The following is a 72,089-nucleotide window of genomic DNA, read 5'->3' as shown; positions in this document are numbered from 1 at the left end:
GGCCTGACAGGTGTCTAGCAAGTTCCCAAGCACTGTGTGCCCCTGACTCTTTTTCAATAGCCCTCACTTATGCTCGATTCTAAAATGATTCCGTGTGTGTGTGTGTGTGTGTGTGTGTGTGTGTGTGTGCGTGTGCGCGCGCGCGCGCACGCGCACAAAATTACCTAGAGGGCTTGTTTTAAACAAGCACAGCTGTTCCCATGGCTAGATTTTCTGATTTACTCAGTCTTCAGTGAATTCCAGAATTTGCATCTCTAATAGGTTCTCAACTAGCAATATTTGAATCCTGAATTCCCCTAAAGTTTTCATGCATTAAAGGCTTGCTCCAAAGCCCAGTACAAAACTTCTCTCTTTCTCCCTCTCTCACTCTAAATATATCCTTTATCTCCATATTTATATCTCCACATATATATGTATAGACATAGATATATAGACATACATGTACATATACATACATACATATACATATATTCTTTAAGAGATAGGCTCTAGCAGAAGCAGCTTACATCATCAGGAACATGTCATTGACGAGGATATCAGGACCCCAGCTTTTCTATCTTCTTCTCCGCACCCCCTCCCTCTCATTTTCCTTCCCAGCTGCCATGATGTAAGCAGATTTACAGCTGCAGGCTCTCTCCTTATTGCACGTCTAAAAACCACAGGCTCCTGTAGCCATGGGCCACAGCCTCTGGAACTCAGAGCTAGAATATGCCTTACCTCTCTCTTCGTTGAATTTCTTCCCCCATTGTTACTGCTGCTGCTGCGGTTGTTTACAAACGGAGTCTCACCACGTAGCCTTGGCTAGCCCTAATCTTAAAATTCTCCTCTCTCGGTCTTTCAAGTGCTGAGCTTGTAAGCTAGCATCTCATGTATGGGTCACTAAGTTGACCTAAAGCATCCATCACAGCGAAGGGCCCTAAGCTCTGCGTGTTGCTGGCTTGAAGGTCAGACTTTGCAGACACTATGGTTGGTACCATTCTAGCCCATCCATTCTGCCCCCCTTGTCCCTATCTCCGTCATGGCTACTGTGGGTTCTGAGCAGACAGAGGCAAGGAAATAGGTGGGATGACCCCAGTTCTTTGACTGTCTTGGCTCTGACTCTGGATCAGAAGGCCTCAGTCCTTTGACTGTTTTGGGCTCTGATTCTGGGTGGGGAAGCCTCAGTCCGTTGACTGTTCTTCTTGGGTCTCATTCCATAAATTTTACTTCAGGATCTAGATAAAGGCAGCTAGCTTCCACCCAGATAGCCTCCCATGCAACGTTCCCTGTTTATGTGCCATATATTTATGACGTTGAAGCCTGCCTCACATTCACTTGGCTCCTTCACAAACAGCACCCGGACCCTACAGACAACGGACAGTTGTTAGGGGCCCAGTCTTGGCTGGTGCTGAGACTGTGGTTCCCAGGGATGGATGACCACAGAGCAGTGTGAAACATCTTGCCTAGAAAGGTCCATTGGCTACCAAGCCCTAAGAGTTGGGATCTGGCTGAAGTGTGTGGACCCTCATTAAATCAATTTGATAAATGACTTGGAGAGACTGTTTATTATGGTAGTCCAAGGGCGGTCTTGTGCCCAGATTGCAAAAACCCCAAAGAGACCATCAGGAAACACAACTCCAGTGCAAGCACATGAGAGTCTTTATTCAAGCTCGAGAGCTTAGGCTACAAACCCTCCCTGCACAACATGTTAGAAAAGTAATACTCTAGAAGCTTAGGGTTTATATAAGGGAAGTTTGCAAGCTAGTGCTTTCAAGCCTTGGTGTTACATGGTTGGGTTAATGGGTAAGGAATGTTAACCTTCAAACTAACAGCATTTGTTCAGACCACAAGGAGAGACAAGACATCTGAAAAGGGGCATCTTGACCTGGGAAAGACTTACGTTTTCTTAGCCCACTCTGTTGTTAAAAGCTGCAGCCGCTGTATTTATTCTGTCAGGGACATTTCATGATTTTTCTCAGACCTCAAGAGTCGGGGGCCATATCTCTCCAAGGACTGCAGCTTAAAATAGAGTTCGGAGGACAAGATGGAATCTGTCCTGCTGCTTTCTGCCTCTTCCTTGGCCATGCCTTTCCGAGGGCAAGTTAAAGGAGAATGGAGTCTTAAGAACAAAATGGAGTTTATTCTGCTACCTCAGTCCCTTCAACAGGAAGCATCTCCCCACCATGATGTCTAGGGTTGTCTATCTGGAATGAGAACAGCATGTTCCTGTTTGTGAGACGGTGACGTGTAACTTACAGGAGGATGAGATTATCTCTGGGACTTGGGGCCAGGGCTCTGAAATGATGCTCCTCCTTAGATCCTCCAGACTACACCTGGAAGAAAAAGATCTGAACTGGGATTAGGTTACAGCATTAAAATGGCATAGGAGGGCATCTTAAACATCTCCCTTCTTTTTTTTTTTTCTGCCTGAGTCACAAACCCCATAGATCGTCATGAAAAAGCAGAACAAACTGGACAAATAAAATGTAAATTTTTATATGGAAAAAACCCTATAAAGACAAAACATTAAGGAAACTTCTTACGGAAAAGGATTTTTTTTTCCTTCCTTAATGTTGAAAAGTTCTTTTAACATCAGTACCAGTACCATCAAGTTAATAAAATCAATGGTCACATGACAGGAGCCAGTTGTTGATGACCAGTAGGAAAGGACAGCTTCATTCCGAGTTCAAGACTCAAGATAAAAGCATCAAGATTCTTTTGATTCTCACAGGAAAGTTCTGTGGCTTTAGAGGTTTGGGGTTTTGATTTTCAGTGCTGAGGAAATGAATCCAGGTCACTGGGTGTATAAAGTGTACGCTCTACAAGTAGCCACACCCCAACAACTCGTTTGTTTTTACTGAAGAGGACATCAGAAAGGTTAAAGGCATTTCCTGCTCTGCTAACACAGGCATCAAGTGTGGTGATGTAGTTGGTGGACAATTAAAAGAAACACACCTTTGGATTCACTTCCTGTTGCTTCCGGGAACTTATACAGAGGATATACTTGGGCACGTATATGCAAATCGGCACGTATATGCAAATCGGCACGTATATGCAAATCGGCTACTGTAGATCGTCATCAGCCTTGATGCAAGCGCCTTTCCCTGTGAGCTATTTCATCAGCTCTAACTTTGATTTAAAGCTTGAGGGCAATTGTGTTGCAGTTTAAAAGAAAACCCACAGGGGAGGCAAGCTGTCCTTTCCCTGAAGGGGGAGGTGGAGAAGAGGGAGACATGCTCCTTTGAGTCTGTCTGTCATGGAGGTTCTGCAAGCAGGCACCCAGAGATCAAACAAGAAGAGACACTTTGGGGAAGGGTATCAGGGAAAAAAGTGCCTAGGCTTAGGCCAGTGCTGAGAGGGATGAGTGGTAAAAAAAAGGGGGGGAGTTGAAAAGGGGAGGAAAAAGAAGAGGAAGAGGAGGAAAAATTAAGCCTTTGTGAATCAGAGCCTGTGGAGGCGTTGTGGCAGTTTTACACAATACGCAACAAAAGCAGCGTATGGAAGGGAGGCTTATTTAGGACTGGGGTTCAAACACTGTCTATTATAGCAGCAGGAGCTTGAGGCAGCTGATCACATCACAGCTGGAGCCAGGAAACAGAGAGGGATGCATGCTGTTGGTCTGCAGAACAGATATGTCTGCGCTCTGCTGTATTGGGTCTGGGACCTAGTCTGCAGAAGGGTGATGCACATGTGTACACTGGGTCTTCCCACTTCAATTAGCCCAGTCTAGAAACCCCGTCCCAGATACACCTCCTGGCTCATCCAATACTCTGTTGTGTTGATAATCATTATTAACCCAAATATTCTTATACATCTATAGAGATTCTTAAGGGATAGACTGAAAGGGACAAAGGTGGTCCCTGGAGGATGGGAAGGGTGTGTAGTCCTACAGCAGAGGACATTTCTAAAGACTGAAGAGATCAGAACTAATAACGGCGGAGAGAAAAGCCATGCACAAAGTCACCAAACCAGGACAACGTAGGGTCTATGTTATTATACTGATAATTAACACTCAATAGAAGCCAGTTATTGCACCGTTTTCTCTCACTTAGATTTTCGTATATTTGTGCAAAGGGGGGTTTTGGGTAACAGTGGACTGATATTTACATTATCCTTCTACTGAAAACAAGCTCACAAAATAGTTTAGACATGTTACAAGCTCATCAAATCTGGGGAAAGAATACATTAGCAGAGACTTCTAAGATCACCTGTGAATGGCTAGGTGGTTTTGGACAGCACACATTACTACCAGTCCAGGAAGATAAGGTGCCACATTCCAGGTATAAGAGAGGGAAAGGGGAGAAAACTAGGAAGAACTCAGGCAAGCAACAAAACGCAAATGTTCAAGGGACATGGCAGGGGACGACTCTGCCCTTCCATCCCCTAATGACGACAGACGTGTGTCTCCTGGCTAAAGCATTTCCCCCATGGGAAGAGCTAATTGTGAAAAGGTTCTGAGCACTGCACCAGCCGAGTGGTCCCTGGATTCTGCTGTCCTTGGAGTGTTAAATCAATACCTGAGAGGGATTCCTTTCTGTCTTTCCATAAAGTCCTATGGGGACAGTTCCACTCCTAGGCAGACAAGGGAGGGGGAGAGAGGGAGAAGAAGAGATGGGGAAAGAGAAAGGAGGAGAGAGAAAACCTCTCCCTGTATGTTAATATGGGATAATAGGCTACCGTTCCTTTTGAGTCTCTCGACGCTGTCTCTTCATGAGGGAAACGGTTTATACGCACAGACATAAGGGGTAGAATGAAACTTTACAGAGAATACAAACACACCATGGAGGGGTGGTTTGCATGGGAGCTTAAACACTAGAAGAAATGTATGAAGTTGTCAAAATAACAGAAAAGGAAGTAGGAGGTAAGAAAAATAAGTTCAAGTAAATTTAAAACTTCCTATGTCAGCAGTGGGATAGGCTAAACAGAAAGAGTACTGATAAACCCAGAGGCAGTCACCGTGCTGCAGGACGACACCTCCCCGGCACTTGCAGACATGGCGGCACGGGTCTACACCCTCAGCACTTGGGAGGCGGAGGAAGAAGAATTTCAGCAACTTTGGAACCGTGTGAAAGGAGTAAATATTCAGAGCCAGCGAGACTGTCCACAGTCACAAGCACGTGCTGGTCCTGCAGAGGACCTGAGTTCACTTCCCGGTGTGCACACGGAGCATCTCAGAGTGCCTGTCTAGGGAGATAAGGTGTCTTCTTCCAGTCTCCATGAACACCAGCACACAAGACCCACACTCGGACACACATTTACACGTGATTAAAATTACAGTACATTTTTTGAAAAGGACAAATATTCAGAGTATTAGGGTCCAAGTAGATGTAGAAGCCAAAAGGTAGAAAGCCATTTCAAATAGAAGAAAACGTCCTGAGCACAGAGAAAGATACAAATGTGTAGGTAAAGAGGTCAAAGGTAACCATCCAAATTTAGGTTTGTTAAAGATTGATTGATTGATTGATCGATCGATCGATCGATTGATTGATATGAGTACACTGTAGCTGTCTTCAGACACACCAGAAAAAGGCATAGGACCCCATTACAGATGGTTTGAGCCACTATGTGCTTACTGGGAATTGAACTCAAGACCTCTGGAACAGCTTAAGCAAGTCCGTCAAAACACATTCATAATAAAGCTCTCTTCATGGTTAGGTATAAGATTATCGAAAGCACAAACAATACAACGGCGTGCCTTTATCTTACTGTAGCCAAAACTTCACAGGCCAGAGAGAATGCTGAACTGAGGAAGTGAAGGTTAAGCTGAGAGCGCCTGCTGTCTGGTGTCCCTTTGCAGGTGTAGTCCCTCACTTCGCCACTAGATGACACTCACTTCCCAGGCATTTGAGCTGAAAGCAGGCACTTAAACTCTCCAAGCCAGAGCTTCCCCTGCAAAGGTTGTTTACTTAGTAACTCAAAGATTCGGGAATCCCTTATGCCACTCAAGGGTTTGGTGTAAGGGGTTATTCAGAAGAGCAAAGGCTGTTAACGTAACCAAGTTTGTACCTGCCACAAACCCTTTGTACTTAACATGGCCCCATCTTCCAGGACCTTTTTTAACATGGCCCCATCTTCCAGGACCTTTTTTAACATGGCCCCATCTTCCAGGACCTTTTTTAACATGGCCCCATCTTCCAGGACCTTTTTTAACATGGCCCCATCTTCCAGGACCTTTTTTCCTATGGTTGCATAGCTAAGCCTTTTATGCCTTCAGCTACCTGCCTTGGAACGTAAACCCAGGAAATCTGGGTCCACATTCCTAACTCATCCAACATGCCTCCCTGAGGAACTACTCACATCTGCTGCTGACCAAAGGAAATGGAAAGGTTTGCAAAAATTGCCAGTTGGACATTAAAAGTTAGGATGGCCTAAGCCTCTGGGGGTTCTGGATGCCTGCTCCCTTAGATTGCTCACATGATGCTTACACGATTGCCTTTCCTCACCGGCAAATGATGCTGGTGTTAGCATCTGCAGGATCCCACACTTAAAAGGTGTTAGTGTCCTGCAGGATCCCACACTTAAAAGCCAGAGCTATCAGTAAGGCAGCTCAAAGGCTGACAGACCAAGTGCTGGATGGGGCATCCATGTGAGGAGACGGGAAGCAGCAACCTTCTGTCAGAGCCAGACACAATAAGGTCCTGGCAAGTAGACACTGTTTGGTGTGATAACTATGCATTACCCCTGAGGTCAGCACTTAGCCAGGTCGGCAGCCGCAGGATCCTCTAAGTGTGTACCAGGCTCCTGCATGAGCACGTATTCTTGTTCCAACACGTAGTTAGGGCAGATGGAGGGGTGTGGTGAGAGATCTTTTATATACATGCTTACTTGGGTCAAGTTGTGGTGCCCCTCTGGACAAGATTCTCATTTGACCCATTTGAATAATTGCTTTTAATTTATTATAACTACTGCCTCTTCCTCTGTGGCTCTTCCTGCTCTTCCCACTGTTAAAAGGAAGGGGGTTTCTAGAACAACTGGCCTTTCTCCAAAAACAGTCAAAGGAGCCATGAGCCCTTTCTCCATGGGCTAGATCGTAGATCAGCCACTTTACCACAAATAAACGCAATGCGCCATACAGAAGAAAGAGCCCAGAGCTACCTAAGAGGCAGCTGACTTAGGTTAAGAGTCTGCCCTGTGATTGCAGTGGACTGAGTTCAGTTCTTAGCACCCATGTTGGGAAGCCCACGACCTCCTGTAACTCCAGTTCCTCTTCTGGGCTCTGTGGACATCTGTAATCACACATGTGCACACACTCCTTGACACCACACACAGAGAGAGAGAGAGGGAAAGAGAGAGAGAGGGAAAGAGGGAGGGAAGGAGAGAGGGAAGAAGAGAAGAAGGGAGGGAGAGGGACAGGGACAGGGACAGGGACAGGGACAGGGACAGGGACAGGGACAGGGACAGGGAAAGGGAGAGGGATTAAAATAAAATAAGTCTTCTTTAAAGTAAAGAAGTCCCTGCTTGTGAAACAGGACTTTGGCTGACCTTCAAAAATTTAGAACTCAGATGCTTCCCACCACTGAGAAGAATGACTCACTGTGCCTGAACAGTTTGAGCAAACAACACAGTTTACTCTGAACTTTTGCTTTCTTCTGAACTCTGGAGGCTTGAGATGCCAGGCAGAGGCAGGCACGTGGGGCATCCCAACAGACTCTAGCAAAAAAGAAAAAAGAAAAAAAAAATCCTGGCTATTGAGTCTCTAATGAGCTTCCTTGATCAGCATCCGCTTATGTGTGTCATTTTAGCCCAGGGCTGATTGAAGGGCATCTTGTGTGACTGCGACTGGGAAGGAACTCTGGATACCTGCCTCTTGCTTCAAGAGAGTTGGCCCCGTGTGCCTTCCCACTTGCTGAGTTTCCTCTCTATTCTTTGTCTGCAGTGAACAGTAGCCATAAGTCCACTTGAAGAACTGTGGCATCTAGGGGCAAATGTGAGAATCTCCCGTGCTGTTGTCTGGACAACAGTTGACAATAGCCATTCTCGGTTTTGAAGGAATACATTTACCAAGTACAGAAAAAGCAACAGAAAAAAGAATAAAAGGTGAGCAGCAGTCATCAAACCAGCAGAGAGGGCTGCAGTATCCCCACTGAGAGAGCAAATAGAAGGTGATGTTATCAACAGAAGCTAGCAAATCTCTCCCAGAAGTCAGCTGGAGATGCCAACTGAGAGAACTGATATAGAGAAGAGCGTTCAGATGAGACAGCCAAAGAATGAGAACAAAGTACCAAACAAGACAGTCAATACACCCACACCAAACGCGCACTCTGAACACCCACACCAAACGCACACTCAGACACCCGCAGACAGAAACTGGCTGCAAAGTAAAGACAGTTGAGTTTCTGACTGCGCTTTCTTTGAACATAGGTGAACTTCGGGCTTCCTATTCCCACTACTGAGGTTTTTATATCACAGGGTAAACAGAAGAAACTCCTGGAAAATGAGGTGGTTTGCCATCCACTCATCCTCAAGGCCACGGTGTTTTAATCCTTTAAATTGTTTTACAGCTCTTTATGTATTTGTGTGTGACTATACCACCATATAGTCCACAGGACATAGCGCAGTTCTTCAGGCTTTGCTGCAAACACCTTTATGCTGAACCCCTTCACTAGCTCTGAACCATTTCACTAGCGCCGAGCACACTCGCTCTGGTTTCAGGGTTCTACTTTGTTGTACATCTGTTTGATGTAACACTAACGACTGACACATACTGGGCAGTTGGTGGCGCATGCATTTAATCCCAGTATGAGGGAGGCAGGGGCAGGTGGATCTCTGAGTTCAAGGCCTGGTCTACAGAGTGAGTTCCAGGACGATCAGAACTACACAGGCCTTGAAATATCAGAAAGAAAAAAAATTAAACAAAAGTTGGCACATGCTCCATAACATCCCTCTCCATTTCAAAAAGCCTGGCCCTGGAGAGATCATTATAATTACGAAATACGGAAAAGCACAAAGAAAAAGCCACAGTGATCATGAAAGACCCTTGTTTCCCATTCAAAGATAGCTGTTTCTGATATTCAGGTGCCTGTCTTTAAAATCAAATTCTTCCTTTGCAAAAAAATAAGACAACTGTACTACATTGTAATGGGTTCTGCCTGCAGAAAAACAAGAAAGGGGAAAGAGAATTGGAGTTTAGAGTTTCAATAGAAGTACGTATCTGAACCCTAACTTTAACTAGAGGGCCTGGAGTGAGAGAGACAGAAAATGAGATATAATAACCATGTTTCCGTGTTAAAATATACCTTTCAAGCAAAGGTTCAAGTGCCTTAGAGATAGAATGGCAAAGGTGCCGTCCAGAAGGCTGAAGAAAGGCTGTCTGCGTGTTTGTTCATCTTGGTTCCTGGTTAATATTAGGTTAGGAATCTATATACCCTTTACTTATATTCCAAGAGTATCAGCAAAATAGGTGCTGGGCATTTATGCTCCAGTTATATATACACACAGAATCTGCACAGAGATATAGAACAGTCTCATAAGAAAATTATGCTTTTCTGCTTCGATTGATACCAAACTCCACTAACAGATTAGATAGGTTTCACAGACTAAAAAAGATGAATATTATACACAGACACAGACAGACAGACGGATTGACAGAAAGACACAAATACACAATATACACAGACATATACACATACGAACACACACATGTTCTCACAGACACACTGAGATACACACACACACACACACACTCACACTCACACACGCCTCCAGGAGAGTTAGAACTATGATGACTAAACATTCCTGGCAACGGCTACCAAGAAAGAAACATAAACACCAGCCCAACCACAAAACCTTTTCTGTACAACCTGTCCCACCTGCAAAACCCTACCAGAAAGGCTTCCTCCTGCAGCAGATGAGACCAAATACAGAGACCCACGGCCACACACTATGAAGTGGAGGGAGAGACCTTGGAACACTAAGTGTTCTAAGTGGAGTGCTTCCATCAAGTCCCTTCCCTCAGAGCTCAGGGGACCCTCGAAAGAGGAGGCAGAAGGAGTGGTGGAGACAAGGGGGACGGAGAACACGAGGAGAACAAGGCCCTAAAACAACTGGGCAGAGCTCATATGAACTCACAGAGACTGAAGCCCCAACAGAGGGCCTACATGGGTCTGCAGCAGGCCCTCTGCAGACTATGCAGAGACTACAGCCATTGGTTTAGTACTTTAATGGGACCCCTGAGAACGTGAACGAATGGGTCTCTGATTCTAGTGCCTGCTCTTGTGGATTTTACCTTCCTGTTGGCTTGGTTTGCCTAGCTCTGATGTGATAGTTTTTTATTTTATTTTATTTTATTTTATTTTATTTTATTTTATTTTGTTATATTTTATTTTGTTGTCACCTTTAGAAGCCTGTTTGTTCCTAATAAGAGACAGGAAGACAGTGGATCCAGATGCAGGAGGAGGTGGGGAGGAACCGGGAGGAGAGGGAGGGGAAGCTGTTTTCAGGTTATATTATATGAGAAAAGAAATTATGCTTAATAAAAGGGAAATAAACACAAAAAAATAAAAATAAAAAAGAGCTTCCTGCCAAACGACACCCCACCAGGCACTACACTACTGGAATTTCACTGGCAGTTAGAAACGCTGAGATAGCACCGTGCTTGAGCAGCAGCGGAAAACTGAGAACGTGGTCTGTAAGATACTCAAATTTCAGTTCAAGTTCTGCCACTTAGCAGCTGGTGGTGTGCAGGCCATGACATTTCTCCAAGCTGATTGCCGATCAATACAGTGGTTAGTGATCCTTCCTTCCCCTTACAAGGATAAAGTCAGTGTAAGTGCCTGGCATACTTAATAAATGATAAACCAGAGTTTTGCTATGCTACTAAAGTAAGATTGTGAACGTTCGTTGCAATGAGTACTGATGGAGAGAGGACTCAGCCATGTCTTGCTCTTGCAACTCAGCTGCTGATCCCTGGAAACACTTGTCTCTGCAGAGATGCCATTAAGTGTTCCATGATGGTACTAAGAGACCTACTGTGTGCCCCAACTCAGGGACCTACTGTGTGCCCCAACTCAAGTCCTTTCACCCTGAAACATCTCCCTTCCTGAATTACGCCTTACAGACTGTGGTTTCGGGGTCCCTCATTGTTCTTGTGTTGTGTTGTCTGACTCACTGCTTCCCCGATACTTGATTTGGTAGTTAATCCTTTTGTGTTTCAGTTTTGTTATATGTGAGGTTTTATTCTGTTTCGCTGTGCTTTGAATGTTTGAGTCAGGGTCATCAACTATGTAACCCAGCCTATTCTTACACAGTGGCCGGTCTCTGATTCTTCTCGATTCAGACACTAGTTATGACCCATTCGAAGCACAGAGGTCACATGCTGGTCACACGGGGGTGGACTCTGGTTTGTGCTGAGGCTGAGAAATCACCAGATCTTCTGCAGAAAGTCTGGTGGATTCCAGAACACACAGGGGCAGGACCATCACACCCTGGAAGGCCAGTCCCTCCACTTCTAGATAGTACTTATTCTGAGGCAGACTGTGAGTCAGAAAGCCTTGGGCCCTGCCCCCCTTGCCCTGCCTCACATGACCCTGCCTCCATGCATGCCCCTGCCTCCACAACCCTGCCCCCAGTGCTTCCTTCACTTGCCCCACTGTGACAGTGGAGTTCATAATTGTCATTGTAAGAATGATACAAGCAGAGGGTGTTCTACCTCATGTGTCCATCCCGCATTGTTCATAATTGTTATTGTTCAGATTTGTCCATTCTACCCTTCTCTAGTTCAGGCCACCATCCTCTCTATTGGCTTATCTCTACCGTCACCTACTAGAATCCCAGGACCTCCAATTATCACGTCAGGCTAAAATAAAGCTTCCCAAAGTACTAGTAATAATGTCAAGCACTTTCCTAAAGCACATAAGTCCTTCTCCTCTTGTCAGACTCCTTAAAAGAAGTTGGGATGGAGAAGAGAGAGCTGGGTATTGAATGGGACCAGAATTATACACATGTATGAAATTGCCAGATAATACATTTTTTTAATGTAAAAAAAAAAAAGAAAGAAAAACAAAAGAAAAAATTTAAGACACAGGTTGCTGACTTGGCTGGACTTGGAGTCACCTAGGAGATACACCTCAGGCATGACTGTGCAGGAGGTTCCAGAGAGGTGTAACAGAGGAAGGAAGGTCTACTCAGCGCCTGTGCACTGGGTAGACTGTGGTTCTAGACTGAAAGCAAGCTAAACCAAAGTGATCACCTCTTTTTGCTACTTGACCAGATATGGTGTGGCCAGCTACCTCCCATTCCTGAGGCCACTCCTTCCTCGACATAAATGAACTGTTCCCGGAACACGCCTTCAGACCCTAAGTCTAAATAAACCTTTCTACGTCTTTCTCAGGGATTTCCTTACAGCAAGAAAAAAAAATAACTGACACACAAACCCTTTACCCTGTTCCTTCCTCCTTCACTCACCCTGCCCTTTGGTTGGCCAGTGCACACAGGTACCAGTGTGGCAACACACGGCCACAGTCTCCTCACCTGCAGGCCTTTGCACAGACTGCTGTATCCTGGGAACCTTCCTCTCCCTTATCCTCATCTTCTGCTCCAGCTTTAGGATGTCATGTAAGGGTTCTCTCTGCTGAAAGCCTGCCCTGCCTCGAGTCATCTGGAAACCCCTCACTCCCCGTTCCCTGAGCCCTCACATGGTTTATCTGTCATCACAACTATCAAAATTCCTGTCACGACAGGCTAGGAAACCCTCACCAAATAGTCAGAATTAGCAAAACTCATATGTCTTCACTTGACCAAGGAGAGTAAGTGAGACAGCCTCCATATACACTATTCTAACCCTGGAATCCTTCAGCCCTCTAGAGTCACAAAAGAACTGCCACATGCAGGACAAAATGGCTGAGATAGAAACTCTAAACAAAGGAAGGGAGAGAAGCGTTTCAAGACAAGACTGGTGGCCATGCTCATAACAGCAAGAAAAATGCAGCTTGCACACCCTCCGAGGCATCCGGGGAGCTCCAGGCTCCCAACAATCCATAAATGCCACAGTCTGCACTAGCCTTACTTTTTTTAGAACACTATAATCAGTTCCGGGTCTAACCTTAGATGATAAGTGCTGGCCTGCACAGAGGACTAAGGAAAGAAAACAGTTTAGCCTATGTTTCTGGAAAATGCTCACTGTGGTGAAGGAAGTAAAAAAGTGGAGTCATTACTCCTCAAGTTATTATTCAAGCAAGTATGAACATGTAATGAAGAGAAATCTCACTCTCCCACAAGTTAGCTAGGGACAAAAGCATCACTTGTTAATATTTTACTCAAGAATGAGACTCGCCCATTTCTTACAAGTGCATGCTCAAATGAAGAGACAAGTAAGTCCGGTGTGAGCTGGGCAAGCTTGAATACCTAGGTTAGAACACCAGCACCAGGTCTGGGCCAGGCTTGGTGCCATAAACTTGCAATCCCATCCCCGGAGAGAGTTGAGAACAGGGTGCTCCCCAGGGCTCACTAACTAGATAGCCTAGTCCAACTGGGAGTCCCAGAAAGCTCATGCTTCCAAAAGAGATCAAGGCAGGCCAGCAGGATGTGATGGCACTCTCCTTTAATCTCAGCACCCTGGAAACACAGGCAGGTGACTGACTGTGAGCTTGAGGCCAGCCTGGTCTACACAACAAGTTTCAGGCCAGCCAAAACTGCACAATGAGCAGTTTTGTCTCAAAAAAAAAAGGGGGGGGTCTGTAAACACTACTCTAATGACTGCTCGGCCTGCTACCATGCTGTCATAGACTCAACAAAATCAAGATGAGTAGTTCCTAAGAAATGATGCCTGATGTTGTAGTTTCCACGAAGTGTACCTACACATGTGCGTGTACAAAAATACTAACATACTTTTACACACACACACACACACACACACACATCTCTGAATCGTTCTACCTAATACAAAAGTAAGCAGTTAAAATCGATGTTTTTAAAAGAGAGAGAGAGAAAAAAAAGAGTTCAGAGAGAAAAAGAATCCCAAAAGGGAAAGAAAAGGAGGAGAGACTCCGTACACCGTAACTGTTTTGTTATTATGGTTTTGATGGAAGACAGTTTGGGTCTGATGTGCCCTTCCTTTCTTGGGTACTTTAAAAGAGAACTACAGGGTAAGCACGTGTTTGCAAGGGCTTCGACTCTCGTCTCCTTAGCCACCGTGACTGGAGGCATTTGAACCCTTTTCAGCCCTGATTCTATGACATTTTGTGGAATCAAGAGCATGGTTAGCCCTGCAGAGCTATAATAGATGCAGCCTCACGTGTAATTACCGTCTCTAAAATCGCCTGCTTCGTCTCTTTTGCTGATGTGGCTTGTATATTTCACCTAAACAGCTTGAAGCTGCAAATTAGCATTTTCCAAAAAATCCTGGGTTTTGGGGGTGGGGAGGGTCAGTAAATACTTCTCATTGCAAAATGTGACTTTTGCTTCCAGGTCAATATTTTCACACTCCTATCTTTTTTTTTTTTGCTAGAAGGAATATTTGCTAATTGCTCTCTGCAGTTTGTATTAAGCCTTGTGGATATGAGGAATCCAGAAAGGAAATAAATGTGAAATTGTAAGGTCATGATGCCTGTTTTTCTTGTGGGTGTAAGTAATTCAAGAAGAGACAGAGAAGGGGGGATGAGCAGAAGGCAGAAGAGAGGGAGGAGGACACAGACCAGGAAGCCCTCTGTCCTTAAGTGTCTATTCGGGGGGAATGGTTATGTGCTGGGTGGGAGGACATAAGTTTGAATTACAAAGATTCAGACAGAGAAAATGATGAGCTAAAAGACAGCAGGAACTGTTAAAAGCACCATGTATGTTCTACACACTTGTTACTAAGCCAGATCAGTAAGATTCAGGTCAAAGTGGAGAGCCATTGAAAAGTTTGTAGTTGACGTACACCTTGTGGTTGTAATAATTAACACGATTGGTCTCCTGGAATTGGTACAGGACACACCCAGACACCAAAGTCTCTGCAGCAATGAGATTTCTTACCCCAGAGGGGCAGCAGAGAAGGAGGCAGCAGCAATAACAGCCAACAGCAGGCAGGCAAGCAAGAACAGTGTTTCTGCAGGACTCAGTTTTTAGGAGGAAAGGGTGGAGTCTGTGCTAGGGTAAGTTGATAAGTTCCGATTGCACATGCTAGCCAAATAATGAATTTTGATAGCTGGGCCTTGGTGTTTTGTCTCAGGAAAGAGTCTGGTCAAATAAAAGGATAGGCCTTGAGAAAAGTAATCTAACGGTTTAGCAAGGTGAAAGGTAGACGGCAAAACCTGTTGGTGCCATGTTCGCCATGCTAGAGCCCTCCAATGTGAAATTACAGTTTTATGTTATATGAACATAATTTTCTATAATAATCTCTCCGTTGATTTCTATGTTCCAGACCGTGTGCTAGTACGCATGTACACACACTCGCATGTAATTCGCGCGATTCGATGGAGTAAATTTTAGCAGCGTCCTCATTTCACAAAGGGAGAAACTAAAGTTTAGAAAAGCCAGACAGCGTATCTGAGATTGAATGGTTACAGTGTCTGTTGCCCTTTGGAGTAAAAATGATCCGAGAGATTGGAAAGTTGATCTACTTAAATCCAGATCCTCTAGAAAGCAGTCGCAGAGACCATTGTTATAACAAACGTCACCTACAGCTCAAGCGCACACTGATAATTCTTATCCCAAATGGAATATTGCCCTAGTTTACATTCTGGTAAAGTGATTCCTGAAAATTAGGTGACAACACAAAACTGAAGTTTTAGCTACCTGTTATCTAAGCCTTGAGACTTATTGATATAATTTCTTTCAGACGGTAGATTAGGGAGCTCTATGGTTCTGCCCTCATAAAAATTAAAAAGAGTGATGAATGACAAACCCATTTTTGTTTGCTGGGAACAAAGGGTAGGAAGCTTCATGGTTACCTCATCTCCTGCTCCTGAATGGCTCTGATTACATGGTTTGCTTAGTTACACTTCTTTTAAGCCACTACTACCCACTTTGTGCTTTATTCATCCTCAGAATGCACTTACCTGTGTTGCCTGACCTTCTGCCTGTTTGAGACACGGCCTCAGGCAGCCCAGACTGACCTTGGACTCATTGGCTTCGAATTTTTCAGCCTCCAGCTTCCAAGTGCTGGACACCATGCTTGGTTGACTTCTCAATTCTCTTAAAATCCAGTGTCTGAATTTTACAATTTTGAAATATCGTTTTCCCAGAATTCAATTTCAAAAATCTGGTTTTTTTTTTTTTTTTTTTTTTTTTTTTTTTTTTTTCTGCACAGAAACAGTATATGTAACCATGGGCACTAATCAACAATGAGCTGAAGAGTGAGTCTCAAATGACCTCAATACTTATTACTTTTGTTTGTTGCTTGTTTGATTGGTTGGTTGATAGAGCCTCGTGGAGCCCAGGCTGACCTCCAACTTGCTCTGCAGGGAAGAGCGGCCTTGAGCTGCTGCTCCAACCTCCACTTGCTAAGTGCTGAGGTGGCAGCCTCTCCATGCCTGGGTGATGCCGGGCTAGAGATAGGACTCCTGGTTTCATGCACGCTACACAAGCACCCTGCAGGCTCAGCTCCACCCCAGTGCCTCATACTTCATTTTCAGTTGTTCATGCTGTATGCTGTGTGGAATTCTGGTCTTGGGCAAAGAAACCATCTTTTGATCTAGCTCCCTCTGTCCCAGTCACTTCTTACCAACTGGGTTTTTTTTTTAACTTCACAGGCAGCTTCTGGGGCTGTCCTCTGCCTTCAGAGTGCTCTCAAAGAAAGAACAAGAGCTCTGCCCAGCTGATTGCTGATGGAAAGACTTGCTATTACTTGTGCTTCTCTGGAGTTCAGTGGAAGGGCTGGTTGTGTGTCCTTGACTTTCTGTGTGTTTCCTTCCAAACTATAGGAGCCTGGAGGAGTCTTGAGAAATGAATCTTCACTCTTACCAAAGATTAATAGAGTCCCAGACATCTAGATCACAGAATTTGTAAGTGGAGTCAACACTGTGGTATGTCTAGATGCTGCCACATCAGACTACAGGATTTATACAAATACACACATGAACACACACACACATATGCAAATACAGACTTGTCGGCACACAAACATGCACACACACTAAATTTTTAAACATACTTATAGCTTACTTGTTTCTAATTACGTAATGTCAACACATTTTATGTATTCACAAATCCGCATAGCAGTGGATCTTACAAATCCATATAGTCCATTATTTAGCATCGCAGACCTGGATGGCATCTACAGTAACACCATATTTCTGACTACTGTCGTTTTCTTCTGAGAATTTTCAAACTCTCCAGTCTCCCTTCATGGCCTTGATAATTTTAAAACTGTAGCTCAGCTGTTTTGCAGGATGTTGCTTGATTTATATTTATGTGCCATAATCTCAGGATTAAGCTTAGCGTTGGCACTTTTATACAGAATATGACAGAAAAAATATCCACAAAAAAACCTTTGTTCTTCTTTTCCCACCCCATTGTGTGGCACCTGGATTCTAGCATTCCTCTGACTCAACTGTTACTGTGATGGTCTCTTAATTCTTAGTTTCTGAAATTGTCATTTTCAGCAAATACTCACTCACTGGCTTTTTGCTATCTTTAAGGCTGCCTCTTGTGGGTATATGCCCAGTAATGGTATAGCTGGGTCCTCAGGTAATGCTATGTCCAATTTTTTTAATGAGGAACCGCCAGACTGATTTCCAGAGTGATTGCACAATCTTGCAATCCCACCAACAATGGAAGACTGTTCCTCTTTCTCCACATCCTCGCCAGCATCTGCTATCACCTGAGTTTCTGATCTTAGTGTGAGGTGGAATCTCAGGGTTGTTTTGATTTGCATTTCCCTGATGACTAAGGATGTTGAACATTTCTTTAGGTGCTTCTCGGCCATTTGAGTTTCCTCAGTTGGGAATTCTTTGTTTATTTCTGTACCTCATTTTTAATAGGCTTATTTGGTTGTCTGGAGTCTAATTTCTTGAGTTCTTTGTATATATTGGATATTAGCCCTCTATCAGATGTAGGATTGGTAAAGATCTTTTCCCAATCTATTGGTTGCCATTTTGTCCTATTGACAGTGTCCTTTGCCTTACAGAAATTTTGCAATTTTATGAGGTCCCATTTATCTTAGAGCATAAGCCATTGGTGTTCTGTCCAGGAAATGTTCCCCCGTGCTCAGATATTCAAGGGTCTTCCCCACCTTCTCTTCTATTAGTTTCAGTGCATCTGGTTTTATGTGAAGATCCTTTATTCACTTGGACTTGAGCTTTGTACAAGGAGATAAGAATAGATCAATTTTCATTCTTCTACATGTTGTCCTCCAGTTGAACCAGCACCATTTGGTAAAAATTCTGTCCTTTTTCCACTGGACAGTTTTAGCTCCTTTGTCAAAGATCAAGTGACCATAGGTGTTTGGGTTCATTTCTGGGTCTTCAGTTCTATTCCATTGATCTTCCTGCCTGTCTCTGTACCAATACCATGCAGGGTTGTTTGTTTTTTTTTTTTAATCACTATTGCTCTGTAGTACAGCTTGAGGTCAGGAATGGTGATTCCCCCAGAAGTTCTTTTATTGTTGAGAATAGTTCTTGATATCCTGGGTTTTTGTTATTCCAAATGAATTTTCAAATTGTTCTTTCTATCTCTATGAAGAATTGAGTGGGAATTTTGATGGAAATCTCATTGAATCTGTAGATTGCTTTTGGCAAGATCCCATATACAGTTAACCATTGAACTGATCACGGGGTTCCCAATGAAGGAGTGAGACAGAAGACTGAAAGAGCTGGAAGGGTTTGGTTTGCGGGCACCATGGGGAGAGCAACAATACCAACCAACCAGAGCTCCCAGGATCTAAACCATTAGCCTGGGAGCACATAGGGAGGGACTCATGGCTCCAGCTGTATATGTAGGGGAGGATGGCCTTGTCAGGCATAGGTGGGAGAGGAGGTCCTTGGTCCAGTGAAGGCTGGATACCCCAGTGTGGGGGAATTCGAGGGTGGGAGGTGGGAGTGGGTGGGTGGGTGGGATCACATCCTCACAGAAGCAGGAGGAGGGGGATGGGATAAGAGGTTCCTGGGGGGGGATGGGGAAAGGGGATCACATCTGAAATATAAATAAAATATCCAATTTTTAAAAAAGGCTGCCTCTTCCCCCATTGCTGTTTGTATGTTTGTAACTGCATGTGCATAAGGTAATATTTTACTCAGTGATATGCAACTCAATATTATTATATATTTGATGTCAAAGTGTCCCACATTGGGCTAGAGGGAACTCCGATGAGTTGATATGAGTCCCTTGGGACATGCTTTTATCATTCTCTAAGTACCCCCTTCCCACCTGGCATTGTGAGATGATTCTGGATGCTATAACAAATCACCCTAAACTAGGTGGTTTATCAACCTCAGAAAGCCACTTCTCATAGTCAAGACCTAATAAGTCTACAATCAAGAGGCCTTTCTCAACTCATAGACTGCATCTTTCCAATGCATCCTCACATAGGAGAGGAAAGCTTCTCCTTTGGCCCCTTATAAGGTCTCTAATGCCACTCACAATGGCTCTGCCCCCATGACCAATTCAGTTCCCCAAGTCCCTATGTCCTAACTGTGTCACCCTGGAAGTTAAGAGTTTCAGCATGGGAATTCTGGAAGGACACATTCACCATTACACTAAAGATTTATCAGATGCTTCACAATGATTAGATCGAGGGCAGGGGAACACTTCCAAAAGCAAACTGCCAACTTCCAGAAATTGCTGATTCTCTTACCGAAATAGGTCTGTAATTTGAGCTGAGTCACTAAAGTGTTTGGGCGATGGGGAGTGTGCTTCTGACATCCGCTGCTCTGCATGAGCAGCTGTGAGCATGTTTGCTACCCAATCTCAGGCCCTCACGTAGGTGATTACTACCTCATAGGCCAAGGCTTCTGCGAGGACAAACAAAATGCTAACTGCTTACACTGAAATGCTTGGATCTCTGAATTTACAGAGTAGGATAACTCCACCATGGCATAGCCACCTGACTTGGGTCCCTCTATTCATGACCTAGCATAACTCCACTGTGAGCCATCTGACTTGAGTCCCTCTATTTACGACGTAGGATAACTCCACCATGAGCCACCTGACTTGTACTCCACTTGTTCCACCACTATGCTACCCCTGGCCTCCCCCCTACTTTTTTCCAGTCCAGGCTGTGAGCTCCTTTCAGCAATCTCTCTGTAAATATAAACTCCACCTATCGTGTCATTCCCAGAACCTCCAGTGGTTTCCCATCACACACCAGTAGTGTCTGCAAACACAAAGCTGCCATGACGTTGCTCAGCCCATCCTTCCCCAAGTCCTTTAAATAAACCCTTACTGCTGCTGTGGCTACCTCAGGGCTGCTGTGGCGACCCCAGGACCGTTCTCTTCCATGCTGCCCACCTGTGCCTTCTTTCTCTGCTACTTATATCCTAGCCCTGTGCCCTGAAGCCTCACTGGATCTGCTGTACAAACCAGAGTTTTCCATCTTGGCTTTATCCTTCAATCAAAGCTCACACAGCAAATAACTCCTGGCCTCTCCCTTCCTGTTGTGGTCACTGGATTTCCCACACACAGGTCTCTCCCCTCCTTCCCCACCTCACCTCCTGCTGCTGCCCCATCTGCATAACCTTGAGTGTAGAAATAACTTCAAGTCCTACAGAACAGACCTGTGAAGGCATGACCTCATTTCATAATCCCCTCCATGTGAAATCACTCTTTCCTTACTTCCTTTAGGTGGTCTCTTCGTCCTCTCCTCTTCGTCTAACAGAAAGCCCACCCTGACTCTTCCTTTCGCCATCCCACCACCTGCTGTCCAGGTAGAGATGGGCTTTCCCTCTTGTGCCTTCATTTATACATTCAAACACCGCTAAGATTGCACTAATTACACTGTAGTCTACTTTGAGTTTGTATCCCAATATCTCTCACTGAACAATCTGGGACCATGGGAGAGGCATATTTTAATTACATTTCCCTCGTCCCTCTGGCACTGAATCTGGTGCTGTTGAATAAAACACAGAAAGCCATGGTGGGTAAAGAACCAACGGTCTCACTGAGTTCATTGCAAATGTATTCTGTTTATTTAGATAGTAGTGTGGGGCACTCACTCCTTCCACCTCAAAAACTCACTTACAGTCTTTTAAAAGTATGCATTTACTAAAGAAGAATATGGAAGAAGTGTTAGGTGTGGGACCCTGCCACCCTCACCCCGATGCTGCTGATTGTTACAGGTCAGTCCATTTTGGATAGAGCAGCCCTGAGGCATAGGGGTGTATGAGCAAGCAATCTGAGGCCATATGAAGAGCAAGCCCTAAACAGCGGTCATCTACAGTCTCTGCTTCATTTCTCACCTCAGAGTCCCTGCTTTAGCTTCCCTGATGATGGCCTAAACAAATCCTTTCCTCTCCTAAATTGATTGTGGTCAGCAGTTTTTGATGGTGACAGGAAAGCTAAGGCACCTGGCCTCTCCATGTTCCTTCCTGTTGGTATCATCAGGATGAAGTGGTAGAACATATCTGGAGGAGGAAATAAAAAGGTAACATGAGCCACTGTAAGGAAGTGTCAAGACTGCCTGTTTGTTCATCATATCTGGCAGCAGCTACAGGAGGCTATGGGGGCCACAAAGACTTACACCTTTTTAACTGATTGTTGTAATGTCTTTTACCTTCCTGAAACCAAAAGTAATAATTAACCTGTGTATTCATTTATTCATTAGACAAATATAGGTGGTTTTCACTATCAAACTATCAAGACGCTTACAATTTAGTTAGCTGAATGAGGCCAGTCGATCTGTTTTCTTTCTTTTTTTTTTTCTTTTGAGATGTGATTCACTTATTCCAGAATATACAATTAATATGATGTCTATATTTAACGAACTTCAGCTGTCCCTGAGACCCTACAGGTATAGTTCCCATGGTCTCTCTTCCACTCAGCAAAGGCATCAAGAGAGAGACATCACAGTGAGTGTAACCTTAAATTTGTCTAAATGTGAGGCTTTAAGAGGTATTAGTGATATGTTCCTTACAACAGACTTCACAGATGAATTTCAAGTGATAGGTGTCACTGAAAACTAGCATATTCTTGATATTTTTCATATTTTTATTATCTTATCTCAGACCCCATGATCATACTCACTCAGTCAGTTTAATGATTCTCCAATATTAGCATGTATCAGGACTGCCTGAAAAGCTTTAGGACTTAGAGTGAAGTGAGCTAAGTGGTCCAGTTGGTAGGGGAACTTGCTGCTAAGCTAAGCCTGATGACCTGAGTTGAATCCCTGGGACTCACATGATGGAAGGAGAGACCACTGATTCCTTCAAGTTGTTCTCTAAACACCACACAGACACATGGCCTCTTCTCCACTGAAAACATACACACACGCGCATGCATACACACATACACACACATGCATCATAAACACATGTATACACATGCACACACACATGCATACATACACACATGCATACACACATGCATCATACACACATATACACACATCCCATACGCATCCATGCATACACACATGCATACACACACATGCATACACATATGCATGTGCACATACACAAACATGCATGCATACATGCACATACACACATGCATACACACACATGCATATACACATACATGATCATACATACACATATACATACACACATGCACACACATATACAAACAACATCCACATGCAGATAGACAGCACCTACTGCACTCGGTGTGTTATGGAAACAAGAGAGTAGAAGTCATGAAGCTGTCAGGAAAATGGGGGGAGGGGATCCACTGTCAGGAGTTGAATCGGAAAAGAGTGGATTTAATCTAAATACATTGTATTCATGTGAGAAATTTTAAGCAAATGTTTAATAAAAGTTAAATTTTTAGTTTAAAACTTTTTAAAAATTAAGACTCAGTCCAACAGGTCTCATCTCCAAAACTTCAGACTCGGTGGCACTCTGTGGTGTCTGAAAGGTCACATTTCCTGCACTGCGATGGTAGCCTGTGGGTCCAGAAACCACACCCTGAGGGTGTGAGACTAGTGTTCCATCTACTCTCTCACCAGCTCGTTTACTAAACACCAATCAGCTTCCCAGCACGGAGAAGAAGAGCAGCAGAGCCGACCTCATATGCACTAACACCTCCCTACACTGTGCCAAAATCTCTACAGTGTGGTCATCTGCCCCATGCTTGGTAAGTTGGCATCTTTCCTCTTTAAAATAGATAAAAATGTCACAGCCAAAAGAGATGAATCAACCTGGTAGATTATATGCACAGGAGTCAAAATTAGGACCTGAACTGCCAAAACCTAATAAAATAAAAAACATAAATAAAATAGTTTTAAAGAAATAAATAAAGCCCTGAGTGAAAACTATCTACAAGTACATAGAATTCATGCAGGGATGAGCAAAGGGTTACAATCCAGAGTACATGCTGGGGCAAGCCACAGAGTGCTACACCCAGAGGGGTAGGAAGGTTTTGTTAGGAGAAAAATAAAAAGGAGGAATCTATATGAGCAGCCTGGCTGCAAAATGCATTGGCTTTGGAGACCTGAGGCCAGCGCTGCTGCGGCCCCTTGGTGGGCCGCTCGGGAAAAGCTTCTTTTCTAAATGACTGACACCTTAAATCATGTTAAAAGTGAGGAACTCGGTGGAGAACATGCTGGCAAGGGTTACATTTGTTTCTCTTCTGTTTGAGCTGTCAAATGGCACCAGCAGACACTGTCCTGTAGCCGGTACTGCCCTGTAATGCTGAAGAGTTTGCACATGACAAGGAGTCTGTCTAATGCTCCTAGACATGAAATAATTTGTCCAATCTCACCCTACTAGGAAACACCTTACAATTTAACCCCAGTCTTTCCAGCATGGCCACCTTTCTCCACATTAAAGACTATAAGGCCAGGGGCTGAGGAGATGGCTTAGTGACACACTTGTCAGCAAGCATGAGGACCTGGGTTCCACCCACAGAATCTATGCTAAAAAAGCCAGGCATGGCTCTCAACAGCACGGAGACCTCAATGATCATGTTTGCCTCTTCAGTCCTTACCCAAGCCTCTGAATAAAATGTTTTGAGCCCTTCAAAACAAACATGGTAGCATGCCCTTACAACCCCGGTGCTGAGGGTGGGGCCACCCTAGCTTATTTGCAATCTCTATGCTAGTGAGAAGCCTTGTCTCAAAAGCACAGTCCTCTGGCTCTACACACAGACATAGCCTTAGTGGTATCTCACTGAAAAGCCTTCTAGCGTTACAAGGTCACTCTCCACCCTCATCAGCATGAGGTTATGTAAAGTTGTCTTGTGTGTCTTAGAACCAGCAGCAGCAGCAGTAACAGCCCCAGCAGCAGCACCAGCAGCACCAGCAGCACCAGCACCACCAGCAGCACCAGCACCACCAGCACCACCAGCACCACCAGCACCACCAGCACCACCAGCACCACCAGCACCACCAGCACCACCAGCACCACCAGCAGCAGCAACAACAGCAGCACCACCACTGTTTCCTAAGAAACGTAGAGGGAAATGCAGATACAGGATGCTGAAGACTGACTTGAAAGTGTAGACAGCTCAATTGTACTATAATCCAACTACGTTTATCATTTAACTTTTTTCTTGTTTTAAAGTGGACCTATTCATTCATTCGTTCGTTCTCTTACAGCAGGATGCAGAAGGTGCCATGACGTGCATATAGAATTCAGAGGGCAACTTGTAAATGTCATTTCTCTGATTCCACCATGTGGGTCCTGGGAAATGAACCCATTTCATCAGGCTTGCCTGTAGGTGCAGATAAAGACGCAGTAGAGGCTCACTGAGCTACCTCGCCAGCCCCTCCTTTTTCTGTAATCAGAATGGAAAAGGGGGTCTTGAAAAGAGGGCTTTCAAATCCCAAGGGCATGGGATTCAAATGAATCAAGCTCATACCAATTCCTGTACACAGCAAGTGTCATTAAATGTAACCATTTCTGTCCCTTTATGGTTTGGTCAATCTCAAAGAATGAAGCTTTCCCTGATCCCTGTGCACGGCTGTTACCCCGTCATCAGGGGGAGAAACAAGCTGTGTAATTACCATTTGAGACATGAATCATCACTTACGGGGCCCAGACCTATGTGACTCTATAAAAGGAGCCCGGGGTCCAGATGCAAATGTGCACTGTCTGCCATCCCTGGGCTGATACAATCACCAAGCCGCCGAGAGGAGATGAAGGTGCTACCTGCTTCTGGCCTTGCTGTCCTTGTCACAGCTTTAAAGTTTGCCACTGCAGCCCCCAACCTACTGGCACCCACCCCTAGGACCTTCAGGAGCAACTATCACCTCGCACAGGTTTGTGACTCTCCGCCCCACCCCTTCTTCCCTCTCCTTACCCAGAACAACCAACAGGGCATAAGAAGAAAGTAAACAAAAAAATTTTATTTTAAAAAAATCACTTTACAACTCCACAGAAGCCCAATGAGTCCTGTCATCTAAGGTTACTGCCTGGAGCCTATAAGGTGCCTGAGTCACGCGGCTGAGTTAACAGCTGAATATAATATCTGTGTAAGTGGCTCGCATTATACAGAGCTTGAGTGTGGTTATACAGCATATGAAGCTCAAAAACAAGTATTTGAGGAAAAATAAGATCAGAAATAGAAAGAATGAGGTAGGCTGCGAATTTAGTACTGAGTGCCTGGCAGCCACAAGAAAAAGGTTTTTTACATTCAAATTTTGAAAAATGACTGTTTATGGTCAAGGTAACCTTGGTCAGAATTAAGACAGGCCACACTTCCTTTTCATTTGGGAGTCTTTTCTCCCTAGACTGTGTTTCTCCACAATCTTTTCCTAACTTTACTTTCTGCCTTGTGGTATCTCCCATCTGACTGTGGTATGAAGGAACTGCTACAACCAACCATGATAGAATTTTGTAAATATTCCATGGCTGAAAGTACAAATACACAGAAGTTAGTTAAAAGAGAATAGTGGTTCTTAACCTGTAGAAATGGATTTCTAATGACAGAAATGCTAGTGATAGAAAACGGTGTTTGCAGATGTGCCATCTGGCCTGAGTATCTGATGAAACTACAGTTTACATGTGGTTCTGTCTTGGCCTGGATCTACTGTCCTTCTGTCCAGCTGTGCCCATGGTCAGCTTGGGCCCAAGAGCTAAAGACCTATGCACAGTGAACTGTCCCCCATGCACACTGGACTGTCCCTATGCACACTGCACTGTCCCTATCCATACTGGACTGTCCCTATGCACACTGGACTGTCCCCATGTACACTGGGCTGTCACCTATGTACACTGGGCTGTCCCTATGCACACTGCACTGTCCCTATCCATACTGGACTGTCCCTGTGCACACTGGACTGTACCCATGCACACTGCACTGTCCCCATGCACACTAGACTGTCCCTATGCACACTGGACTGTCCCTATGCATACTGGACTGTCCCCATGCACACTGGACTGTCCCCATGCACACTGCACTGTCTCTATGCACACTGGACTGTCCACATGCACACTGGTCTGTCCCTATGCACACTGCACTGTCCCTATGCACACTGGACTGTCCCCATGCACACTGGACTGTCTCTATGCACACTGCACTGTCCCTATGCACACTGGACTGTCCCTATGCACACTGGACTGTCCACATGCACACTGCACTGTCCCTATGCACACTGGACTATCCCTATACACACTGGGCTGTCCCTATTCACACTTGACTGTCCCTATACACACTGGGCTGTCCCCATGCACACTGAACTGTCCCTATGGACACTGGACTGTCCCTATCCACACTGGACTGTCCCTATACACACTGGGCTGTCCCCATGCACACTGAACTGTCCCTATGGACACTGGACTGTCCCTATCCACACTGGACTGTCCCTATGCACACTGGACTGTCCACATGCACACTTCACTGTCCCTATGCACACTGGACTATCCCTATCCACACTGCACTGTCCCTATTCACACTTGACTGTCCCTATACACACTGGGCTGTCTCCATGCACACTGGGCTGTCCCCATGCACACTGGGCTGTCCCCATGCACACTGAACTGTCCCTATGAACACTGGACTGTCCCCATCAATTGTTTTGCCACTCACTCATTCCGGTTGACCAATTTCTTTTACAACATGAGAGCAGTCAGGGAACATTTGCCATAGCAATTCTGCGTATAATTAATAGAAGATGCCAATATCAATAGGAGATGTCCCCTTCATAGAAGATGACCACCTCCATTGACAACATAAACCGTAGATGCCCACTTCCACAGAAATGCCAATGCCAACAGTAGGTGCCCATTTGAGTCAAACTTTCTTTGACCATAGCATGTGTAGATGAACCCAGTTCTAAGTAGCTCTGGGTACTAAAATTATAAATTGTGCTTTACTGCGACCCTAATGGGTCCTTTCTCTCCTAATGTAATTTCTCCCTCTAGAATCATGCTTTTCTATAAAATTTTTGTGATGCCCTGACACATATAGCAGGCTGGTGCTCAGCCAGAATAGGACCCATCCAGTGAGAGGCTCTAATCCTAGCTCAGGGTTTGGGAAAATGTCATTCTAGCAGCCAGTCCTGAGCAGATCATTGCACAAGCTTTTGTGCTGTAACAGCTGACTATGGTCTGTAGAACCAAAAACATTGACCACAGCCCTTTACAGAGAGACTAAAGTGGTTCCATTCTAGATGGGAATGAAGTCAGAAAGTTTTGGTGAAGGCATCTTTCCTAGTCTGACCAGTCAGGGTTCTGTTGGTGGGGAGAAAAGCACATTTCAAAAGAATGGTGTGGACAGGTTGCTGGAGACTATTAGAACATTTTTATTCTTTTCTCTCCATTATGCCCTCGGTGTCATGAAAATTTGTCCATACCTTGTCACCTGGTTCCCACTGCAGAGGTTCTGGAACGACCTCTGGAAAGCTCTGGAAAGACCATTTCTCTTGGAGGACAAAGATGAGGTCAGATCTCTCATGTTGGGCCAGAAACTAGAAACAATCTATGAACCATCTTGTAGCTTACAGAAATATCCACCGGCCTTGTGAGGTTACAGAATCACAAATGCAAACCAGCCATTTATATTCTGTTACTGTTACCTCGCTGAGCAGTGTGAGTAAAGAGAGTGAGCCAAAATCTCTGCTCTCATGGCACTGACAGGAGGGAGCAGGGAAGCTGGAAGGGTGCAGTGAGAAGGCACATAAGTCACTCCAGTGCTCAAGCTTGTTTGAGAAAGTGGGAAGAGACACTAAGAAAGATATAGGAGCTGACTGAGACTGTGGGCAGTCCGGGGAAGACGCTCAGAGACAGCCACATCTGGGACAAACCTGAACTGTAGAAAGAACTCACCCTACAAAATCCTGGAGACAGAGCAAGCTGGAAAAAATCTTCAAATGCAGGAGTCCAGCATAGAGGAGTGTTGGGTACAGTCACCATGTGGCTCAAGCTAAGAGCCCATGGAAGAGGTCACGAGGTCATGAACAACTATGAAGTGTCTTCCACACTGGTCTTTTCTTTCTAAAAATCACTAGCTAAGAAATATAACACCAAAGACCTCTGCCCCCAAACCCACAGACATAAACATCTGCACATGAGAACTTAATTCTTACTTCATTTATTTATTGTTCAGTTGTATCCTTAAATTAAGATTTATTAATCTGCATTGAGGCTATGAAAATGATACAATAGGCTATAGGTATAGTGTGAATGAACTAAGGATATAGCTCAATAGTAGAGCACTTGCCTAACATGGCCGAGATCCTGGGTTCAATCCTAGTCACACACACGCACACGCACACGCACACGCACACGCACACGCACACGCACACACACAAATCGAGAGAGAGGAGAGAGAGAAAGAGAGAGAGAGAGTGCCTAACCTCTTCCTACAATTAAGGATTCATCTATTTTAAGGGGTGTGCTTGCTTTCTAAAATAGCGTAAATGTTTCTTGGTTTCTGATGCTGGTGTATCTTGATAACCTCATCACAGGTTCAAAATATCGTGAGTCAAACAGCTTACCAAAAGCCTTTGTTTAATAACACAGCAGCTTGTTACTGTGCAGCTCAGAGCTGTGGTTTGTGGCTAAGGCTCAGGATCCAGAGAGAAACCCTCATTGTACACTGGCCAGCCTCAGAAAGACCAAGAGGCAAAATTTGCAGTGTGGTTTGTACCGAGATAACCTCACTTTCACCCTGTTATGCAGTCAAAAATCATTAAGTCAGCCTATTCTAACACGGGAACTATCTAGTGGTGCTGGTATAACATTTAAAACAGTCTTCTAAATTGTCTCTAAAAGTAGTATAACTCTCATTTACCATGTAGTCATGAGAAATTAAACCATGCAAAAGAAACTCCTGGACTACGGGCCCCTTGGTACCACTCTGTTTTCTGTGATAAAAATTTTTAATTGTCATTATCTTTAAATATTGAATTCTACTTTTCCCACTCCCATGTAGTTTAAGACTCAGTTTCAGGGCATCCAGTGCTGTCTTACGGCCTTTACAGGTTCCTCCATGTACATGGTGCACACACGTTTACTCAAGAACATACACATACATACAAAACTTTAAAAAATACTTAAACTACATAAATTAACAAAAAAAAATCACAAATATTTCTGAATATGTGTACATTAGCGTTGCCTTCCCCATTGCTTTTTTTTATCCTCACACTGGTGTGATCAGTTATCAGTAGACAAGTTCGAAGGCTGGAGCTGGCAAGAAAGCTAAAGTAAGAGAAATTCAAAGAATTGCGCCGCCGGCATGTTTGTGGGGCAGCCTGCGGGAGCCTATAGTTTTTCAGGAAGTGTCGAAGTTGTTACAAATCTCTTTGAATGACTCTTAGATGAAAATAGAAAAAAATGATGGAGAAAGTACACCCTAGCCATTCCTTAGCCCAGCTACAGTCAGGAGGCACATTTCTAAATGTCTTTAGATGCTGGCAGGGAGGTGGGACCATCAGCCAGCAGATGGGGGCCGTCTTAGCCTCCCTTACTTCTATCCATCAAACGCTAGAAAAGAGGCTGGCAGAGGGTGGCTTAGAAGAGAATGCTGTGACTTAGTGGTTTTGCAGCATAGGGTGCTGGGCAACTGCAAGGCACAGCATGAAAGTGGTGGCCTACAGGGCAGGAAAGATCTACATGGATCTCCAAGTGCCAAAGGGAGCATTTGAGTCCAGAAAGGATGCCAAAGCCTTGTCAACAGCGCTGGCAAGAAAGTCCCCAGAATGTTAGACTCTCCTTAATTTAGAACATATGACAGTCCTCCAAACACCTACCTTAGAAGCCCACTAAGACACCGTCTCCTTGATGTCATTGCAGTGGTGAGGTTCTGTTCCTTCATTAAGTAGGAACAACTCCTGATTTTATTTCATTAAACTTGACTGTTCTTCTATCTATTAAGTTCAGCCTTAAACCTTTAAAGCTATAGGTTAGGCATCCGATGCCTATTTTAAAGAAAAAGAAAAACATTTTATTATAAAAAATTGTGTAGATCACAGCAGAAAACAAAAACTATAATCAAAAGTGAAATGCTCCAAGTGTCTGTAGGTTTCAAATGGACAGCTATTACTCAAGGCAAGACTTGGGACAAGGCAAGCAAATGCCTAGTTTTGGTTTGGGGGTTCATATGTCTATTTTCTAACTCTTTATATATTCTTTGAGAATTTCATACATGCAAACAGTATATTTTGACAATATCCACCCCAACCTCTAGCTCCTTGCAGATCCTGTCCGTGCCCCCCCATCCCGACTTCACATTCTTTCTTTTTTAATAAATAGCCCACCAAGTCACTAAGTGCCACCCATACACTCATGGGTATGGCCCATCCCTGAGGGAGTGGTCAATCTGTCATGGACCACCCAACTAAGAACACTGACTCTCCCTCCTCTGCTAGGGGTGGAAGTGGGGTATCATATGTCCCTCACCCCTAAGATCTTGTTAGCATATAGCTTTGGCATTGATTTGAGGGTTGGGGGGTGCCCAGTGTTTACATAAATGTTTTATCTATCTTGATTATCGAGTCTGTATTAATCCTCTCATTGGTTTCCCCCACCCTTGTCTGTGACTGCGTCACTTTAACAGTAGCAGTAAATATAGTCTTTGCCTAATTGATCATGAACATCTCCCTTCTATGATCACACCTCATGAAGCAGACATCGGGAGGTCAAGTATAGCACATTCTCTAACAAGGGGAGAAAATCCGTGAAACCGAAACATCTCGGAAATACAGAGCCACTGGTCTTAGGCGCACTTCTCTTATTCAAGGTACTTCATCTTATTCAAGGCACATAATGGAGACATCACTTTAAGTTGCTGCAGCAGCAACTTGCGCACAAACAAGGAGCCTTCAAAGCAGCTTCATCCTGAAACAAACATAAAATCCCTAAGCACAGATGGAGGCAGAGCCAAATTCCCTGACCTCCTGAGCTCTTCGGTCTTGGTGGAGTGATGGAGAAAGGCCTTCCCTTTTCTCATAGAGACTTGTCTTAGCTACACCTATTCATTTTTATTTATGTCCATGTGTTTGTAGAGGGTATACCACATATGTGTGCGCTCACAAAGAGGGCATCAGATCTCCTGGAGCTGCTGTTACTAGCAGCTGCAAACCACCCAGCCTGGGAACCAAATGCAGGTCCTCTGGAAGAGCAACAAGCACTTTTAACTGCTGAACCATCCCTCTTTCTCATTAGCGAAACTTAAGAGGTGACCACCACAAAGTAAACTCTTCTCACGGGCAGGACACCAAGTTAGGGAACAGAGCGTGAACAATAACTACAGAAAGCTTGTGGGCATAGGAGAGCATAAAAGGGGATGTAATATAATTGTCTATATTTGCCTATAATTGCCCCACCCACAGACAACCAACACTAACCCACTGGACCTCTCTACCTCCCTTCATCACTTACTGCATGTGCTTAACCTCTGAAATTGCTATAATCTGATAGAGGTTTCTCCTCTGTTTTACTGTGTTGTTGTTTCACTGAGAACATTCTCTGTGTCATTAAATATTTAGCTTTCAAAAATATGACCTTAAGATAGACCTCATTGATTATTATTTATCATGTGCCACGCGATATATAATAATATTTCTAACAAGTTCCCTGTGGTGGGTGGGGATGTAGCTCAGTAGTAGAGCATTTGCACAAGCCAAAGCCTCCAGGTTCATGCCCAGCACTACAAAACCAAACAACCCCCCTACTGTAAAACATAAAACTTGCTGCCAACTGCCTTTGTGCAGCCCTGTGAAGCTCAGGTCACCCCAATCCCAACTGAACATCCACATTAGTGGTGAACATGGTATAGAGCTTTGAAGTCTGTTCCTACAGGTGAAACTTAATCATTTGGGAAGGGGAATATTTTTCTATTTGTTTTTTTACGATTTCGTATGTGTATGTAATGTATTTTGACCATATTCACCCACTGGAACGTGGTCAACCTATCAGAAGGCATACCTCTAAAGAAACCTGATCCTCCTTCGCTTAGCAGCCATCACTGCACAATGCCTCAGCCAGGGAGGGGCTGATGGGCTCTTGCATCCTGCCAGAAAGTTGACTGGCTTGGCTTTCTGCAATCCCAGCTGTCATAGGCGGAGGTCCTGCTGTGTCCAGAAGACACTGCTCCATCCCAGTCCTCCATGGACAATGTCTCTCAATCTTTCCTCTCCCTCTTCCATAATGTTCCCTGAGTCTCATTTACAGAGAGGATATTCAAGAAGCATAATAATTTATGGCTTGTTTTCTTAGCCTCTGTGGGCATCAAACCTGTTTCAGGAAACCCAACCTATTTGTTAAAATCTTCAGCCTAAACTGGGCAGTGGTGACAAACACCTTTAATCCTAGCACTTGGGAGGCAGAGACCTCTGTGAGTTTGAGGCCTGCCTGGTCTACGAGTTCCAGGACAGCCAGGACTACACAGAAAAACTCTATTTTGGAAAAAAACAAAAAAAAGAATATTCAGCCTATACATTGGCCTCTTACCTTTGTGTCTAATGAGAGGTTGAAACATAAATACTCTTGAAGAAAAAAACATACTTACTTCATATTACATACCATGTATCCCACATTATGTGATTAACAATGACATACCAAGCCAGGAAATGGTGGGCACTCCTTATCCCAGGACTTGGGAGGCAGAGGCAAACAGATCTCTGCAAGTTCAAGGCCAGCTTGGTCTACAAATCAAGTTCCAGGACAGCCAGGGCTACAAAGGGAAACCTGTCTCAAAAAAAAAAAAATTATTTAAAAAAAATAAAAAGAATGGCACAGCAACATCAACCTGTGGTCTCCACATGTAACCCACACAAACAATTGCACACTCGTGCACATGTGTACACACACACATACCCAGAAACTAAGGGATGGAGAAAGAAAAGTAACAGTCTACACATCTCAGTACTCATTAATAATGTTGGACATACCTAAGTGTCATCTGTACAAATATGTCTAAGTTATTTTAATAAAAATATATGCCCTATTTTTATATCAAGAATATCATCCCCTATCTTAGCTGAGTATGAGTGTTCTCCAACCACATAGATGAGTCAGCCTGCCTCTCCATTTCAGGCCTATCTTGACAAGTATTACACAAAGAAAGGAGGCCCCCAGGCTGGCGAGATGGTGGCAAGAGGAAGCAACCCCATGGTCAGAAAGATTAAGGAGCTACAAATGTTCTTTGGCCTCAAAGTCACTGGGAAGTTGGACCAGAATACAATGGATGTGATCAAGAAGCCTCGCTGTGGAGTTCCTGATGTGGCTAACTACCGCCTCTTCCCAGGTGAACCCAAATGGAAAAAAAATATTTTGACATACAGGTAATGAGTCTTTCCCAATTCAAAGAGAAGGAAACATCTTGTCCTTTTCTTTTCTGTCCACAATCTCTTTCTTTTGATCTGTAGGAAAGGCAAAATCCCCAACAGCCAGAAGAAAGAATAGCACCGATTTTTGTTGAAACCTCTAATCCCAGGATAATGGTCCACTTTACCCATTACAGGTCTGACCATTTGGGAACAACTCAGTGATAGTTTAAAGTGAACTAACCTAGGTAGCATTGAGAATCTTTTAATCTGCCCAGCTGAGCTAGGTTAATCAGCCAGCTCAAGTCAATGAGAGACCATCTCAGAGAAACAAGATGGATGTCTCCTGAGGAACAACAGGCAAGTGTTCGCATGGGTACACACACACACACACACACACACACACACACACACACACACACAAGATTCCACTAATCATTTGCTGGTGGTCTTGGCTATAATAGGCACTCCGTTTATTGAATATAAGAGTGAATAGCTTCGCTTTCTTTCTGGTCTTTAAGGGGAGACAGACATGCAATCAGGGGGAGAAAAGTGGCCTCAGAATGGGACCTGAGGCAGCAGTAGGAAGAGCTATCAACTTGCCTAGTCATAGAACCCGACCCTGATTTAAAAGTAGTCAAAGCTCCAAGTGGTTGGAGGTCCTGGCACTGCTTCATCTTCTTCATCTTCCTGTTTAGGTCAAGAAGACCTGCCCAATGAGAATTTTTGTCCTTCTTCCTTGGGTTCTGGGTATTGAGAGCCAGTTTCCCACTCTGGCTTCCTTGCTCCACTTCCAGGGTTCATTCACAGGTTAGCCCAGTCTACATGCATCACCAAGGTGTACTCCTCAGCCTCAGTGTGTTTAAAGAAGGTAGGTGAGGCTGTCTTGTTCCAGCCTCACATAGACCTAGTAAGTGTAGCTTTGGGTGGTTCTATGCTAGAGTTTTGTAAAAGTTAGATCATATCCAAGCAGAATCCCCACCAACCAAGCTGAGTTTTGGGGCTACCATGTTGGGTGACACTTATCTCTCAACACCCCAGTACACTACTGAAACTGGAGTGGAGGACACAGCAAGGGGAGAGGTGGCACCTGGGGCACCTGGGGCACCTGGGGCACCTGGGGCACATGGGGCACCTGGGGCACCTGGGGCACCTGGGGCACCTGGGGCATGTGGGGCACCTGGGGCACCTGGGACACCTGGGGCAGGGGAGGCAGCCTGAGCAGTGAGAACTAGCCATTGAGAAAGTCAGAATCTGAACAGGTTACCTTTCCAGGATCGCCACATCTGCATGACATATGGACATGAGGAAGGGCTGGGCTGTAGCAAACTCCATGGGTTGGTGCAGAACAACTTCCTACCGACTCCCAGGGGCCAACTACAATGGCAGGAATTGTGGGGTCTGTTGTTATGTTTCCAAGAACTCTGTGTGCTTGCTGCTAAGAAATAACTATATGCAACGATGCAAATTTACAATTAAATTATATTTTAAAGCAAGCATAAGCAAGACATTACTTCCTATCATTGCATTTTATTATCACCTAGACTCACAAGCTTATCCACCATTTCTATGTCTATGTCTCTGTTGCCTGGTTAGTCTCCACACTACACACTGGCTTCTTGATGGTTGCCAATGTGTCAATCCTCCCAGTAGGTCATTATTTACAATACAGAAACTAGCAAGCCATACTGCTCTGGGGAACCCTTGAGAAGTTGGCTGAGCAGTCTGTTAACTGCTATTAGATTCTATATCCACAAGGTGCCACTGGGAACAAAGAAAGCAAAACAACAAGATGGCTCGTGAAAGGTTAACCAAGGTCTGAGAAACAAAAGTTAAGGGCTTAAAAAAAATAAAATAAATTTATGAAGGATTTTTCTCATTTTTTCGGCTGTGTCCCAGAATGTTTGACTATAGACAGCATGACACTTGGAGATGTGCAGCATTCTGTAACGAATAACACAACCCGAAACCAACAACTGTCAACACTACAGACAAGCCCCCAGCACCAGCTCACCTCTCCAAGACCCTAGAGGCTGTCTTGATACTTTGCAGTTCCTGGATGTCAGAATAGCATCTTGGAACAAACACCAGATGATTAAACATGAAAAACCACAGCAGTGCACTCATGTGCACAGCTTTGAAGGCAGACAGAAGGCTGGACTAAGGTTTCTGTCTAACCACAAAATGCAGGCCTTGATCATCATCATTACTGGCCTCCTCAGGATGGTGAGGGCTAGATAACACACCACATTAAAGATGCCTAGAACCCCGTCTAGCACAGAGTGCATCTTCAAAGAGCACTGCCTATGATTATCATCTGCTCATGCATTCTTCAATCTGTAGGCCCTGGGTCAGGATTTTCTCCACTTCTTCTTCTTCTCTGGCATTATTCTTTTCCCCATCCTTATCCTGGCTGGCTCAACTTTCATCTTCAACCCAGGAATGCAGTTGATCTGCCTATCATAGAAAGGAATAACAAGGTACTGACTGTCTAACCTGGTCCTAAATCATGGGCTTTCATGGCAAAGGGGTACGCCATGGTTTTATAGCATTAAATAGTCCAGAACTGAGAGCAATTTTCCATCCTGTCTGTTGGTCCATCTTTTGAGCACCCTGGGATTTTGACTATGCATGCTCGTTGGAATCATATTACCTGCATGAGAATAATCTAAGACAATTTACTAAAATACAGATTTCAAGACTAGACCGTTATGTTCAACAAGCTTGCTAGGTAGTTGTTGTAGAGCCTAAAGTTGAGAATCCCTGCATATCCTTAGACAGCCAGCCTCTGTCCTTCCACTTGCCAAGCACCTCACCTGTGTAAGACACTGGAGCCAAAGGTAGAGAAAGTATGAGTGACCTCACTCCGGCCTCCAAACTTGGCTGCTGAACTTGTACAGCCATTATGCCAGCCCAGCCCAGCCCAGAATTCCAGGTGAAGTTCTCTCACTGCACTTCAGTGAACCTCTTGATCTTCAGAGTGGAAGGAACTCTGAGATCCACCAATTTGGTTTCCACACACTGTGTGTCTAAAAATAGAGTTATACTTTCCTTCTGTTGTCAATCGGGGGCTTCCTGAAGGGTTCGAGCCTTTCTCAGCTCCAGCGAGCACTCTGTTTCTAGGCTAGCACATTCTCTTTAAGAAAAATACACACAGGGCTGGAGAGATATTTCAACAGTTAAAAGCACTGGCTGCTTTTGCAAAGGCCACAGGTTCAATTCTCAGAACCCACAAAGCAGCTAACAACCATCTGTAACTCCAGTTCCAGGGGGATCTGTTCATCTTCTGGCTTTCATTGGCATTGCACACACAAAATACACACAGGCAAAACACCAATTCACTAAAATAAAAATAAACCTGTTTTTAAAAGTTAAATTTTTAAAATTTAAAATTTTTTAAATGTAAAAACTAATGCTGTCCCTCTGTTTGTCTGTCTGTCTGTCTATGTCTCTGTCTCTCTCTCTCATACACACACAGACACACACAGACACAGACACACACACACACACACACACACACACACACTCTACTGCTCCACTTCCTAACCTGGGAAAATCTCATTGGCCTTTGATAAAGAATTTATAGCAAATCCTCAAATAACAACAAAAATTGCTTTTAGAAACCTAAAATGTCTCTGCCCTCTGGGTCTCTCCCTAGCATTCTGTGTGACATGAAACAATTCAAGCTGTTCCAAAGCACAGTAAGAACTACTAGTTCAGAAAAGGAGCGGTGACATTACACAGAGACGAAGGGGCTGTGGCCTGTGCAGTACCCTCCCCTCTCTGTTTGGGAACAGTCACTAAAACATAAACATCTGTTTCTTCTTTGTCCAGAGTCTCTAAGTACACGCCCTCCATGAGTCCCACTGAGGTGGACAAGGCTGTACAGATGGCCCTGCACGCGTGGAGTACAGCTGTTCCTCTGCACTTCGTTAGAATAAACTCTGGGGAAGCAGATATCATGATATCTTTCGAAACCGGAGGTACTGTACCATTTCTTGGGTTCTATCTTTAGTGCTAAGGAGAACTGCCTCAAACTTGCTCCTTGCACACATCTATGAAATGATCAGCACAGGACTCCATCACACAGTGTTGGGATGGGCAGAGGCAAAAAGCAACATCCTGCCAGAAGGTAGGACTGAGCAAGCTTAGCATTGTTCGTCACTTTAGCTTCCCCTGTGGGACAGACTCTTGGAAGTGCACTTTCACTGTGGCTTTGCCCCATGACAAGACAAGTTCTGTCCACTTTAGTTGTCCCACTAGCTAGGGGGTCACCTGACTTCAATGTTTCCCGTAACAACTTTAATCAATATCATCGGGTTCACTATTACCCAAGATTATCCTACCTGGAGTTCCCACTGAGGAAATCACTTCCCTAAGAACCCTGAGATATCCCCTATATGCCACCCCACCCAAAACTCTACACACACAAAACAGCTACAGAGATAGCGTTTGTGTCTCACCCATGCTTGAACACTGCCTTTAAGAAGTACACAAGACGCTTGCCTCTACCTACGTGTTCCTCCATCCCTCCAATCCCCGCACACCCTGCTACAGAGAAGCATGGCTTTGAACATGACTGGTAGAGCTCTGAGCCTTTGCAGAAAAACATATAGGAAGTAGACAGAGCCAGGGGCCCCTGACGTTCTCTCCAACAGTGACATTGACTGTCACTGCTTCTCCCTATCCAGATTCTGTTGCTGAGCGCCCGAGACCTTCTGAGCCTGGGCTTACTCCTATATGATTTTGCTGGGGCGGAAAGATTAAGGAGTTAGGGAGAGGAGATCAGGACAGTCATGAAATGGCCTTCAAAAATGGCCTTGAGTGGTCCTGTTCCTGCCAGGCATCCAAGGGCACTTGTTGAAATAGTAGGACATTGTAAGTCAAGGCAGACTTAGGGGACATGGTAATGACTCTTTTCATTTTTCAAGCTGGTATTCTGTCCCCTAGCACAAAAGCTGACCAGAGACCAGGCAGTCCTCGAAAACCCTCAGAACACACAGACCCGATTGAACTGCATCACAATTGATTTTGACTTGAGAAGTAGCATATTGAATTTGGGGTGTTGGCTTTAAAAACAATAAACAGGGTTAGAGAGGTGGCTCAGGTGGAGCCCTTGTTGTCAAGTCTGACTACCCCAGTTTGATCCCAGGAACCTGCATGGAAGGAGGAGAGAACCAGCTCCCACAAGTTGTCCTTTGATCTCCACACAACATTGCATGCACCCAGGCACATACACACATACAAAGTAAATAATTTTAAATTTAATTAATGATTTCATAAAATGAAATACAAATACCAATTTTTAAGTAACAAAAACTTGGTCATTGTCACCAAAATTCTGAGAAACTGTGAGCAGTAGTTTCTGTCACATTCTTCAAATGTTTTTCTTTTCTGTTGAATTCATAATTCTGTTAACTATGCATGATAGAACAAAACACGAAAATCTGTAGGTACTAAGATTATCCTGACTAACTTTACTTTCATAGACTTTAAACATGCAGGTTTATCAAAGTTGCAAAGACATTTTTGACACATAAATTATATTGTGTAACACAAATGAAAGCATGCACTTAGTTTAACAAGACTCCTCTCAAAGGAATCAGTTTTGGAAGTTCTTTCTGCCAACAAGACCATTTTTTATTTATTGGACTGGGTTGCTATCAAATGCCCCTCCATTCTTTCTCCTTCTGTAATCTGTGTGATAGTCTACCATATACTGTGTTGCAATAAAAACCATTACAACAAAGTTTTCAGTGCCGTCTTTGAAATACAAAATAGTCTTTTTATTTTTCAATTTCTTAATGTATATAAAACATATAATATATTATAATCATATTTTAAAATATCTATTTAAAAATAAATATTAGGGCTAGAGACATGGCTTGGCACTTAAGAGCACTTGCTATGCTGTAACTACAGCTCCAGGGAGATCTGCGACCTCTTCTGGCCTCCTTGGGCACTGCACTCATGTGCAGTATTCCCAGAGGAACACACACACACATAATTAAAAATATATCTTTAAAGATGAATATTGAAAAGTGCATTTAAGGGTCAATGCTGTCGAGAATGTTACCTACTTTTTGTGACCCCACTCCCAGAATTACTAGGCCTTAATCCAATTGATATTTCCTACTTAGATCATGGGGATTCCTACCCATTTGATGGGCCTCGAGGGACTCTGGCCCATGCATTTGCACCTGGAGAAGGCCTGGGAGGAGACACACATTTCGACAATGCTGAGAAGTGGACTATGGGAACGAATGGTATATATGCACAATTCACCATAACCTGGAAAATATTGTATCTTCTTCTGGGCCTCCATCATGAAACCTTGAGGTTCAACGTCCCAAGCCACCCTTTAACTAGGGAGGCTGGGTAGAAAAAACAAGTAAGCCAAAAATCCAGGAGGGAACACCACAGGGGGAAAACCCTCCCAAGCTGATGCTGTAGGCTAGCCTGTTCTCCGTTTCTTAGCATTTCAACTACAGAACCAGTCCCCTCCCAATGCACAGCTTGCCTCTTATTCAGGTGTACAAGATTTATGGCTCCTTACCCGTATGTGGAAACGAACTTTATTTAGAAATGAACCCAGGAAGTGAATTCGTAGTCCCCTAAGGAGTGTAACTGGGGAGGGTGTAAAGTTTCTAAAACGGTCACACAGATCGTCTAGAAACCTTCCCTGTGAGACATGCAAATGAGGGAGGCTGGAATAGCCACACACACTCAGGTATAGCCATTAGAATTCCAACTTTGGGGCGGTGGTGGCACACGCCTTTAATCCCAGCACTTGGGAGGCAGAGGCAGGAGGATGGATCTCTGAGTTCGAGGCCAGCCTGGTCTACAGAGCGAGTTCCAGGACAGCCAGTGCTACACAGAGAAACCCTGTCTCAAAAAAAAAAAAAAAAAACAGAGAAACCCTGTCTCCAAAAACCAAAAAAAAAAAAAAAAAAAATGAATTCCAACTTTGACGTCAATTAAAGTCTCAATTCCTGGTTCTACCAATTGTTAACTGTAACCATGAGTAAATTATTTCAACTCTCTGAACCTAGTTTCCTCATAGCATTGATTAAAACATTAAATGTGTATAATACTGAGTTGAATGAAAACAGATTCATTTTTAAGCAGTAAGTTAACCTTTTTATAACTGAATTTACCTTTGTGTGTAAGCCTATAATCTGCCTATTACAGAAGGTAATTTGATCTCATTGTACGATGTTCAATGTCTATGCAAGGTATTTTTTTTAATAAAACCAACTTATAGTATAAAAAAGAAGTAGACTGTAGGAGCAGAAAGTAATTTGAGCATTTAGGGTCCAAATCAATGCACTATTATACATTTCATTGCTACTGCTAACTACACAGCCCTCTGCTATCCCTCTGCCTACCATCACTGACTCGGAAGAGTCTTGTCTTACATTTCCCTCTCCCCTCAATGCCCCAGAAGAGTGAAGAAACTAAAATAGACCAAAGTCAGGAGAGCCAAGTGCTAGAACAACCCACCGACCTCTGAAACCTGTATGGGAAGCAGAATTAACTGTGGTGGGGCATAAAGTCTCCTGTAAGTCAAGAGAACGAAAACGAAAACCTGTGTTGATGCTTTCTCTCTCGTGTTGTTTAGGGTTCAATTTATTCACTGTTGCTGCTCATGAATTTGGCCATGCTCTGGGCCTGGGCCATTCCACAGACCCATCGGCACTGATGTACCCAACTTATAAGTACCAGAACCCCTATAGGTTTCATCTCCCCAAGGACGACGTGAAAGGAATCCAAGCATTATACGGTATGATCTCTTCACCATCTCGAACCCTGAAAGTGACAGGCATTCAGCCTACAAGTTAGAAGTGCACTTTTACAGGAGTCACTTGCTTAGACAAAGATGACTAGGGTCACCACCACAGCTTTGTCAGCTCATAGTGAAGCTTATCTACCAGTTAAAAGTGTTGCATGTTTCCTAAGATGCTGTTGCATTTTCCTTCCAGAGCATTCTGCATTCTGGCCATGAAAACCCTAAGAAAATGGTGTGTTTGCCTAACTTTCCAAAGCAAATAGAAATGTATGCATTTGAAGATAGAAGGCAGTGATTCATCTTATAGTTCACACACACACACACACACACACCACACACACGAACACACACAGACATGGACAAATGCACATTCATATGTGTGTGTGTGCATAACCGTTTATAGATAATTGGTCTTAGCTCCCTAACAATGGCAATCATGATATTCATAACCCTGCCACCTGACCACACAGTCTGCTGCTCGTAATGCACACTCACACTAGTCATCTACGCATGGCAAGGTTGTATGAGCTCTCATTTCATAACTGCGAACTTTTAAGGTTAAAGGCAGTACGGAATCTTAGGATATGTTTAAGTAGCAAATTAATTATGTAGGATAACAAAATAGCAACCACCTCTTAAATAATATTTTCATTAATTCTTTGAGCATTTTCATATACGTATACAATGACTTTTGATCATTGAGTCACTTCCTACACCTTGCCTTATACCCTCCCAAATTCACACGGGTTCCCTCTTTTTACAGCCTGCTAAGTCCAATTTCTAATGCCTGCATACTGGAGCATATTTGACCTAGTAAAGTCCACACCCATAGACAAAACTGACTTTCAAGTAGACATCAAATTTTAATAGTGTTCTGCCGGTATTACTTAGATCTCACACAGTATTTACAAGGGATTCTAGCACCCCTCCCAATTTACAATTGATGTGGCCAAGGCCTTAAGAAGTTAATTTATTTGTTTCTATCACATAACTAACAGCTAGAGATGCTGAGACTCAAGCCGAGGTCTGCCTGCCGTGGATAGCCATCTCCTTAAGACATTGCCATTTGCAGTGGGAATGTGTGCAAGCATCTAGAGTTCTCACAAGTAGATATGTACACGCTCTGAATTGTACACTTGCACTTTGAACCCTAGGGCCCCGGAAAACATTCCCAGGAAAGCCCACCATGCCCCATATACCACCTCACAAGCCATCCATCCCTGACCTTTGTGACTCCAGCTCATCCTTTGATGCGGTGACAATGTTGGGAAAGGAGCTTCTGTTCTTCAAGGATAGGTAAGTCCAAGATGCCCTCAGGCCTCAGCCCATCGCCAACCAACACCATTGCCTCAATGGCGGAAGAGCATGCAGTAGAGCGGGCAGTAGCGTCTTAGGAGATATACAACTGCACAGGTAGCTGAGGGTGGAGTACTGGTTTGGTCTGGAGACTTTGCTCAGTGCTTTCCAAAGAGTTGCAGTATTTATTTAACCTGCTTTGACCGTAGAGACTAGAATCTCCAATGTAGAAAAAAATAAAGAATGTAGTTGAAAGATAGCAAGTTGGTTTCCCTAGGCCATCAGCCCAAGTGTATCAGGCAACTGTTTGTTATTATGTGCCTAGTGAGAGGTGTAGTAAGGGTTCATTCAAAGTTGACAAGTGACAATTAGCTAGTTAGACAGATGAGTGGATGGGTGAATGCATGCATGCATGAGTGGAAGGATAATGGGGGTGGAAGGATGGATAGGTGGATGGGTGGATGGATGGATGGATGGATGGATGGATGGATGGATAGATGGGTGGATGGATGGTTGGGTGGATGAGTGATCAAATAGATACATACATAGGTAGGTAATTCTAATGAAAAGCTTTTCCTAAACTCCTCATTTTTTAGGCCTCAGGTTTTTTTTAATGTCTGTCAGCTGTCATCATCTGACTTCCGAGAGAGTCTGACAGTTGTCCTCATGATCCTTCCATGATTCTATGGAAGAAAATACAAACATAGCAACATTCACTCATATTCTTTCCTTTACTGGAGGAAATTTAATGGTACCAGGATAGACAGAGGACCTCAGAAATATGTGTGTAACCTTTTTCTTCATTGGAAAATTGTCCATTTAGTCCTCATTGGATACCAAGAACAACAGTACTGTCAAAAATTATATAAGCAACTCTGCCTTGGCATGCTTCATGAAAGAAAACATTCAAAAAACATTGTGAGGGCAAGGATGTAGCTCAGTCTGTAGAGTGTTTACCTAACATACCCAAGACCATGGGTTAAATCGCTAGTATCTCATAAACTGGGTATGGTAGCACACACCTGTAATCTCAGCCCTGGGGAGGTAGAGTCAGAAGGATTAGAAATTCAAGCTCATTCTTGTCTATACAGTGAGTTTGAGGCTAGCCTAAGCTACAGGAAACTGTCAAACATTTTTTTTCATCACTGAAAGACAGAAGTTCAAAAGGAAGGGCTGTGCTCAGGAGAAAGAACATGTGTGTAGGAACAGAAGTCCTGCCGGGAGGCAGAAATATGCTAGGAAATGGGGATGAACTCTGAGATCTGCAGAGGGTTCCTGAAGAAACGAGGTCTGAGAATCATGTTCTTTATTTTGGGATAAGATTTTGAAACTATTACTATAAAAATACTTTTTGTTCATTCAGTAAAGAGAGAGGCTGGGGTGTGGTAGCATGTGTCTATAATCTCCTCACTTAGGAGTTAGGGCAGAGGATCCTGAGTTCGAGGCCAGTCTGGTAAAAATTTACCCAGAATTCTTGTGCCCAGAAGGTATCACTGTGTTATGACTCTCTGATTGCCATAAGAACACAATAGGAACTAGGTGACTTAGCAGAGTCTGATTTATTGTAGAAATACTTAATCTCAACCCGGGGTTTCTCCCCCACCTTTGATCATTCAGTTCCCAGGTAAAAGACACAAAAATTTTATTACTATAATAAGCCTTAATCAGAACTAGAGCTGAATAGATAGCTATCCTCTAAGCTATTGGAATTTATTTCCTCATTTCTGATCCCTAATTATAAATTGCCATGTTCTGTCTGGGCTACCCTTAACTTCAGTTGGCCAGCCCTCCTGGCTATGCTTTTATGACTCACCTAACCCTTCTCTCCCCCTTCTCTCCTCTCTCTCTCTCTCTCTCTCTCTCTCTCTCTCTCTCTCTCTCTCCATTGTGGTTCTCCTCAGACACCAACCAAAGCTGGAAACTCCAGACCCTGCCTATCTTGATTCTACCCAGCAATAGGCTACATGTAGGCATCTTTCTTTACCAATCAGGAATAATTTGGGGGGTAAGGTCACATAACGCTGTCACTTGGTTCTACATGCAGATTCTCTCATCCTCGGGGACAACCAGGCTTTGGTGGCCAGTATTTAGCATTACAATACGTAGCCAAAGCCCAAACCTCAACACTGTTTCTCACAGTTCTGGAAGCTAACACAGAACCTCCAAGATGGCTTTCATTCTGGGGTCTTCTTTCTTAGTTTGTACAGGCAGCTGCCATTTCACTAGGTGCTCACTGACCTCTTTGCATACACATACATTCTCCTTTTTACATTTATTTACCGATTTCTAATGTGTAGGTGCATCTGTGCCTGTGGATGTCAAAGGACTACTTGTGCAGGTTGACTCTCTTCTTCAGAGTATGGGTCCTGGGGCTCGAACTCAGATTGTCAGGCTTGGTGTCAGCATCTTGACCCACTGAGTCACCTCATCAACCCTGGTGTCTCCTTTTATAAGGGCACTAAATTCACATACATGATTCTTGAGGTAGTTCTGTTTTGGTGATTTCTGTCCATTTTTTTATTTTTGAGATGAGGTTTTGTGTTGTCCAGGCCAGTCCCAAAGTCCTGAGCTCAAACAATTCCCTTGAGTACAGGGATTACTGCCATCATAGGCATGCACTAACAAGCCTGGCTCTGAAGTACCTGTTAGCTCAGACACTGGCCTAAGAGCTCCACCCTCATGATCACACGGCTCTGTTTTGCCTCGAGCCCATCATAAATGACTCCATTTTGGCTTTGGTAGCTTGCATTTTATCACACAGTAGAGCAAGTAAAATTGGAAAGCAATGGCCCCAAGGCATAGTAAGGGCCAGGCATGACAGCCTGTGACACAAGGCCGAGGGTTAACTGAGAAATGTATTCCCAGCAAAAGGATGACTCAGGGGAGGGGACAAGGGTGAATGTCACAGAGTACATAATGAGAAATGAAAATGATAAACGTAGATCATCCACCTGTGAATCATATTAATAAAAAGAACAAATGAAGATAGCAGCTAGAAGAGACAATAGACAGGAAAAAGGGATTTCAACAATATTTAAAGACAGAACAAGGACCTAGTGGAGAAAAAGAAACGCAAAATGCTATAGGAACTACTGGCATTAGATCATATATTTGAAATCACATTTCCCAGAATTCCGTGGAATGAAGGAAAGCATGTCTACCCAGAAGAAAGCTGCTCTCCTGCATATTCCGTCTGGAGTGCTGCCTTTTCTCTTTCTTTCTTTCTTTAAAGATTATTTTATTTTATGTGTATACCCGAATGTATATTTATTCATCACTTGCATTTCTAGTACCTATAATGGCCAGAAGAGGGTCAGATCTCTGGGGCTGGAGTTATGAAAGGTTGGGAGTCTCCATGTGGGTACTGGGAATTGAATCCAAATCCCCTACACCACTGAGCCATCTCTCCAGCCCCAAGCTGCACTAGAAGAGATCAGGTGGTAGCGGGCTAGTTTAGACTAGGTTTGATGGATTAAGAATCCAGACAAAGTAACAGATGGCTCTCTATCACTTGTGAGCTCTCCCTTCTGAGTGAGCTTTTTCTTCATGGGCTGTGGCTTATACAGATGTATCCCCTAGCTCCTCAAGTGGATGTAAATTCTTAAAGCTGGGATATGATATGCATTCTTGACTACTGTTAACCTATACCACTCCCCAACATCTACCCGGGTTTGAGTTTTATAAACTCCACGTTCTTGGCTTCAGTGAACTAGACAATTCACAGCTGATTTCCTGACCTCTGAAGCAACTGATTAGTGAACCCCAAAATTAATGTTTTCCAGGACCACAATGTGATGGCCTGTAATTCAAAGTTTCCAGGAACAAGTTTAGAAGGAACCTTACTTGTACTGGTAAACACTATATTTAAAACTTACCTAGTGGGGCTGGAGAGATGGCTCAGTGGATAAGAGCACTGACTGCTCTTCCAGAGGTCCTGAATTCAATTCCCAGCAACCACATGGTGGCTCACAACCATCTGTAATGGGGTCTGATGCCCTCTTCTGGTGTGTCTGAGGAGAGCAATAGTGTACTTATATACATAAAATAAATAAATAAATCATTTAAAAAACTTACCTAGTAATACTCAGGTTCTTCTTCAAATCGTGTAAAAAATTTTAAATCTTACAGAAAATCAATTAATAAATATGCAGAGTAACGATGTATGTTTTTAAAATTAATACGAATAACCATAAGTGCCTATCAAAGTTTATAAAGCACTTTTTTAACACACACCCCTGCCCCCCTTATTCTTTTAGGGACATGTTCACAGTGTTCAAGAGGGGCTAGCTGTAATGAATTGAAGTTCACTTTTCTCTGCTAGTCTGGTAGTCCAGCTTAGTAGTTAGACTTTCAGCCTATATGCTCTGGACAGCAGGCTCAATCCCCAATACTGCTCTGAGGGTGAACTGCTGTCTGCAGAACAATCATTATCACATTACCTATAACAGTTCACAGTCATGTCCCATCGGGTGCAATCTGGGGCAATCATTACCTCCCGACTACATCCACTCAGGGGCAAGGCATATCCTGATGTAGTTCCTGCCCATGCAACCTCCAGCCAAGTGTAACTAATCACATGTAGTGTAGTTGGGTCAAACAAATCTGTTGGGGAAGTGAAAACATGTATCATGTTTTCTCCACAATAGCCTCAAACGTCTCAGGAAATATCTCTCCTTGGGTAAGGGCTTACAGGTCAGAGGCGGTTTTGTTTCCTGGATCTCTTAAGCATAGTAATTAAAACTTAAAACAACTTTGGCTCTCACAGTCCCAAGGACTTACCGTTTCCGGTGGATCTGTTTCCTCTAGGGTGGCTAAGCAAGAATGTTCCCCTAGTACCTCCCCTTCCTTTCTGACTACATAACTTTTAACTCCCTCTTCCTTGGTTTTTGCTTTTTAGAATGTCTTTTGCTGGAAGTACAGAACAAATTTTTAAAGGTCTTAGGCCATGGCTCCAATCTGGCAAGTGGCTGGATCATGAGAGCACCCCAAAGTCCCGCCATGCCTCCAGGATGGACTCTGGACTTTCTTACCTCTTCTGCTCTGTTAAGTTCCCCGTTTCTTTGTCACTGAAACTAATGGTTTTTAGCCATCACCTACGCCTTTTGATAGCTGTGTCCTATTTTCTTCTGGTTTATTCCTGGGGCTCCTGGCAGGTCACGTCTGCATGTCTTCTGTGTCCTCTTTCTCTCTTTGTACCACACTGCCTGATTTCACAAGAATAGTCAGCAACTAGGGACATCCAAAAGAGGAGAAAGGCACCTCTCCTCTCTGCAAATAGGGAAAGGACTGGGGAAGCAGAGTTAGGGAGGGCGTAGGGTAAGTGGACAGAAAACGAGAGCTCCGGTGCAGCTTGAACTGGATTGTGTGGCTGTCCGTGAAATGGGATGAAGGTGTCTCCTGAAAGACACACAGATCTGCCTAGGCAGGTAGAAAGAAGATGGTCACAGTACTCCATATGGTGGGTACTTCAATGGACAGAAAGCAAAAGCTTGTCAACAGTAAAAAGTTTCTGAACAAGCAGTGGCCAAAATTTTAGTTAAAAATCAAACATCTAATGAATCCCACCCAGGTATGTCTAGAATCGCTCACCCATGTTATGTTGTGTAATTTCACCACTGCCTTGTTTCTGACACACAACATGCACAGCTTCTTTTGGGTATGTCGTCACAGCATGCAATGCTCATGGATGCTGCCTAACACCCACACACAGATTTGAGACTGTTGTATGTTATGAATTTCTGTGTTATTACTGTATATACAAAGGTTTCTACTTTTATGATAGTTTATGGAAAACAAAGATTGTTAATATGTTCCTCATATGGAAGTATCAAATTAATATATCTTTGGTCTGGTCTATGTTAGACAAACAAGCAGCTCATTAATGGGCAAATTTGTTTTTAATAAATGGCCAAAAATTATATTTACACCAAAGAAATTTAAAATTAAGACAAAATTCTTTGTGATTTATCACCAGTAAATGTGTAACTTGTTATTTTATATACCTATTTACTGGGCTGCTTAAAATTTTTTCAGAACTAAAAGAGTCAAACATGGGGGAAATTTTAATAAAACACATTCAAGCTCAAGATAGCTCTAGTACTTAGCACAATCCAGAATTCAGTTCCCAGCAGGAGGAAGAAGAAGAGGAGAAATATAAGAAGGAGGAAGAAGAAATAGAAGAACAATTGTACAACATGAATCAGAGGTGACAGGCACTATGCTAAGCCCCAAGATTAAAAGATGGGTAAGGCATGATCCTGCCTGAACCCCACCCCAGTCCCAGAATAAGCACAGAACAAAGGCCAAGGAGAAGGCTATCAATAAGTTAACCTCAATTTGAATGAATTAGAGTTCTAGTCATAGGGAATGGAAATCTCATAAACTATGAAATTTATTGATCAAATATATTCTGTTCAACCTTCTGACATTAGCCAACAAAAGTTTACTGAGTCTTGATTATGTGCTGCACAGAGTTAGCTACCAGGCACACAAAGACAGACAGTGGCAATAAATATCTTATCAGCTAGTCGGTCCTATCAAGTTTTGCTGTTTTCCTTCCTTATCAGAGATTAGATTGTGGATTGCTGGTATTCATATGTTTCATTACATAGTTCCTGTATGTCCTGGCCTGTCCTTGGCCAACAAGGCCAACCTCAGGGAGGTTGCATTTTGAATTCTTTGTTCAATTCTAATTCATCTTTTGCTTTAATCAGCTAAATTTATGTTATATTATTTTATTATCTATCAAACATAAGTTTTCTTCACCCACTAGTTTGTGAAAAGTTTTCAAGCACAGGTAACGCTATATAGAGCATAGCACTGCGTGGATATGGCTTCTATGCTGTTTAAAACCATGTTTCCTGTCTTGGGGCTAAATAATCTTGTAAGCCACACTAAGTCTGCTACGTCGGCTACTCCTAATTCTGAGAGCACTTCCCAGCCTTAGCTATGACAATCAACATTGTCATACCATTGTCATTACCAGACAGCAGCAAATTTTGTAGCCCAGTGACACAAATTATGAATTAGAGTGAGTACTTTGCTTCAATTTAGTCCTCACAGTGTCTGTAATCATTTAAATCAAGACTGGTCCAATATGAAAATTAAGATTCTAATACCTGTGAGAATCTCCAGTAATCTATGATTTCAGATAACAAGTAGAGCTTAATTTTTACCTAGAAATTTGGTCATTTTTCAATTTTTTGTGATTTTAATTTTGGAAACAACCAGAATAGTATAGAAAAGAGAAATTTGTATGCAGTGATCTTTGTGACCAGAGCATGTGCGTTTAATGGATTTCCCACTATTTTACCATCTATGTTTTGAATATTGGAGTGAATAATAAATAAATGAGTGAGGGCAAGCGGTACAGTGCAATGAAAAATAAAAAGAAACTGTTTATAAGGTTTAAAACTAAAAACCAGTCATGACAGCTCACCCCAGAAACCCAACACACAGGAGGGGAAGGCCAAGCATCCAGAGGTTTAAAGACAATGTGAGATTCATGAGACCCTGTCTTAATAACAACAACAATAATAATAAATGTGTCACTCTATAAAACATGGCAAACGGCATTGGGGGTTTCACAATGTTCTCTGCCATGTGGCTTATGGTATCGTTTTAATCTCTGCAATTTAAGAACTCAACCAATCTTTGTTGTTGGCTTCTTTTGGCCCACGCAATAGGATTTTCTGGAGAAGGCGGGTGCACTTGCCAGCAGGGATTCGGCCCAGCACCATCACCAGCTCCTTCCCCCAGCTCATGTCTAATGTGGATGCAGCTTATGAAGTGGCTGAACGAGGCATTGCTTTCTTCTTCAAAGGTACCTACAGATCCCTCAAGGAAAGAAAAGCCAGGGCCTTGGTGCCATACCTGTATTACTCTGGTGATCATGGGGCAGGGTTTGGTTAGACATGAAGTGTCACTCAACACTGTTGTAGACATGGAAGGAATGACAGTTCATTATCAACTGTCCCCAGGACCAGCCTTTGAGTTTAGTCGGCACCATGCTATATGGCCAGGGCCAGGGAGCTTAAAACAAGTCCCTGGCCTCTTACAGACCAGCATGGCACACTCCAGTGAGATCCTTTAATGTTAACTGATATCCTGCTACAGAGACATGCTTAGAGCAGCTGGCAGGATACAACCTCCTGTGATTTCCGAAGACAGCCCCTCAGGAATGCAGTGTCTGGCTTCAGCCCTTCACTATGTCTGACTATGAAGCATTACCCATCTGCCATGAGACTCTGTTTCTCACCTACAAAGTGACCGGAATGGCACCACTCTTGAGCATACGTCTCAGCAACAGATAACCACGAAAGTTACCCAGAAAGCACAGATGTTAGGGTTGTGCTATTTCCCTGGGCCAAAGGGTAGACTGTTATCAACTTAAGGCAAAAGCATCATCATTTGTCCCTCTTTCTCGTGCACATATGAAATGAGGGAGATGGTAAACAAAAGATGTACTGAAAACTAAAGACATTAAGAGTAAGTTTCAAGTTTATTACTATTCAAATTGATTAACTAGATATTCATATTCATATGCACAGGAACTAGCCTCATTCACTATCCAGAATAGAGATCTTCACGAGTGGAATGTATTAGTGAGTGTTACAGAACTGTTGTAGACTCTTACCTTTCTTTTCAGGTCCTCACTACTGGGTCACTCGAGGGTTCCAGATGCAAGGTCCTCCTCGGACAATTTACGACTTCGGGTTCCCAAGGCATGTGCAGCGAATAGATGCTGCCGTCTATCTCAAGGAGCCTCAGAAGACCCTCTTCTTTGTGGGAGAGGAATATTACAGGTGCGGGCTTTACCTCTTATATGCTCTACATGTGTTTGATGGGAAGGAAAAACTCTTTTGCAAAACTGAAGACAGGTCACTTGACAATAAGCCTGCTGACTACTTGTCCACAGGGTAGCCTTTAAGATACAGAACTGTACAGTCAATCAGCTGGTTGTCTTTAGGACCAACATCCTAGGATTTCAGTGAATTCATTGACTTGGCCCCAGTGGCCTTGAAGGAGTGGAGTTGGTGTCTCGGGGTTCATCACTACCTTATAGAAATATCAGGGTGGGAGCAAACTACACCATTACATAAAATAGACATTAGAAATGTTTGGGATTTGGGATAAAAATAGAGGTGGTCACAAATGTGACCCTCTTTGGAGGAGAGTTCTGTTTAAAGGAAAAGCCCTACAGAGAAGCCATTCTGCCTAAATTAGACAAACCCCATGGCTGTCCTGCAGGAGTCCATACTGAGCAGATCGGCATAAGGTCTGACCCCACACCCAGTCACTGTACATAGGGCCACACCGCAGCTACCTGCTAAGGTTCTTCTTTTTCACTGGTACTGAGAACTGACTGAGGGAGGCTGTCTGCCACGCACCCTTGAAGACCATCTCAGCCTCTGCACCCCACATCCAGTCTTTCCATGATGTAGCTCATTTTCACAGATGTCAAACAAGAAGCAAAGCAAGTTCTAACCCAGTGGCTGTGACAAATGTCTTGTGGGGCCCTGGAAATCATTGGAGCAAGAGCACTGCCCGGAGAGAGCTTTGACTTCAGTTTAAGTTCTCTCTCTCTCTCAGTTTAAGTTCTCTCTCTCTCTCTCTCTCTCTCTCTCTCTCTCTCTCTCTCCCCTCCCCCCTCCCCTCCCCCCTCCCCCTCTCCTCCCCTCTCCCCTCTCCTCCCCTCTCCCCTCTCCTCCCCTCTCCCCTCTCCCCTCTCCCCTCTTCCCTCTCCCCTCTCCTCCCCTCTCCCCTCTCCCCTCTCCCCTCTTCCCTCTCCCCTCTCCCCTCTCCCCTCTCCCCTCTCCCCTCTCCCCTCTCCCCTCTCCCCTCTCCCTTCTCCCCTCTCCCCTCTCCCCTCTCCCCTGTCCCCTCCTCTCTCCTCCTCTCTCCTCCTCTCCCCTCCCTCTCCCCTCCTCTCCCCTCCTCTCCCCTCCTCTCCCCTGTCCCCTCCTCTCTCCTCCTCTCTCCTCCTCTCCCCTCCTCTCCCCTCCTCTCCCCTCCTCTCCCCTCCTCTCCCCTCCTCTCCCCTCCTCTCCCCCCTCCCCCTCCCCCCTCCCCCCTCCTCCTCCCCCTCCCCCCTCCTCCTCTCCCCCTCCCCCCTCCCCTCCCCTCCTCTCTCCTCTCTCCTCTCTCCTCTCTCCTCTCTCCTCTCTCCTCTCTCCTCTCTCCTCTCTCCTCTCTCCCTCCCTCCTTCCTTCCTTCTCTCTCCTTCTCCCTCCCTCCCTTCCTCTCCTTCTCCCTCTCCCACCCCCATTTTGGCTTTTCGAGACAGGGTTTCTCTGCATAGCCCTGGCTGTCCTAGAACAGGCTTTGTAGACCACTCTGGCTCAGAAATCTGTCTGCCTCTGCCTCCCAAGTGCTCAGATTAAAGCTGTGTGCTTCTACACCTGCCATCATTTTATTATTTTATGTCCTCTCACTTAAATAACAATTTGCAAAAGAAATTTGACATAAAAAATCCTTCATATCTTCTCCCACATGACTGATATTTTCACTCTCAATATGGACAAAAGGAAGTAACTCATTTGAAGCATATATATTTCATGAATATAATATTTCATTATTATTATTATTATTATTATTATTATTATTATTATTATTATTGAAAATCCATATGAATGTTGACCCTTCTGACCTTCTCGGCCATGGAGAGCCCTGATGTGAGTAACCTGATCTCCGTGGTGGATTTTCAGTGACTCAGATGGACAGACACCTGTATGAGCATGGGGCCAGGGTGAGGAAATACACTTGAGGATTGTTCAAGTTTCTCAGTGTTCCAATGATATCTTCAGAGGGCTTGGCTGCCGTCCCACCGTCTCTCTTCCCTTTAGTCTATCACCCACCAACAATGCTTGGGAAAGTATGGCTAGTGACAGCAGAGTCCCCACATCCTCTCTGAATTGAGGGTTATGGAAGAAGAGCTTCTCTGATTCAGTGATCTCTATGGCCTTCGACGGACACAGCATCGAGGCTTTGGGTCTGGATCTCTGTGACTGTCTATCAAGGAAGAGTCTTTCTTTATATGCTTCTTTCTTTGTTGATTTTTGGTTTGTTTATTGGGTTTTTTTTAATTTGTATTATTAGGGAGGGCACACATGCCATGGCACTATGTGAAGGTCAGAGGACAGTTGCCAGACTTGCTTCTCTCCTTCCACCACGGGAGTCTTGGGATTTAATTCTAGTTGCCAGGGTTGGCTGCCGGTTCTTCTATCTGCAGGGAAGAGCCTTTAGTGATGTAGATACAGAGAGTTTCTTACAGCATTTCTTTTTTTTTTTTTTTTTCTTCCATTGTTGGTGGCTAATTTCTCCCATTGAGTGTTCTTGTTCATCTACCAATGGCAACAGGAATAATGGTACAAGGGGTGTTCACGGGGTGGGAGTGCCACAGTCTCCATCATCCTGTATGATCGATGCTTGCTGAGTGTATGTGGAGTGATTTGCATGTCCACAGGTTCCTCCCTCTTTCCCTTCACACTGGCAATGAGAACACAGGATGCCTATATGGGGGCTGCAGCATCACTGCTAGCAAGGACACATCTTCCACATTCTCCTTTCTGGATGCCTGTACTACTGGAAGATATTTTCATTTAAAGATTTTTTATGGTTAGTTATGATAGAGAAAAAAAAATAGTAAGTAGCAAAAGTAAGAATAGTAAAGTAAAACTAATGTTACTTGTGAATTAAAATAAAACAAAACTTATTGTCAAATCACTTCATTAAACCTAGCTGTTGGGTATGAGTACATCCCAGGCTCTCTACTGGAATCTTGAGACTCAAAAGAAGCCACAGAGTTTCCTTCCAGCAAAGAGTGTGTGAGTAGGGCTGAGGACATAGCTCAGAAGTAGTGCTCCCCGAGTTCAAGCCCCAGTGTTCCTACAACAACATTGAGGTCTGATTTCAATCCCCAGTGTAGCAAGCACAAGACAAATGAGAGATGTGAGCAGGAATAAGGGAGCCACAGTGTTTTATAGCAGGTTGACCAGCAGTGAGCAGGCTAGCCCTCCCTTTCTTTATTTACAAAATGGAGGCAGAAACTATGCTTAAGTTCACAGAGTTACCGAATTGAAAATGAAAGGGGGGCGGGGGGGAGGGAGAAGTGTGTGATGCTTATCACCTGATCTGTACCCAGAAATCATCCTATAGCCCTAGTAGATGTATAGATAAATGATTAACAGACGTTCAAATGCCAGAGTACCTCTGTGGGAAGCCACATGGTTTTCAGGGAGCCAGATCAAAGAGGAAACGGGCAGTCTAGTCAAGGCAGCGGCAGAAAAGAGTGCCCAGGGGAAGTGAGGACCGCACCCCCTTCTTCCAGAGCCGCGTGGGAGTTTCCCAGGCAGGAGTGGGTGGGGGCAGGTTTGAGTAGGGGCAAGAGTGGGTCAAGGCAGGAGGAGTGGGTGGGGTCAGGTGGCTTCCAGGCAGACGGAGCAATTGATGAGAAAGCACTGGGGCAAGAATGGGCAGTAAGTGTGGTGGAAACCGCGGGTGATTCATTCACCGGTGAGAACACCGGCCCCAGGAGGGAAGCGTCCAAGACAAGCAGGGTAGAACAGACAGACCAGAGAGGACCTGTTATTCTACAGACAGAGATCCATGTCAACTCTGTAGAAAAGGAGGAATTACTAAGTATCTTAAATAAAAGATTAATTCAGTATGTTGTGTGACATGACTAGAAATCAGAAGAGAGAGACCACAAAGCCACAGAAAGCCCCATTCAGCGTGTTCAAAAAAAAAAAAAAAATAATAATTCCCAACCAAAATGCTACATGCAGCAAAGTTAGCATTTAATCAGAAAGAGAAACTGGGCATGGTGGTACATGCCGTAAGTCCCCACTTTAAGAAGAGTGTCGTTCATTTGAGGTCAGCCTAGTTTACATAGTAGGTGCCAGGCCAGCCAAAAAATGCAGAGTGATCTCCTGTTTAAAAGAGATATGGGGCAGGGAATACATAGATAGAAAAAGAATATTCTCAAATAAACAAAATCTGTGAGGATTCCTGGCTCACTGACTTGCCTTACAAGAAATAACAAAGTTATTTGTGCTGAAAGCAAGTGATCTTGTATAATAAATACAACACATACACACTCACACATACACAAATTCACATTGCACCAGAAGATGTAATTACATAGTAGCAGAATACTATAACTGTGCTTCTTCTTCCGTCTTTTCTTAACTGATTTGAGAATAAATTTAACATATTTATACATGCATATCCTCGTATTGTGGACTATAATATAAATACACACACATATTTATCTCTGCTGGTGTGGAAGAAAACTGTTTTGAGCTGCGGAAGTGATACCGCATGATAACACGCATTCACAGACAATGCTAAACAAAGAGACTGACGCAAACAAAAAAAAAATGTCAATACTTATGTTTTTGTCTCTAAGCATCATTACAAAACATACACCTATAAAATTATAATTACAAAAACTATTTCATAAATACATTACAAAATCCCAAAAAGAATGGGAATAAAATTAAGCTGCTCAGGTCATCTCTCTATCTTGCTTGAATGAAGACACTGTATATCTGAAGCCCAGTTTGAGGTTTTGCTATGAGTTTTGAGTGGAAGTACATATGTGTATGTGTGTTTGTCTATGTGCATACAGGCCCACAGGTCCAGGATGTGGAGGCTGGAGGACAGCCTTAGGCATTGTTGTTCACCTTTTTCTTAAGTTTTACTGGTCTGGGACTAGCTATCTAGGCCAGGTTTGCAAGCCAGTGAGCCCAGGAACCTGTCCGTCTCCACCTTCCTAGCACTGGGATAAGCATGTACCACCATGCCCAGCTTTTGTATGGATACTGTGGCATGAACTTAGATACCCAGGAATACGAGGCAAGCATTTTACCAAGTGACCCATCTCCTCAGTCTGGAAGCTGAGTTTTCAAAATGAAGACATGTATGGAATGAGGCATTAGACACTGCATGCCTGTGACCCTAGCACTTGAGATATGGAGGCAAGAAGGCCAGAGATCAAGGCCACTCACAGCTGTATCGTGAATTAAAGAAAGAAATAATTAAACCTCAACAACAAAAAGTTGAGTATGGTAAGCCCATGAATAACCACTGATGGAATAACCTAAGAAAATATTTAAAAATTAAAATGTTCTTTACACAATTTTCACTAATGTAAAACAAAATAGAAAGGAGGAATAGAGGGGAAAAGTGTAAGACATAAAAACAGATGAGACAGCAGGCGTACAGCTAGCCCATCAATAATAGTAAATTCAAGTACAGCAAGATCATCGGATTTGATTTAAAAGAAGTTCCAATTACATAATGTCTACCAGGGACATATTTCTCTGTTTACTTTTATTTTGCATCTACTTAATTGTTGGAGGGGAGGGTGGAATGCCATGGCATGTTTGTTGAGATCAGGGGACAACTTGCAGGAGTCAGCTCTCTCCTGCTAACAGGTGGGTCCTGGAGATGGAACACCAGCTGTCAGGCTTGGGGACAGTGCCTTCACCACCTGAGCCATCTTGATAGAACTGCCACATCCTTCTTTTTCTCTTTTAAAGATTTATTTCGTTTTATTTTATGTGTATGGTTGTTTTGCCTGTTTTTATGTCTGCGCACCACATGCATGCAATGCCTGTGGAGGTCTGTGGAGGCCCTGGAACTGGAGTTACATGTGGCTGTGAGATACTATGTGGGTGCTGGGAATGGAACCCAGATCCTGTGGATGGGAAGCCAGAGCTCTTACCCACTGAGCCATCTCTTCTCAGACTATAGTTCCTTTGTGATAGCTAAAGACTGCCACACTATCTGTCAACTGTAAGTCTAACTAAAAATTATATGAATTTTTGCTTCATCTTTAATTTTGGCTTCTACAGTATTGTTTAACCTTCGAACAGCTGGATTTGTGTGGAGTTCAGTCTACTGGAAATAGGTCCTAGAAGAAACCACTACTATGCCCCCCATAGACTGTCAAGGGGAAATGTGCTTCATTTGTTAAGAAAATTTCATTATGATGGTTCTTCAGAAGTTATTCAATCATCTTTCCAAATATAGGGAGAGTTTGTCTGGTCTCAGCTAAGAGAGTATTTTGTGTCGTTTCGGTCACTGGGCATTGATTCTGCCTTGCCTGGTGACTCAAGCACAGCAAACAATGCCTTATAAGAGAGGACAGATGTTTTGACCTGGGGTAGCTCGGTGAGAGAGCACTTGCCTGGCATGTGAAGCCTGGGCTTCAACCCTCAACACCTCAAAGGAAACATCACAGAGCACATTTTGTAATGGAGGATGGGCATTTAAACAGTCCTCATTCTGATGGTCTCTCCTCGGGTTTTCTTCCTCCCTTCTTGATAGAGATGTTAAATTCCACACTCTCTTCTCTCCTTGTAGTTCTATCAACCTTTGCTTTTTATTATGTAGGCTGCCTTATGATTACATACAAATGCATTGAACTGATGGTGTGACTCTTAAAGCGTCATGATTTGCTCCTATTTTGGTGGTAAATGGTTTGTTGCATTTTCTTCTGGCATTGCACAGCACGCCTTGTTTACACTCATTGGTTTCAACCTTCTCTGCTGTGTTTTCTGACAAGCGGCTAATGAACAAGCATTTTGCTTAATGTTTTCCTTTTCTGTTGTTTTGTTTATAGGAGGTGGGGTTTTCTAAGACAATGCCTTTCTATGTAGTTACATTCGTCACAAACACTCAGTAATCCTCCTGTGCCAGGCTCCTGAGGGCTGGGACAACAAGCATGTGCCACCATGTCCAGCTAGTATTTCAGTTAAGTAAAAAAGCATTTAGTTGAAAGCAATTATAGCAAAATCTGTCCGTGCTTTTTGAATTGTTGATGATTTTATCTCTGCTGTCCTGCTTCGCAGTTGTTGTCCTTTATAAGAGTTGCCTTGGTCACGGTGTCTTTTCATAGAAACGGAAACCCTAAGACAGAAATTGGTTCCAGGGACCAGGGTATTGCTGTGATAAGCCTGATCGTCATTTTGTTTGGAGGAATGTGGATTTGGGGACTTTGGATTTGGGAAGTGGTGAAAGTCTTTAAGTAGAGCTTACTGGGCCTTCCTCGTAGGAATGTTACTATGTGGCCTCGAGACTATTTTTGTGGCATTTTCATGAATGTGGCTGCCTTTTGCCTCTGTCAGAAGAGTCTTCCTGAGACTAAGTCTAAGGGGAAACGACTCAGATTAATTGCACTGACAAAGGAAGTCTCAGAAAAATCTAGCATAGACGTTTTTTCAGTGGTTTACTCTCATGAAAAACATTCTGATTAAGCATAGCAAGCTTAAAAAGAAAAAATACAAAATATATGGCTCAAAGAGTAAAGAGACACCAGAAAATGGAATGAAGCTAAGTCCTGGGTTCAAGGATATTAAATAGAACTAAGGGAGTGGTGACCTCCAGGCAAGATCGCACCCAGCTAAACTTACTGTTCATGCTTTTGGAATTGAACAAGGGATAATTATATTTAGACATATTTTTACCTGACTATTGTTTTCATTTCAACTTTTAATATGGAAATGAACTGCAATCCAGAAATGGGGGATACACCTTTGATCCAGATTTTGAGGCTGAAAGACATGGGCTTTTAATCCAGATCTTGAGGCATAGTGGCCATGAAAAGCTTAGGCCCAGGCATGATGGTACACACCTTTAATCCCAGGAGACAGAGACAAGAAGATCTGAATTCAGGGCCAGCCTGATACAGAGCAAGTTCCAAGTTCCTTTATGCCCACCATTCAGTAGACAGAGCCATACATATCTCTGAGTTCAAGGTCAATCTGAAGAGCAAGTTCCAGGACAGACAGGTTTAGGCAGTGCAGGAGATGAAAAACAGAAGGCCGCTGATGATGTAATAGAACAAGGAGGTCATGTTCCAGCCTCAGCAAGCAGTAGAATTCAACAGCTTTGGTCATGTGGCTCTGGTTTTAGAGTCAAGAAAAGAAGGGACTATTGAGACAATTGATGCTGGTTAGCTGGAGCTAAAAATTAGTATTAATTAAGAAGAGACCAACATCAGCAAGGTGAAATCTCCTGAGAAGTGTTTTCTGGGAACATAAAGAAGTTGTGCTCCAGAGATAGCCAAGGTTGCACTTCGTACTGCAGCCAAACTTGATAATCTGTAAGAGTCACCCAGGTGGTACTGGTTTGAAGGCATGAAGGGGTCATAGAGAGCTGAAGCTTGGCACTATGTGAGGTCAGGGAAGGCCACTGGTGAAGGTATAGCCTCAGTTGCTACTGGGAGCTCAGGACTGAAGGGGTCATGCACAAATGTTGTGGCTTGGCACCATGAAGAGAGTCTGTGAGAGGCGATTGGCAAAACCTAATTTCTGTGGAAGACTCCAGTGAATTAGAGATACCAGTACCATGGGATGATCACCAAGAAAAGCAGCAGGGGAGCAGAGTCAACCAGAGACTAGAGTGCTACAGAGGGCAGAGCTAGAGAAGTGGCCCAAGCTTTTTGGAGGAGCCCAGAAGATCATGTGTGGATCCCAGGCACTGAAATAAGAAGCTGTAAAGTTGAAGTTGCCTTGGACACCCCAGGATGTTAGAGATGTCAGAGCTGTGAGAAAAGCTGAGGAAGAAAGCTGCTAATGGGGAGTGGAACCAGCCCAGGAGAATGAAGTTTGATGCTGCTGAATGCCACCAGCAAGGATGAAAGGAGTTGGAAATCTGAAGAGAGCTTTGACATCAGACGTGGAAGCGTGGAGTTTGGAGTTGGCCCAGCTGGTTTTCTGTCTAGCTTTTGTCCTGTATTTTTTTCTTTTTACTTTATACAGGATTACAGTTAAGAGGCTGTATGAATCTCAGAAGAAACTTTAGTTTGGACTTTCAACATTAGTGAGACTGCTATAGACTATAGGGACTTTTGAAGTAGGATCAAATGTATTTTGCATTACACTATGGCTATGTATGGCCACCATAGACTCTTTGATCAAGCCTATAGAGGTCAGGGAGTGGAATGTGTTGGTTTGAATATGCTTGGCCCAGGGAGTGAAACTATTGGGAGGTGTAGCTTTGTTGCAGTAGGCATGTCACTGTGGACATGGGCTTTAATACTCTTGCCCTAGCTGCATGGAAGCCAGTCTTCTCCTGTTTGCCTTCAGAACAAGATGTAGACCTCTCAGCTCCTCCAGTACCATGTTTGCCCTGGACACCACTATGCTTCTTGCCATGATATAATGAACTGAAACTCAGAACCTGTAAGCCAGCCCCAATTAAATGTCACCCTTATAAGACATATATATATATATATATATATATATATATATATATATATATATGATTAACTAAAATAAATCTTTTTTTAAAGATTTATTTATTTTATATATGTGAATACACTGTTGCTGTAGCTGTCTTCAGACACACCAGAAGAGGGCATCGGATCCCATTACAGATGGTTGTGAGCCACCATGTGGTTGCTGGGAATTGAACTCAGGACCTCTAGAAAGAGCAGTCAGAGCTCTTAACCACTGAGCTATCTCTCCAACCCCTTAAAATAAATCTTTAAGAAGAGCAATCTTACAAATTCTTATAAAATAAAATTTACCCTAGATATTTCAAATTGAAATAATACTGAAAAAATAATTTCATGATATTAGAATTTCTCTGGAAGGACTGGTTCACCAGTGATTTTTACCAAAAACATTTAAAGAAGAACTAATACCAAATTTTCACAAACTTGCCCCAAACATAGAGGAGAGCACACTACATGAGCCAGTGAGTCCTTGACACCGAAACTGAGCAAAGGTATTATGAACCTTCAGATCAAATTTTATTTGTAAAAATGAATCCAAAAGTGCTGCAAAAATAATGCCTAGATAATCAGGAAGTGTTTAAAAATAGCTATATAAAAGATGAAGAATTTTTATGGGAATGTAAGATTTTGTTAATATCCAGAAATTAAAGAGTATCATATTTTATGCTGATTGAGTAAGAAAAACCTTGAGGATTGGCCTCCTAGTGCAAAAAAAAAAAAATGTTTGGTGAAGTCCAGCATCATTTTATAATTTGAAAAAAATGACAGTAACAGAAATAGAATAAAATAGAGAGAACTTGCCTGAACTAGAGAAAAAGAATCTGTGCCAGCCCACAGATCACATCGGACTGAACAGTGGACAGCTGGTAGCTGTCTGCACTAAAGTTAAGAGCAAAGTAGAGATCTCCAGTCTTCTCACTTCAGTTAAGTTTACAGGAGGTGCCAAGCACAGCACTTCATCAAGAACAAATGAAACGCTAGTCATCCAGAGGAGAAAGTCAAACTATTTCTCTTCGTGTGTGTGTGTGTGTGTGTGTGTGTGTGTGATATAATCTTTTAATAGAAAAACATAATTAAGATTCAAAAACAAATGGTTAAAACTAACAAATCCATTCAGGTTTGCAAGGACAAAAGAAAATAACTATATAATATAACATCAAAGAGACTTAAGATATTAAAAAACAAACTAAAAAGAAATTGAAAAACATACTGTCTAAAAGTTGAGCTACTGATGAAAAATTACACGCCAGCTCTAATGTGAAGACGCTGTGTGTTTGTGGGCTGCAAGACCCCATCGTTTGAAGACATTAGCACTTCCCAACTTGGTCTGCAGCTTGAGCACACTATCAGACTGTCACTTGCTGCTTTGTAGAAAGTGACAGGCTGACCTGCAGCTTCGGATGGAAAGGACAAGGCCTTCGAATAGCTAAACCATCAGGGGAACGAAGAAGGAATGAGAAGAATTTATAGATGCAATCCTTTCTTCCTGATTTCAAAATTCACTACAAAGAAGCCACAGCCAGAGAAGTGTGAGCATCACAAGGACACACGGGTACATCAATGGAACGATATGAACATCATAAGGACACACAGATGCATGGATGGAATGAAATGTGGACTCCAGAATTTAACCCATATGGCTTTGGTAAGCTGGCTCACAAGCTGTGAAGGACATTCAGTGGGGTGGCAATATTCTTCTCAATAAATTCTGTTGGTACAAGTGAAGAACCACACAGAAAAGCATGGGTCTGGACTCTTCACATGTGGATAAAATTAAGTCAAAAGTGGTTAAATACCTCACATAAATGCTAAAATGAGAAAAACTTTAGAGAAAAACATAAGTTTAATTACTTTGGATTTGACACTGGGTTCTAAGAGAGAGAGAGAGAGAGAGAGAGAGAGACAGAGAGACAGAGAGAGAGAGAGACAGAGAGACAGAGACAGAGAGACAGGGAGACAGAGAGACAGAGAGGCAGAGAGACAGAGAGACAGAGAGAGGGGGCGCAAAAATGGGAAATGAGACAAACTGGACTTCATTAAATTAAAATTTTTCTGCTTCAAATGGGTCAGTAGCAAGAAAGTATGAGAAAGCATAGAGAGTAGGAAATACCTGACAAATGACTTGACTTAAAGCTCAATTACTAGAGAGGCACATAATCCAGTTAAAATATGACAAAAGGACCTAAGTAGACATTTCTCAAATCATATGTGCAAATGTCCAAGTAACACATGGGCAGATGACTGGCATCAGTTTCACTAGCTCAAGGTGAACCAAACCACATGATGTCACTTCGTACATATTAGAAACTCTAATCAAAAAGCCAAATCCTAACAAGTACTGTTGAGAATGCAGGGAAGGCAGAACCTTCATACAACAGTGATTGGGATGGAGAGTTCCTAGGGCCACATGGAGGACTGGCTCCTATACCTGAGAAAGTTCAATAGACTTACATCAGGTCCAGGGTTTTACTCGCAGGCCTGTTCCTAAAAGAAATAAATGCTATGCACAAGTATTTGTGGTGGCATTCATAACTAACCAACTGGTAGAAATAATCCAAATTGCCTTTTTTAGTGTTGAATTGGTAGATAAAAATGTGATAACTCATTCAGTTGATACTGTGAGGCCATAAAGATGAAGTGAGCATAGACAATGGAAGAGTGCCCTGTGGTAAAGAGAAGCTGGCTGCACACACCAGAAAGTGGGATGTTGTGATGTGTGCCTGAAATCCCAGTACTAGGGAGGTGGAGGCAGGAGGATCAGGTGTTCAGCTACACAACCAGTTCAAGGCGAGCCTGTGCTGCACTAAGTCCCTGTCTCAAAAGAACAAAGGCAAGCCACCAGAAACGCTTGACAAAGGGACATTTTAAATACAGTATTATATTAAGTTAAACAGAAGGTCAGGTGCTTTACCAACATTTGCGATTACAAATGTGGAGAGGAAGGTGTCTCTGAAAACCTTCATCTGGTGTCTCTGCATTGTGATATCACTAAGTCACTGGCAACAACTCATGGCTATATCCTTTAGTCTACATTAAATGATGAGGCAAATGTTCATGAATGAGATAATCAAACTTGCAGAGAATTATCATTTAGTATTCAGGTTTCATATACAAGACTTTAGTGATAAGAAAATACAGCAGCACTTTTAGCAGACGATAGCCCATAGTAGATTATCAGTCAAAATATTTTCTATAATAGTCAAGTTCAGCTAGTAGTCATTTTGGTGGCTTGTCATGTGATAGGAGTCAAGTTCAGCTAACAGTCACTTTGATGTCTTGTCATGTGGCAGGAATCACGCTGTACAGTGTCTCAGGATCTCTTCACTCTGACCCCAATCTGCTTCCTCAACAATCTTGGGAAGGATGTTCTATTGCCTTTGTTCAACAGTTGAAAAGATTGCATCTCTGAGAGTTTAAATGACTAGACCCACATGACACATGGGATGGATATCAGCAAGATGACTGAGCAATTAAAAGAACATGCCTGTGTTCAGTCCCCAAGAACCACATGGTGGAAGGAGAGAACAGATTCATGCAAGGTGTCCACTAGCCTACATACACACACACACAAGCACACTCACACACATAGACACACATTCATACACACATACACACTCACGCACACACACTCACACATACACACACACTCACACACACATAGACACACATTCATACACTCATACACACATACACACTCATACACACACACACACATAGACACACATTCATACACTCATACACACATACACACTCATACACACACACACATACATACACACACACACTCACACACATGGACACACATTCATACACTCATATACACATACACACTCACGCACACACACTCACACACATACATACACACACACAGTCACACACACATAGACACACATTCATACACTCATACACACATACACACTCACGCGCACACACTCACACATAAAGATGAATGTTAAGATGACACAGCTAGAAAATGACCATTGGAATCTCATGCACCTTGAATCCAAATGGAATGTCCATTCTGTCTGACAGATATACTTATTCTTTGGTTTATTTCACCATTTACTTATTGACTCAAAATGTTCACGATATTGCTGCACATAGATTCTTCTGTAATCCTATTGGCAAAGTCCTTACCACAACAGTGGCTGCAATTAACCCTTGCCTGGCCATCTCCAGTCCTCAGCCATCTTCCAGTCCTCTGTCCCTTGCTTTAACCCTTGCCTAGTGCAAAATACGATCTGCTGACATAGGTTTAATGACTGAAAACTAAACCTGGCACAAAGGGAACAAAAAAAAAAAAAAAAGACAAAAATGAAAAGAGAGAGAGAAATGAGGAATTAAATTTGTTGATGCCTTAGGATTCCAGATCAAATTACAGAGTCTATTAGACCTCCTACTAAAAAAGCTAGACTCTGTAGTTCTTGAGATAAAAATAAGCAACGTCTGTGGCTGGAGCTTGTCTTGGCTTCCACGTAAGGCAGGGGAGGGTGTCATACAACGTGCATGTGAATTGTCTTATCCTCATGGTGGATCTTTTCCAAATGAAAGCCTACAGCTCAGAGAACATTCTCATATTTTCTCAATTACACTGTGGGTAGATAAGGGTCAAAAAGCCAAACACAAAGCCAGCTACCTATAGGTATAATGTTGTTTGCTCTGTCGCTGGAATCCCCAAATATCTGTCACAGAGGGCAAGACCATCACCACGTTTTCACAACCAAATGAGAGCAGCACCAAGGGGAGGAGCATCCTTTGTCAGCACTGGGATGGTCATTGGTAGGAACTGTCTTCTTCTCAGCTTACATCCTCCCTGCCTTCCTTAGGGATAATGTCTTTCCTTGTGAACTGATGAGAGAACAAGGTAAGGCGATTTGATGATGATGTCCTTAGTCAGCAAAATGAAAAGCAGGTAACTTTGTGTCAGTAGCACAGAGCCCTGGTCCTATATCTACGTAAGAGGTCTCGATGGAATATTAATACATCAGAATAGGTCTGTTGACATGTTGAGAGAGTTCCCTCCCATCAGCCCTGCCCATAGTACTCTAGAGAGCAGCCCGAACACCTCTGTAGAGGCTCAGTTCCCCCTCAGATTTCTGTTTTCCCCTGAGCCATGTAGGCAGAGGTACTTTTCAGGAGATGGTGAGTATAATCTGCCATAGGAAACTACCCAGCAACCCAGAGAGCAAAAAATAGCTGACCTACTGGTGATGTGTGCAGATGGGAAAGCCCCAGCCTGGGGCTCTGTGTTCAGGAAGAAGGGACTTTTTTGTATTTTAAATGACAACTCACTGCTGAACAGTGAGAGTCATCTCCACCTGTCCTGAGTTCATACTGTACTGCTGACTCACACTCACAGCCTTTTACAAGTGTAACTTAGGTCACAGAAAGACATACCTAACTGATGTCAGGGCTAGAATACTAACCTACTCTCTGCTTAGTCTCATCTTGCCAGGAGAGAGCAATGGATTCAGGTGACATGATTTAAAAGATAAGAGGCTCACACGTGGAACTATCCTTTAGAGCCCAGGAGGCTCTTCAGTGTATACAGTGAAAGACAGTGGCTACCCATCCCCCAGGATCCATCAGTAGCCAGTGGTTCTGCATGGTGAGGAAACATGGAAGACTGGGAAGAGACGAGAGAAGATGCAGGGTTCCAGTACCCAGAATGTAAAATAAAATAACGTTTGGAATTTAGCAAGAGCCAATTTTTAAAGATCTAGTTATTGTAGGTTTTCTTGGTTGCAATGTACTGATTATTCACACAGTCAATTATGAGAGAGAGAGAGAGAACTCAAATATGTTCAAAATCAGACCTAGCTAATAATATTACTGACCACCTTAATGTCACCTATAATCATCAGGAACTTATTTATGAAATAATTTCTTTCAGCTATGATGAAAGAAAAAAGAAAATGGAAAAGGACTACCCAAAAAACACTGAAGAAGAATTTTCAGGAGTGAGTGGCCATATAGATGCTGCCGTGGAACTGAATGGTGAGCTTCCCCACTGAAAATGTCCCCCAGAAAATTAGAACAAGCAATCTGGGCTCTGCTCTAACTCAACAGAAATTGGTTTCAATGGGGGTCACTGGTCCAAAGTGATTTTATACATTTAAATAGCCAGATTACCTACTAGAAAGAAGAATTAGTTTTTAAATCCTTTATGAAAAAATAAGTAAATAAAAATAAATTTGTGGCTCTCCCTTTACTAACAGACATGTTTAAAAGTATGTCTTCAAGTGGGATGCAGCTAACCCTGACCCTGACCCTGACCCTGACCTAAATACCCTGCATAGGCCTAGATTTAATTACCAACACAACATAAACTGGTTATGTGGCTTGTAATCCCAGAACTTGGGAAAAGGAAGTTCAAAGCCATCCTCATCTACATGGCAGATCTAAGGACTGCCTAGGATGTGAGAGACACTTTCTCAAATAAACCACAAAAGATGCAGCGTCGGCCTGTAATCCCAGTGCTCAGGAGGTTGAAGCAGATAGACGAAAGGTTTGACTACAGCCTGGGATACAAAATGTGACCTTTTCTCAAAAAACAAACAACAGTACCACAGTGGAGCTTCAATCCAGGAGCTGTAGGCTCAGCCTTCCCAATCTTTGAACTTTCTATCACCCAATTCCTAAAATCAAACACATAGTTAAAGAAATTAGATGAACCGAGTATTTTATACAAGCCACACAAATTCAAGTACATCCTTTGAATCATGTTCTTGAGTATGTAGCACAGAGACAGGACAGTGTTCAGAAACTCAAAGGAGACTCCAATGTGGCCTCTGTTCTCCTGGAATGTTGAACATCCTTGGGAAATAAATGCTTATCCATCTCACACAGGTGAAGCCACTGGAAGATGAAACAGTCTGTGATTTAGTACTGATTAGTGTTAATAGGCTTCAGAGTGACTTCAAGGAGTGACCTGAGATAGATGGGGTCAAACATGGCCGTTGGCTATTTCATGAGACCTTAGCTGGTTCTGATGGCCAGCTAAACATTTGGTAGGCTATAAAAAAAGGAGGAAGGACTTTTTTTGGATATTTTATTTATATTTCAGATGCCATCCCCTTTCCCCATCCCCCCCCCAAAAAAAAACCCCTATCCCATGCCCCCTTTCTGTGAAGAGAATGATCTAAGCAAAACCACAAAACATGATGAACATGCCTTCACATTGCTGGAAGTGAAGCCGGAACCCTGCTGGAACAAAGGAAGGGCTTGGAAATGATCTGAGAAGTTAGGGGTCCGGTTCTAGAGCTTGTTGGAGATCCACAGAAGACAACCATCTAACCAGCCTCATTGGTGTCATAACAAGAAATCTGTGGTTGTATTATAAACCTCTCCCCTTAGAGAGCCCCATGTCTCTCAAGAACTCTCCAGTAACCACAATTTCAACTTTCTCTCCTCTAGGCTACATTTACTTCTTTTCAGGACCGAAAACATTCAAGTATGATACAGAGAAGGAAGACGTGGTTAGTGTGGTAAAATCCAGCTCCTGGGTTGGTTGCTGAATCGTCAGGTCTAGTCTCTCCACAGGGATAAAGAACGTTGTGAGCAACTGATGACTGGACATTTCGGACTAAGTGGTGTGTCAGAGACACTCTTCTCCAGCCTTCAGTCCTGAGAGGGATTGAAGGTTCCTTGAAAATAATAACAATTCTATTGTTTTTCCTAAAATTCATTCACAATTTTAATCTAAATGAGAAGCTACCTTTATTCAGAACTGCATAATATACCCTTTAGTTAAATATTCACTTTTTTCCTACCTACTGTAGTAAAGCAAATTGATCACTTTGGTTTCTGTTTGTAGGAAAAAAGACTATGCACACAAATATTTCATTAAGCAAGGTCATTACCATACAAACTATAATTTACCTTTTTAAAAACAATGGTCATCATTTACTATGATACATATAAATGTACTTATTTGTGTTTTGAAGGTGTCACAAACAAACTGCACCAGCAGGTGTGTTCTTGGCTCTGGCTGGCCTCTGTGTCTCCCACTGGCCTCTGAAGTGGGTTGGTAGACAAACACTCAAATGAATCTTCAAGCTTCCCAACAGCTGGACACTCGGCAACCGGGAACCTTTCTAGCAAAGCCCAATAAACATGTTGTGTTCCTCATTTCTCTTTTCTGTTAATACTCACTAGCTCTTATCACCCTTTATTTGGCAGCAAATTCTGTGTACCTGTAGAAAATGTAAACAATAGTATCATAAGTACACAGAGCTAGAAAAAATAACATGGCCCAATCTTTTTCCTACTTCCTGGTAGCAACCCCAGTGGAGATGTCTTTGATCCACCTCGGTTTCTTCTAAATAGTTTTCTATTTAAGGAAGTTTATATTTTTGTTGTTTTAGCTTGTTTGTTTATTTGTTTTAATTCAAACAAAACCTTTTCTTCCCAACTCTACCGTTAACAACACAGAAAGAATAACTGCTATCAGTCTTGTGGTTTTTAAAAACTGTAGTACTAGAATTCTAGAACCAGTCTAGAGAAAAGCTACAACATTTTAGGAGTTCTAAAATTGAATAATATTTTTCCTTCAGAGGTTACTTAGAAGAGCTACAGTTTATAACATCTATAACCTGTTGTTGTTAGCACCATTTATTAAATTTGTTTCATATACTCATGAAAAGACTGAATGACACTCTGTTGTTCCATTTGGCTTCTCTTCCTGAACCCAATTGTCACTGTGCATACCCAACCAGATGTTGACTGCTGAAGACAATATCTGATACCTTTGCTGTCTAAGCTCAAGGTGCCCTACTGAGAAGCAAAGCCATTTCACTTTCATTGCAGGCTGGAATCATCTTACTATCAATAAGCAAAACAAAAAAGCAAACAAACAGAGGCTAGAGAGATGGTTCAGAGGCTAAAAATGCTTGCTGCTCTTCCAAGGACCTGAGTTCAGTCTCCAGCACCCACATGGACAACTTACAACCATCTGTTAACTCCGGTTCCAGGCAATCTGATCCTCTCCTGTGACCTTTTTGGGCACCTGCACATATGTGTGCATATTGACGTACATGCATATAAATAAAAATAGTTTCAAAAGCAAGCTAGGAACAAAGTGGTGTGGCAAGACCTCACAACGTTAAGCAGAAACCCAGCAACTACACTACTGTGTGTATATACCTGTGAAAAATTAAAGCACAAAAACTTGCACACCAACGTCCATGGCAGAATTATTCACAATAGCCAAAAGTGGAAAGATGTCCATTACATGATGCATGTGTGAATAAATGTAGTACATTCAGACATTGAAATGTGTATTAAAACGAAAAAGGAATGAAGGGTTGAGACATGCTATAATAATGGATACAGTCTGAAAACTTCATACTAAGTTAGAAGGTAGACACAAAAGGTCACATGATTCTATTTATATGAAATGTTAATGATAGAAAAATACCTAGAGACAGAAAGGAGGGTGTTGGTCAGAAGTTGTAAAGAGTAAAGCAGCTGGGGACAGATATAAAATTTCTTTTCTTGGTGGTTGGAAATGTTCTAGAACTGATGGTAGTGATGGTTGTACAATTCTATGAAGATACAAAAGCCACTGTATTGTTCATTTTAAATGAGTGAATTGCATATTTATAAATTCTATCTTGATACAGTTCTTATATTATAAAAACATAAACAAGCAAGAAGATCAAAATGATGTAGTAAGCCATGAAATTGCTGCAACATGGGGGCTGTGGCAAGAAGCACGGAGCAATGAAACAGCAGGCTGACGATATCTAATACTGAGCAATCAGATGGACACCTTCTTTATGTCCAGCACCACTCAGGAGCTGAAGGCTGAAGATGCCCCACTGTACAGAGGGATGTAGTGGAAATCAATAAGGCATATGCTCTGGGGACAGACTGGCTGCATTCTGAGAACTTGTTTCCAGCTATGCAATGTTCCTCAAATTCTCTGATCTCTTCTTGGTTTCCTTCTTTGTAAAAACAAATAAGAATAGCTCTTGACCTCCTGGGGACGTTTAGCAATTTAAGCACATGACTCAAATTATACAAAGTTCTGACAGTAGTTCCTTGTAGTCTTAAGGGGTTCACTAATTGTTGTCCTTAATAGAATTAGTTAATTTTGTTTTGAGATATTGTAGAGAATTTACAGACTTCCCTTGAGATCTTAAGAGATCTGGTGACCTGTATCAGCACATGAATTGATAATTTCATAATTTTTCTTCTTTAAATTTCAGATTAAATAAAATCTAAAAAATGTACTGACTGTGGTTAACCCCATGGCCCAAAAAATAATTCTCTCAAATTGGTATCATGTCTTTGTTGAATCAGGGGTGCAATGACTCTTAGCTATAACTCTTGTACAGTTTGGAAAGAAATAGGCTCTAAAGCATAAGAGACAGTTTTGTGTCATTATTTACAACACTTATCCTATTAGATGTAAGAAGTATTGAAGAAATAACTGATACACAGTGAGATTTTCATATCTGCGGTCATTTTATCCACAGATTTGCCACACAGGGATAAAACATAGTGAGAGACAGTTGTCTCTATACTGACCATATGAATTATTTCCCGTGGCATTATTCACTAAAATATACCATTCTGCTATCTGTATATCATTTACACTTCATTAGATATTATATGTAGCATACAGATGACTAAACTCTATACTTTATTACTAAGCTTGCCATTTACAGAAGGAACCTATGTATACCTAGACATTGAGATCCATAGAGTCCAAGAACCAGCCTCCATGAAAACCAAGGGACACTGCTCTTCCCTAAGCTTCAGGGTAATTGCCATCTAATGACAGCTCACTCTCTGGTGACCACTGATAGTTCTCTCTTAACCTCCTTATAGACTGCGAGCAGCACCCTCTGAAAGCACCAGACAGGCTACTGAATGACGGATGGATTCTCCTGGCAGGGTATGTCTCTAGTGACGCCCTTTAAATTTTCTGAGATTGGAGTCAGGTGTTCTCTCATTGAACCTAATCCAAAATGGCAGCACTAAGTTAGGTGGCTAGAAGGAAGAAAGCCACATTCCTTTCTTCATCTCTTCCCAAGCTCATCATAGAGGCTCAG

The 72,089-nt window shown here is 43.1% G+C and overlaps 1 protein-coding gene across 1 annotated transcript; it reads left to right on the top strand.

The window, feature by feature from the left end:
* Positions 1-25,123: 25,123 nt before the first annotated feature.
* Positions 25,124-69,236, top strand: Mmp20 (matrix metallopeptidase 20). Its single transcript, XM_076925918.1, has 10 exons — positions 25,124-25,246; positions 33,468-33,715; positions 37,532-37,680; positions 39,838-39,963; positions 41,319-41,480; positions 42,641-42,782; positions 50,468-50,604; positions 51,430-51,586; positions 66,923-67,026; positions 68,446-69,236. The coding sequence occupies exons 1-10, from the start codon at positions 25,124-25,126 to the stop codon at positions 68,544-68,546; spliced, it is 1,449 nt and encodes a 482-aa protein (XP_076782033.1). The 3' UTR covers positions 68,547-69,236.
* Positions 69,237-72,089: the final 2,853 nt, after the last annotated feature.

The sequence above is a fragment of the Arvicanthis niloticus genome, chromosome 27 (assembly GCF_011762505.2).
Source record: "Arvicanthis niloticus isolate mArvNil1 chromosome 27, mArvNil1.pat.X, whole genome shotgun sequence".
Lineage (NCBI taxonomy): Eukaryota > Metazoa > Chordata > Mammalia > Rodentia > Muridae > Arvicanthis > Arvicanthis niloticus.
The sequence above is the reverse complement of the archived record's forward strand: the minus strand, read 5'-3'. Positions and strand labels throughout refer to the sequence as shown.

Excerpts from the sequence above, each read along its gene's own strand:
- Mmp20 (XM_076925918.1), top strand. The coding sequence starts at position 25,124 with ATGAAGGTGCTACCTGCTTCTGGCCTTGCTGTCCTTGTCACAGCTTTA. Across the intron at positions 37,681-39,837 it reads GATATCTTTCGAAACCGGAG|ATCATGGGGATTCCTACCCA; the intron begins GTACTGTACCAT and ends TTTCCTACTTAG. Across the intron at positions 39,964-41,318 it reads GTGGACTATGGGAACGAATG|GGTTCAATTTATTCACTGTT; the intron begins GTATATATGCAC and ends CGTGTTGTTTAG.